This window comes from Brienomyrus brachyistius, unplaced genomic scaffold, assembly GCF_023856365.1.
Source record: "Brienomyrus brachyistius isolate T26 unplaced genomic scaffold, BBRACH_0.4 scaffold32, whole genome shotgun sequence".
In the NCBI taxonomy this organism is placed as follows: Eukaryota; Metazoa; Chordata; class Actinopteri; order Osteoglossiformes; family Mormyridae; genus Brienomyrus; species Brienomyrus brachyistius.
In genome coordinates, this window is record NW_026042307.1 from 1,613,644 (window position 1) to 1,675,322 (window position 61,679).

At 40.7% G+C, this 61,679-nt stretch overlaps 1 protein-coding gene across 3 annotated transcripts; it reads left to right on the top strand.

The window, feature by feature from the left end:
* The first annotated feature begins 255 nt into the window (after positions 1-255).
* On the top strand, positions 256-22,375 carry LOC125721146 (gamma-aminobutyric acid receptor subunit alpha-4-like). 3 transcript variants are annotated; one of them, XM_048997170.1, is made up of 9 exons: positions 256-567; positions 696-874; positions 2,136-2,203; positions 4,101-4,321; positions 6,351-6,433; positions 8,638-8,781; positions 9,320-9,472; positions 16,034-16,266; positions 21,461-22,375. In XM_048997170.1, the coding sequence occupies exons 1-9, from the start codon at positions 482-484 to the stop codon at positions 21,971-21,973; spliced, it is 1,680 nt and encodes a 559-aa protein (XP_048853127.1). In that variant the 5' UTR covers positions 256-481; the 3' UTR covers positions 21,974-22,375. The 3 variants fall into 3 exon arrangements, with proteins under 3 accessions (XP_048853127.1, XP_048853126.1, XP_048853128.1); XM_048997169.1 differs by having other exon boundaries at positions 257-567; positions 16,034-16,275; XM_048997171.1 differs by having other exon boundaries at positions 257-567; positions 4,131-4,321; positions 16,034-16,275.
* The last annotated feature ends 39,304 nt before the right edge of the window (positions 22,376-61,679 follow it).

Here is a 61,679-nt window from a genome sequence, read left to right on the forward strand (position 1 = left end):
TAAGCAATTTAATGTGTTTGAAATAATTTTAAAAGTATAATTTGAATAGAGATAACTGATTTTGGATACGAAACTAATATTAATCGTTCATGGCACTCTGAAACGACATTGAGATTTTTAGTTTGACACTGTTTTTTACGTTTTATGCACATTTCTTTTGCTTGTACTCTTCAGGAAAAAAAAAAAAAAAACAATACGACGCCCTGTCGCTGTAGCCTCCAGTCTGTCGATCTTAGAAGTAATACGGTCTTTTGAAAAGATGGTGCTTTTAGGGGGTGTAACTGGCTGGGGCATGTTTGTTTGGCCGCCACAAGCGGGCTAAATTAGCTAGATGAGCGGGGCGGACTTATCTTCCGCAAAAACGAACGACAGAAATGCAGACTTGTACGCGGCAACTGTCCTGTTCATTTCAATCAGTTCACCAGGACAAAACATTTGGCTAAAGGAAATGTGAAGAAGGTTTAAAGTATGGCATGCAAAGATGGTCTCTGTAAAAACGGAGATGGTCATTGCGATACCCCTCAGTTGTATTTACACACTCTTTTACTTGATCTGCATGACTGTCTGGTGAGTACTGAAGCACACTAATGTTGAGATTATATACTCTGCAGAAAATTCATTGCAGCTGCACGAATAACGCTTGCAGGAGTAGTGAAAATTTGAAACATATTTAAGCTATAATTCTCTGTTCACAGCAACAAGCGGTGGTTAGTCTTTTATAAGACACTGTGCTTTATCCCGCACCTTCTTTGGATCGTAAGCGGAGCCTCTGCACAGACAATAAACGAAGAGAAATTGTATCCTGAAAAATTCACACGTATTTTAGACCGACTTTTGGATGGCTATGACAACAGGCTGCGACCCGGATTTGGAGGTGAGCAGTTTTCTGAATGTTGGTAAATCTATGTCAGAACCGGGAATTAATAAAGGCACAACTGATGATCGCTTATATTATGAAACTACGGTAAAAACCCAATACTCGCTGATACATTAAATAAATGATTTCATAGGGTGTAAAACTATTATTGTGCGGAAACTTCGAATTTAATGATTGATACTGGTGTCTTCTAATGTCAAAAATATGCATTTTCCTGTGCAATAGGGTGCAAATAGCCTGATGTTCAGTTTGCTATGTGTGTGTTGTCAACCTCGGTGATGCATCTTTTTTTGTGTTGCCACTAAGTACATCCCGGATTGGATATCCTCTGTGTTACTGTTGAACAGACATCTACGAAAACCAGCATATTCATGACAAGATTGCCTAAAAGCTTGCATATTTTTGCTTTCATATTTGGGGCGATAATGAGTCTGTGTGTGCGTTATAGTGTGTCTGGGAATGTTTCTGGTATTATCTTGAAAAGACGCACCTAAACTCATAAGATAGATGCATAAACACCCTGTTGGATTGTTTATAAACTTTTGTAGCAATAAACACAACAGCGATGCTCGCGCTCAGCAGTGACGCAGTCAATTCTTCTAATGGCACGAGCCGTTCTTTTCATTTTTTCCAAGTCTTCCACTGTCTTCCATAAAGGCAGGACATATAACACAAATAACGTCAATTTATGAGCGACATAAAGTTGGTTGCCTAGGAGACTAGGAAATTTAACAAGGTATACGAAATAGTTTGGGTTACGACGGTAAAATATGGCATTAAAATATCTGATCAGTAGTTTATTTAACCACATTTGCAACTTATTTTTGTATGTGCATGGTCAGTTAATTCATTTATTGATTTTAGAATTGAGAATATATCTTCTTTACTATGTAGTTTAGATTTTCCGAAATAAATATAACTTTCCTGACCGTGTTCATTAATGATGCCTTCCCCTTATGCAAAGTAATTTAAGTGTAAGGACATAACGCCAGTGCCCTTCTTGAGTATTGAAATAGCAAGCAATCGAAAATAGCAACAGAGCATCGTAAGGCCAGTTCTATAATTTAGAAAGTGAATTAATAAAATCACGTCTTTGCCATCTGTCATATATGCCCATTCTATTAGCTATGCTAACTATAATTTGTATGAAATAAGTTTTAAAAAAAGCCTGCAAACATGAATGAGGATGAAAGATTCAATTCCAGTGCTATCTTAAGAGAGGGAAATTAGCAGTGATATTTTAATATTGTTTTCCTAGGTCCAGTGACAGAAGTTAAAACAGATATATATGTAACCAGCTTTGGTCCTGTTTCAGATGTTGAAATGGTAAGTGTTGGAGCAGGAAATTTCAGTAAACAAGGTAAAGTTAATATTTTTTATGCAATTTAACCCGTTTCTGTCCCGTTCAACTGCATGCAGGAAAAATAAAAAATTGTTATTCAAATAAGGTCGACACAGAAGTATTTATACTGTAAGTGTTTTTATCCTTATGTTAACGTTATTATTACATTTTTTTGTTCCATAATAACTGTATTATTTCTAGCTTTGCAAGGTTCAAATTAATTGCATTCAAATGTCTATCTCTATGTTAAATATATAAATCATACAACAACAAAAAAAGTTTGCATTTATGAAAAAAAAATATGAAAAAAAGTTTGCATGCATGAGTTAAATTTGGTTCTGGTACATACGCTATTTTCATTTACATTACATTTATTTTTAGCAGACACTTTTGTCCAAAGCAACGTACAACTGAGGCAAATAGTACATTACAATCATACATGCTGTCGAGGAGTGGACTAGGCATAAGTTATAATACAAAAAAAATCTTATCTCATATACCTGTAGTTCTTTCAATTCTCCTTTCTTGTGTACAGCACTATATACTTTTCAGCTATAACATTAAAACCCCTTGCATAACATAGTGTCGGCCCCCTTGTGCCACTCAAACAGCTCTGACCCCTCGAGACTCCACAGACCTCTGAAGGTGTCCTGTGGTATCTGGCATCAAGATCTTAACAGCAGATCCTTTACGTCCTGTAAGGTTCAAGGTGGAGCCTCCATGGATCGGACTTGTTTGTCCAGCATATTCCACAGATGCTAGATTGGGTTAAAACCTGGGGAATTTGGAGGCCAAGTTAAAACCTTAAACTCTTTTTCATGTTCCTCAAACCGTTCCTGAACAATTTTTGAAGTGTGGCAGGGTGCATTATCCTGCTGAAGGAGGCCACTGCCATCAGGGAATACTGTTCTATGAAGAGGTGTACTGCACCAATGTTTAGGTAGGTGGCACGTGTCACAGTAACATCCACATGAATACCAGGACCCAAGGTTTCCCAGCAGATCATCACCCAGAACATCACACTACCTCAGCATTCTTCCCATAGTACTTCCTGCTGCCGTATTCTCCACAGGTAAATGATGCACATGCTTTCGACCATCCACGTGATGCAACAGAAAATGTGACTCACCAGACGAGGCCATCTTCTCTTATTCTTCCGTGGTCAAGTTCCGATGTTCATGTACCCATTGTAGGAGCTTTCGATGGTGGACAGGGGTCAGCATGGGCACTTAGACCTATTTGTGGTTATGCAGCCCCCTACATAGCCGACTGAGATTCGCTGTGTGTTCTGACACTTTTCCATCGTAGTCGGCATTAATGTTTTCATCAATTTATGTAACAGTAGACCCCCCCCCCGCGGGATCAGACCAGATGGGCTAACTTTATCTCCCCACATACTTCAGTGAGCCTTGGGCACCCATGACCTTATCACCAGTTCACCGATTGACCTTCCTTGGATCATTTTTGGTAGGTACTGACCACTGCATACTGGGAATACCTCACAGGAGATGCTCTGGCCCAGTGATCTAGCCATCAGTATTTGGCTGCTGTAATAATCACTCAGATCCTGACATTTACCCATTTTGCCTTCCTCCAACACATCAACTTCAAGAACTGAATGTTCACTTGCCTAAAAGGTAATATATACAGTAATGTCACACCACTTAGCAGGTGTTAATTGTAATGAGATGATCAGTGTTATTAATGTCAACCTGTCAGTGGTTTTAATGATATGGCTGATCGGTGTATGTTGAAAAAAAATAAATAAATGAAAAATTGATTTTATTTATATATATATATATATATATATATATATATATATATATATATATATATACACATGCACACTGTTTTAGATATTAAAATACTTTTTCGTTTTAGGAATACACTATGGATGTGTTTTTCCGCCAGACGTGGGTGGATCGCAGGCTAAGCTTTGAGGGTCCCATGGAGATCCTCCGGCTTAACAACCTCATGGTCACCAAGGTGTGGACCCCAGACACCTTCTTCCGCAATGGCAAGAGATCTGTCGCCCACAACATGACCGCCCCCAACAAGCTTTTCCGCATCATGAAAAATGGCACAATCTTGTACACCATGAGGTAACACTGGTTAAAAGCAAATTCGCTGTACTTGCTCAGTAGTGGGAGTGTATAGTGTCAGTACTGTAATTATCCAGCCAGTTTACAGATATTTGGCAGTTCAGACTGGGCATCAGGACTGCACTGTGTTTTCCCAGGGGGCCACTCCTGCCCTGCGGGACATACAGTCATGGCCAAAAGTTTTGAGAATGACGCAAGGATTGCTTTTCACAACGTTTGCTGCTTCAGTGTTTGTAGATATTTTTGTCTAATGTTTCTACAATATACTAAAATATAATTACAAGCATTTCATAACAGTCAAAGGCTTCTATTGACAATTATATTATGTTTATACAAATAGTCAATATTTGCAATGTTGGCCCTTCTTTTTCAAGACCTCTGCAATTCACCCTGACATGCTGTCAATCAACTTCTGGGCCAAATCCTGACTGATGGCAGCCCATTCTTGCATAATCAATGCTTGGAGTTTGTCAGAATTTGTGGGTTGTTGTTTGTCCACCCCCCTCTTGAAGACTGACCACATGTTCTCAATGGGATTAAGGTCTGGGGAGTTTCCTGGCCATGGACACAAAATGTCGATGTTTTGTTCCCCATTCACTTAGTTATCACTTCTGCCTTATGGCACAGAGCTCCATCATGCTGTAAAAGGCTTTGTTTGTGACCAAACTGCTCTTGGATGCTTGGGAGAAGTTGCTCTCACATGATGTTTTGGTACCATTCTCTATTCATGGCTGTGTTCTTAGGCAAAATTGTGAGTGAGCCCACTCCCTTGGCTGAGAAGTGACCCCACTCCCTTGGCTGAGAAGTGACCCCACTCCCTTGGCTGAGAAGTGACCCCACTCCCTTGGCTGAGAAGTGACCCCACTCCCTTGACTGAGAAGTGACCCCACTCCCTTGGCTGAGAAGTGACCCCACACATTAATGGTCTCAGGATGCTTTACTGTTGGCACGACACAAGACTGATGGTAGCGCTCACTTTTCTCCTCTGGACAATCTTTCTTCCGGATGCCCCAAACAATCGGAAAGGGGATTCATCAGAGAAAATGACTTTACCCCAGTCCTCAGCAGCCCAATCCCTGTACCTTTTGTAGATATTGGGTATCAGTCTGTCCCTGATGTTTTTCTTGGAGAGAAGTGGCATCTTTGCTGCTCTTCTTGACACCAGGCCATCCTCCAAAATCTTTGCCTCACTGTGCATGCAGATGCACTCACACCTGCCTACTGCCATAACTGAGCAAGTTCCTGACCACTGGTGGTGCCCCGATTACACAGCTGAGGAGATGGTGGTGGCGCTTGCTGGACATTCCTGAGCGCCCTGAAGCCTTCTTCACAACAATTGAACCTCTCTCCTGGAAGTTCTTGATGATCTGATAAGTGATTGATTTAGGTGCAATCTTACTAGCAGCAATATCCTTGCCTGTGAAGCCCTTTTTGTACAAAGCAATGATGACTGCACATGTTTCCTTGCAGGTAACTACGGTTAACAGAGGAAGAACCATGATTTCAAGCACCACCCTCCTTTTAAAGCATCTAGTCTGCTATTCCAACTCAATCAACATGACAGAGGGATCTTCAGCCTTGTCCTCGTCGACACTCTCACCTGTGTTAACGAGAGAATCACTGAAACGGTGTCTATAGGTCCTTCTGTGGCAGAGCTGAAATGCAGTGGAAATTTTTGGGATTAAGTTGATTTTCATAGCAAAGAGGGACTTTGCAGATAATCACTCTTCTTTACATTCTGGACTGAGGCAGCAGACTTGTGAAAATCAATATCTGTGTTATTCTCACAGCCACGGCTGTACAGTATAAAAGAAACAGGACAGATGTTTTGCATACTAATGGTAGAAATTGACGACAAAAATAGTTCATGATCTGTAATTAGTTTTTAAGAGTATGCAGTTGTTGCAAAGCTGCATCTGCTTAGAAGACGCCCATTGACTGCAATTCGTACTGTTGTATATAGTTCTGTTCAGTCTATCAATAAAGCTGAACTAAACCACAATATAACTGAGCGTCTTTGTTGTTCCAGACTAACGATCAGAGCAGAGTGTCCAATGAGGCTGGTGGATTTCCCAATGGATGGACATGCCTGCCCTCTAAAGTTTGGAAGTTGTGAGTCAGTGTTGTGTTGTTGGTTTTTTTTTATTCATTGACTGCAACATGTGAATTTTAATTGACTTAATTTAAAACAGGGGTGACCAGTCTTATCCGTAAAGGGCTGGTGTGTGTGAGGGTTTTTGGGGGTGACCTGTATGTCAGCTGGTAAAACGCAGATGTGAGGACTCTTCAGCCAATCAGTCCTCTGGTTAGTGACCTAATTAGGAAGTTGCAGTGAAAACCCGCAAACACACCGGCCCTTTTCGGATATGATTGGCCACCCCTGATTTAAAAGCTTAGTGTTCTGGAAATTTTTTTTTCAATACCCAATACTTCAATACTTTTTTTTGTTTAATTAGTGAGTTAGTACCATGTTTAAGTGGCAAAATGAAGCCTTATTGTAAAGTAGTAGATATATTCCAGATTATTTAAAACTGTTTATTCATTTAAATTTTATATATCATCCTTCCTGTTACAGTTTCCTAAAGCGGTAATAAATAAAGATTTAGCAAAAACAATGTAATCCAGAGCTATGATTACAGTGATTATTAAGCAAAGACCCAGTGCATTCAAAATCCATATGCTCATACTGTGTGTGGATGATTACACAGCAAGGATTTTTGTAAAAGAGAGCGTATAGAGCCTTATCGCATAATGGACTGGTTTCAATTTATCTTCCCTGTCACCTTGCTTGTCACGGCAAGTGATTATTTAAACAGCTGCGAGCCGCTTTCACGTGTGTAGTTTTAAATTTGCTTTCTCATAAATCGAGTGGAAGAGGCTTTTATCCAAAGTGATGGAGAAAGGGCTTTTTCCTACCGAAAACCTGCGGTAGGCAGTAGTGGCTGTTACTTAGCATGGACAGTTACTGCTGGCCTCATTCAAGGCAAATCAAAGCAAGTGCGATGATCCGTCTTGGGCGAGCAAGCAGGGAGCGAGGAATCAGGGTCAGGTAGACGGTATTCCAGAACAAAGGGGTTTATTCAAAGGGGTTAAACGGGGGGGGGGGGGGGGGGGGGGGGGCATATGGGATGCACGTCAATGACCGATCTGGGAAACGGATGAAGATGTGGACTGATGTACACAGAACGAGCCGGAAATAACATCAAACAGCTGGGAACGATCAGGGTTTCATACGAGGTTAATGAGGGGGTCGTTACAGCAGGATGAAAGTCTTATAATAAATGATATATTTACAAAAACAAGTAAAATCCACACAGTTACAATAGTTCGCAAACATTTTTCATTTATAGGAAATTCAAACGGCCTATAATACATATAAGGTTCTCACCATAAAATGTCTGCCAAGCAAAGTTAATAAGTGTTATTATTTGAGCCAGGAACCTAAAGTTTTTCAATAATTTCTGATACTTATTCTGTTTATATATTTTTTTATTGTCATTATAAACCCTTAGCGGTTATAAACCCTCAGCAGAGATTTTCTCTTAAGCTACTATGGAACTTTATTACTTTAAAAGAGTCCCAGCAGATTTTACAGGAGGTTATATAAAATGAGGCAGTATTTTAGAAATAGCTCCTCTGGATTGAGTGCTCATAGGAGGCAGATTAAAAGCTGCTCATTTCTATTTGTCTTTATTCAACCATGCCTGACACGCCGGAGAAGCTCAAGAAGAACTCATACATTATGATTATTGAATCAGCACTGTGCTATTGAGGCATTTCCAGACAAAACTTTTGATTACATGCTTTGCGACTTGACCCTCTGGGTGGGAAAAAAAATACATTCTTGAAGTACATTGTGAAGAGCTTATGATGAGACCTCTAATCTCAGCTAATTCATTTTTATTAAAAAAACTGTTAAAACTACAATGACAGGATTTCTCATTTTGCAGGGACTGATCCTCTCTTTCATAACTTTAACAATTGGAAAAGCGGGTTCTAGGTGTGATAAAAAGCTTGTGCTTTCAGACTTAATAAAACCCCAGATGAAGCCTGATTTCGCCTGGTAATCTGGTAATAAAAGAATCCTGATTATATCTGATCAATGAAAAAAAGAAATAATTCAGATTATTTCAGAAACGACTGAGTAATGAGTAATTTTATATCAGTGCCTGTTATATGCAGATCTTTCTTTTTTTTCTTGTCTGAGGATGGATTATTCTGCTTGCGTCCCCTGTGACCATGATTTTAAGGATATAATAATGTTACATCGGCATTAAGCCTTTACCTAATGCAAAACATACACTTCTCACCCTCAGATGCATATCCCAGAACAGAGGTGATCTACACCTGGACTAAAGGACCAAGACATTCAGTTGAAGTACCGTCTGAGTCCTCCAGCCTGCTTCAGTATGATCTCGTTGGACAGACGGTCTCCAGTGAGACTGTAAAATCGATTACAGGTAGTCTGCTAGCCACAGCTACATCACAGTGACATCACAACATGCCTGGACACATAATTTTATTGTTATATTCATCCCGTGCTATGATAGCTAGTTTGTACTTAGCCTGCCACACGCACCCACCTGCTGTCAGTTAAAGTAGAAGCTGATTATAAGCAGAAGCTGATATCTGCCTTTTTTCAGATGCTAGCTTGATTGAGAATAATGTGTAAATTTGAAGGGGTGAAAGGTATAAAGTTTATTCAAATAAAAAAATTTTTTTTTTTATAAACATATGTTGAATAATGAACGCAAACCAACCAATAGGTGTTAATATTTAAATAAATTAAATTAGTTGGATTGTCATTAAATATTAGTCTGGCGGTCCAGTGACTGCAAGCTGAAATTTCAGGTGGTGTTCAGTTTTTTTTTTTTTAAAAAACATACTTTGTTATATTTTACAAATTTGCCTGAATGTAGTGCTAGATTTTTAAGACACTCGAATGATGTGCTGATGCATTTGAGGTGAAGACAACCTGTGTGTTTTTTTGTGTGTTAGGGGAATATGTTGTCATGTCAGTGTATTTTCACCTCAAGAGGAAAGTGGGATACTTCATGATTCAGACATACATCCCATGCATCATGACAGTGATCCTCTCCCAAGTGTCCTTCTGGATAAACAAGGAATCGGTTCCTGCAAGGACTATTTTCGGTATGTCTCCTTCCTTACTCACATGTGGGAAGCAAGAAAAAAACAAGACTTTGATGTTTTTTTTAATTGTTTTCTGCATGTGATATGGCCTCTTACTCAGAATTTAATTAAAGAAATGTCTTAATTACCTGCTCTATAATCAGCCCAGCATAGCAGAATGAAGTCTGTGAAGACTCACTGACCACCACCTCTAATTTCCTCAGATTTGTGTTTCCATTCGTTTTAAGAATGGCTACTCCTTGTTCGGTCTCTGGCTTTAATAGTCTCCACCAGCCATGGACAGTTAAGGATAGAGGACGACGCTGGCTGTCCCAAACACCTATACTCAGCACTTGAGTTGCTCAAAAACATTCACTCTCACTGTCTTTGAGTGACCTCTGTGTAGCATCACCTGCTGAAAGGTGCATTCTTAGCAGTTTTTCTTCAGTTCCCACAAACATTCTAGTTCCCGTACCTACTAAGCAAGGTAATGTTTGTGGTCTACCTTACCTGATACTTTGGACCAGAAAGTTCTGTCTGGTTTGTTCTGTTCGCTGGGAAAGCTTGTAGCCATTGGCCATACAGTATGAGTGTGTTAAGAGTAGCGTTATGTTCAGGCAGGAGACAGTGTATCATTTAGATTTCTGAAATGGTTTCTTGGTGTTTTTTCTGCTCATTCATCTGTTTTCCTGGCCCTAAGAAATCATTAAACTCGATCCATTCTCTCCTCGCTCTTCGTATCATATTTACATTATTACTGCTCTTAATCATTTGCATTCATCTTTCATTTTATATGAAAATTTTGCATGCATTTCAATTATAATTAGTGCTTACTGTAGCTATCACTTCTCTCAATCACAGTCAAGTTTTCTAGTGAGTTAGGTGATCAGCTGATTTTTGTGATCATTAATTTTTACTTTATTCTTAAGAATGGATGCATAACAACACAAGATTAGTGGACTCATGGTGTTTGTGTGTGTGGGTTTCCATTGTGTCTCGCTTTTTCCTCTGTCTGGATAACTTTTAGCCTGATTTTGCTACCACTAGCCTGTGTCATTAGGGATAACCTGTAGGTCACGACAATGAAAATTGTGTGTTATAGAGAAAAACAGCCAAAAGGCAATTATTCAGTATATTGGCTTAGAGAAGAAACTTCAGTTACTAGTGCACCCACTGTATTTGTTTATGGTCTCATTGTCTGATCACTTGCTATAGGCTTCAGGCTGCCAGTGAGTCCACCCCAAGAAGCACAGGAATGGACAGGATACCTGTCCATCACAAGACTCACTCAAAATCACGTGCTATGGATAGGGCTGATATGAATGACATATGAAATACTACTTTCTATATAAATTTCTATATTTGGAGAGATGTTTAAAAAGCTCTAAATGGAACACACATTTACAAATGCAGAGTCACTGGAAATAAATTGCGTAAAACACTAAAGAAAGGCCAAAAGCTTGTATATACCAAAATCTTTTTATTTGAGGAGCACATGACTATAGTTCCTTAAAACAAAACCAATCTGTCTCTTTCAAAGTAGAAAATATGACTTTTGACTGAGACGAATATCTGACAATAAAAAGTCTAAAACTCACATATCGTGTTTCAGAAGGACTTAAAGACATGTGGCAAAACATGAATTACAATCATTTTACTTGAGGAGCATTCTGGTATTGTTTAGGGCTGGGATTCGACCTTGACCTCACAATTCGATTCACAAGTGCCTGGTTGGATTCCATTTAGACTCTATGTCAATCTATGTTTAAGACACGTTAAATAATGTTCGATCAAACCAGATATGTTATAAAAACAACGTCAATGGGCAGAGTACTGTAGCGTTAATGCAAAGCAATGTAATTGTTTAAATTACATTACATGAGGAAAATGAAAGACAATGAATACTAATAAGCAGATTTGTTCTTGTTACGAGCCGGGATCAGGTGAGCTAGCGAGACGCGGGGAAGGATGAAGCAGGCAGGCGAGGATGAGGGAAACTAAAGTTTATTGGGGAACGACAGAGCTGACAGCAACGCACATCAATGACGGAACTGGGGAGACTTAGACATGGACTAAAAACACCAGACAAGCCGAAATAACAGGAAACAGCTGGGGACAATCTGGATGATGAGGGGGCGTGGCACACACGAGGACTGGACGCGCAGGTCATGACAGTTCTTGTACTTACCCATAAATGCACCAAAATATTTCATCCACACTTTCCCCTCTGCGGTTCTTGTGCTCGGCCAGAAATAAATTAATTATACCTGCAGACGTTTAGTCACCTCCATTTGCTTCATTGTTACCCACAACGTTTGAAAAAAAAATATTTTCATAACTGACAGCAAGTCACGTCAACCTTAAGCAGGGTACTGAAAGTGATTGGTGAAAGAAAAAAGCCGTACTTGACTGGACTAGCTTGCATTCAGGTGCTCGGAGTACTCCATTACCATGACTGACAATGTACCAAGGTGGCACTGGTGAGGCGATTGAGACTATTGCAACCCTCCTAGAGGTAACAGAGAAATTAGCACCACCTATACGATAAGAAGACTGATACAAGTGAAAATCAGCTAATTTATTTAGTTATTTAGAAAGGCATAAATAAACTAGATCGATCGTGGGATTTTGTGAATAGATATTGAATCATAAAAACCAGGATGGTGATTAATCATAAAATTGATACTTTTTCTCACCCCTAACAATGGATAATTTAATATTGCCAAATTGCTTGCCTGCATGCCTTGGAGCACACAATACCCACACAGCTTTTGGAGAACATGCATAACCGACACGCACAAAATCGGCTGGGATTCAAAGCTACAACCCAAGAGGTGTGAGGTGAACAGTGCTACCTACCAAGTGCCTGTGCCTCTCGTCGACGTGCAGAGTGTTTATTCAGGGGGTGCAGAAGTGTGTGGCAGAGCCCAGTTAAAAGGAAGTCAAGTCCTGTCAAATGGACACTTCCACTTTACATCATAGAGTGCTGACATATAGCTAGAACAAGGCGAAAGTGGCCAAATCTGCCTTCACATTTGTGAAACACTTCGCTCATGTTCGATGGAGAAAATAGCTGTTTCTGGATGGTGACTGTACACCGGTATAAGCTGCCCTGCTATTGTAGTATGGAATGTTTGGCTTGTGTGGGAGCTGCTGCGATGGCTATAGTCCAGCTCTCTGTGAGCTACAGCATTCAGCTGGGATTGGGCAACTTGACGTATTCATATAATGATGATGGTGACAACAACAAGGATAATAATGAGTGTCACGGTGGTGCCATGGTTAGCACTGTTGCTTCACACATCTGGGACCAGGGTTCGAGTCTGTCATGGCTTCACATGTGTGCTGTTTGCATGTTCTCATCATGGGGTTTCCTCTGGGTGCCCCAATTTTCTCCCACAGTCCAAAGACAAGCTGAGGTGAAGCATGGAGCTACCAAGTTGCCCTTAGCTGCTAAAAGTGTGTGAGTGCGCCCTGCGATGGGTTGGCTCCCCATCCTGATTTGTAGCCTCCTGTATAGTCTCCAGACCCCCTATATAATATAGTATAATATATCATATATTATGATGTATGTTTTCTGCATTTGTTGTATCAGGTAACATTTGATAGTAATGTTAATTATTGTTGTGACATGAGGAACAGGGAAGGGCTTGGGTACATATATATTCTACTGTATATCTGGGTTAATATAAAATAAACCACATTCATACAGTAAGATGAACCACATTCAAGAAGCAATTTTACAGTATCTTTACAGGTTAATCTAACATATTAAGGTTAATTTTATTTACAGCTCAATCTTTCAAATCAGGGTGACAGTGTCTTGCAAAATGTAATTGTTAAAGGTTCCAGCAAGAAACAAAAGTATATGCACAAGATTTAGAGGCAAACAGACATCCTGTGAGGGGAAAAGTACTTTTTGCAGGTGTTGTTTGTAATGTGCTACTGCTGTAGTGGAGGGAGAAATGAGGCTCTGCAGGTGTTGGTGAGTTGGGCAGAATCTCAGTCAAACCCCGGATGGAAACCAGTGGGGATTAAGATTAAACCAGTCAGGAAAGGGCAGAGCCTCCGACTGTGATGGTATGTAATGGTCACATTTCTCATTTTAGTTCCCATTACTTCCATCGCTGCTTTCAGGTACGTCAACAGCACCAAACACCCTTTGAGGTGCCAGCAACAACAGACAGGCAAAGCTTGTCCCTAGGTCTCCTACTCTTGTATATGTACAAAAAATGTCTTTCTCTCAGTCAGGCAGAGGTTCACTTGCAGTAATTTCACAATTTCCCTTGGCCCCGGGGGCTTGATACAGAACTTGTCACGGCTGACCTTGTGTATCACTGAGTCTTTCTTCGGGGCATTGAGTACCCTATGAGTTGCCTCTTTTGAACCCAAATTAAAATTCCAGCACCCGAGGTGTGTGAAAGCAGTGGATGAGATAGAGTCTGATGTTCTATGGCGTCCCTCCTGCTTCCTGTGCACTTTCATTTTCCGTTCACATCTCATCAATGCGGAAACGCCCGGAACGTCACGACCAAATAAGATGCTGATTAGGTGTGTTCATTTGTATCAGGGAATGTACGAGCCCAGTTCACCAGTGGTACCATCTTATGATTCTACTTCCAGTTAGGCATTAAGCTTAGAAGTAAGGCAATACCGTTATTATGTTCTGTTGGTCTTGATCCCCTTCAGACAGTGAATGTAGCTCACTTTCACTGAGACAACACATAGTTTAATAAAATAATATATATAATAATATCTTTATATAGAAGAACAGTTGAATATTTTCTCTTTATTTACTCGTTCCAGACTCAGTAAATACCGGATCTGGAGTCTAGAAAAACATTCTCCCACAAATGCCGTTAATTTGTTAAACATCATCCATTGGCAGTAGCTTCTAGAAATGTGTGTTTGGATTCTAAGACAAGGTGATTTTTACATTACCTTAGGATTGGGGCCAGTATAGAATGCGACTCGAATGCAAATTTAGTCTTCAGGAAAAAAAATATTTATTAATCCAGTCCAACATCCTGCATTTTGAACAAGAAGCGTGGTCGCCGGCTGATCAGGTAAGCACGTACCACTTTAAACGTGTACTAGGATCACATTTCCTGTGTTCAGCCTAAAGCTGACCTGAATTTAGATTAGAAGCAATTACTGACTGTGCCTTCTATGCAGCCTATGGTCCCGATGGCACATTTGTGTGTTTCATTTCTAGTGCCATACTGAATGAAATGATATCTCTTCAGTTTTCTGAGTGTGTAGACAGCACTGGTTATTTCTTATAGTCTTAATCTCCATGAAATATACACAATATTGTGTTGTCTCAAGGAAAACAGCAGAATAGATTATCTAGTTAATAGACAGCAGCATCCAGTAGGAATGGGAATTACAGGAGTCATTTAAGGTGACAGTGATAAAACAAGGATTTTTTTTTCTTTTTAAGTTCACTGCAAGTATTTTCACCAGGTTCCTATTTATCAAAATGTATCATTTTATTGAATATTGTGGAAGAATCTGAACAGTAAAGTACGTAAGGTGATATGATGCTGATACGCTAAGTATATGCTGGGCAGATGTATGTAACGCCAGTACTTGCATATTCCACGTTTCGAGCCATTTAGATCTCCCAGATAAGGCCTGGTTCTGAACCACTGATGTACATAATTAAAAACTAATTTGGTTTCTGCAATCATTATAAGTTGTAAAAGCAATGCTATTTTGAAATTTAGTCTTGTTCTGCTTTGAGTAACGTTTATTCTGCTTATTAGGCAGCAAATTGATATATTCAGCACAGCCCCACAATGTTTTAGGTGGTACATCTAAAATTCCATTCTTCCAAAGTAATATTTTTGTCCTGATGTTATTATTTTATCGAACTATATTGTATAATACCAATAAAATATAAGGTATATAATCCCATTCCTACTGCATGCTGATGTCTATTAACTAGATTATCTGTTCTGCTGTTTTCATTGAGACTACACATAGTTCGATAAAATAATATATTTTGATGCCAGGTTTGAGCACCTCAAACAAAAATTGTGTAATTTTCGACTTAAAAATAATTTTGGAAAGATCTGCCTTATTTTTTAGAAAATCATAGCATATGATGTAGCCATAGTTGTTTATCTGTAAATCTTTCAGCTGTGAACGATTCAGTAAGAATGCTGTAATGAATGCTGTAATGCTTAAAGGGTAACATTAGCTGTCATGTTTGTTTGTAAGCTTCTCACAGGATTGAGGATTGATTGCTCACACTACCCAGTAATAAATCGCCATTTGTGGGTCTTATCTTTTTGACCATCTGCTATTAATAAATGTTTGTAATGTTTGTCTGACTGGAAACTCATGTAAATGTCCTTTGAGATTTTTTTTAAGTATATACTGTAATCTAGATTATTCCTACTTTAACTGTGGTTGGCAGAGTGATTTCTGGTTGAGCCCTTAACTGCTTCAGGCCTGGCTGATCCTGCTTTCTAAATTGTCTGTCACTTTGGATATAAGCATCTACTAAATAAATGTTTACTTATTCGATAGTGGGAGGAGTGTCAGCTCACTCTTGTCACGTCCTTCTGCTTGCAGGGATCACCACGGTGCTGACCATGACCACGCTAAGCATCAGTGCCCGTCACTCGCTGCCCAAGGTCTCCTACGCCACGGCCATGGACTGGTTCATTGCCGTCTGTTTCGCCTTTGTCTTCTCCGCCCTTATTGAATTCGCTGCCGTCAACTATTTCACCAACGTACGGACAGAGGCTGCCCGGATGAGGTCGGCCAGGATCCCCTGCCCGGGCGATGCCAGAGATGCTGAAGAGGTGTTACATGTGAGCCAGCTGGTCGACATTCGCCTCTCACCCATAGGTCAAGGGCCCTCCCGCAGATACTGAAATCCATTATGGTACAACTGTAGAGAGCAGTACTCCACATTGCCCAGGGAGGTAAAACACTTGTCCTCTGCCCCGAGTTAAACTGAGGACCCCTGAGATTTTACTTTCACTGGCTTATTCTCCTCTAAAATTCTTTACCCAGAGAACATTCAATTTCCAGTGTAATTCTGCTTAGAGATGTAAGGTTACCTTTTCTTGCAATAAGACGTTTTGTCAGGTGTACTAAGGGCTTAGATTTAAAATCTGTTTCTAGCTTTTCTTGCGATTTCAGCCAACAGCTAGTGGTAAGTAAGCAGTTTATAGAAAGTATAAGGGTGTCCAGACACAACAGCTATTTCTTACTCAAGGATTAAGTTCATTTTGCTTCACAAGAATGTGGTATCACATGTAAGGAAGTTCAAATGCGTACAGAAAGTCTCGATAATGTTGTATGCATTCTTGATGTATTTTGTATGGTGGATCCAGTAGTACACCTCACTGTTTCAGGTTGAATCCTTGGTATGGCGAAAAAAGTAAGTAACCCAGAGCACTTAGTGAACCACCTTCTGATCAGTCTGTCAGAATGAGAAGAAAAATGACGAATTACAGTTAGCTTAGTCAAAATGCGGTAAGAACGCCAAAAAGGGTTGGACCGGCCCTGATCCAGGTGATGGACACGATGTAGATTGTTAGCAGATTGTTAGACTATCCTAAACAGACTGGACTGCTGTTTCATCACAATGACATGCATGTCCAAGCTAGGATTCAATGCCTCTTTGCCTCATCCGAGCCGCCTTACACATGCAGCCTCACAAAACAGGGTCTCCGTTTTGCAGCTTTATACAACATGGCAATGTGATTGTTTATTGCATAACAATTAAATAAGATTATGCAATCAGAGTGGACGTTGCGGTAAGAATGTGTATTATTGTTTGGTTGGACTGTGGAAGATGATTGGGTGACATCTTCCAATGTAGATGGATACGGTTTTCAGTACAAAGGGCCCTGGTTATTTACTTATTTATTCCAAATCCCTTAGGCTGAGGTTATAAAATAAAGTACTAGAAGCAGAATGACTAGTCTTTAATTAGATAAATTTGTCAATTGCTTCATTTTTCCATGCTTAGCTGGCTGTCCAGGCAAAGACCGCTGAATGCACCCCTAATGGAAAATAAGAGTTCTGAGGTATATTTGTGCAAGGTAAATGAATTTTATAGTGTCCAATTGACTATCAGATTATGCCTTCAGGAGTTTAAATTTAATTAATGCCGGCCTTCTGGAATCTAATCGCAGAAAGAATCAGTAACACTGCCAGCCTGAAGAAATGGAAATCCCATTCTGCTTAAAGAAACATATAAAACAACTCCATATTGTGTTCTGTTTGCTGCCTTCATTGGAGCGACTCTAATTCTTAAGAGTGGGTAGTATTGCCTGGAGGAGAAAAATCACTGAGATTTCAGAAGAACATTATTTTATTATAAGATTTAAGGGCAGCTTCAACCGGCCTTACAAATTACGAGGAAACCAAGCAAACAGGGATACGACAATGAGTTAATTTACAGTGTTTCGAGATTCCCTGAAAGCCTTTTATCTTTTTTAATTAAATATAATTGCAGACAGGTTGGGATAAGCTTTCATCCACAGCTTTTTTTGGGACATATCAAAGGGGAAGGTCCTCCTCACCCAGCACCAGGCATCCATGAGATGTTTTTTGGGCTAAATGGAGTCGGGCCTTTCATGGGCTTCATTTAGACCAAAACTAGTTGTTGCACATTGTGCTGTGTTTAGTCCATCAGATATGGTCCAAAGATGGATGTCTGTTTCGGACCACATACACTATAGCCCTGTTACAACGATAAAGGTCTCTAAAGACTCTAAAAGATTGTATCTGAATGATCAACACTAGTGAACATGACCTCATCATATCGTATGGAGCCAAACACGACCCACAGGAAAAAAAAACTGCAGACCTTTGTCTTTATGCAGAAATGTTTAACCGACTACAAACAAATGTTTTTAACCAGTAGAAAAAATGCACGTCACACCTCTACATCCTTTAAATGTTTTGATTATTTGTGTCGTTTGCCGCCTTTGTCATTATTGTGCACAGCTTGCATACAAGCTATCTTATGTCTTGTGGTTTACCACTTTCATTTGACACAAAGTCAGAGTACTTCCAGTTGCCGCTCAAGCTGTACTCTTTATCGGTTTTGTGCTGTGTTGAACGTTCTGACGCTTCTGAACTAGTCATATTAGATTATGTGTGTGACTGCCCTCTGGTCTGGGTATGTACACTGGTAGCCTATGAGCTGTAGGGGTCAGGTGCATGCTACAGTATATAATCGATTCCATGACAAATGAGTTTTATACACGACAGATCAAGACTTTTGCTACTTTTGACAACACTATGTCGTGTACATGGGTTACCATAAAAGGTGGAAAGTTCAGGTTCAGAAAGTACAAATCCAGACAAAGATTTTTTTCTCAACCATCCAATGGAGTATAAAGAGTGATAGTGACAGGGCCCCCTTTTCCACCGATGCAAAGCGCGATGTAAAGTGTGACGCAAAGTGGTTTATTGGATTTGTACCAGCGCTGTCCCCTTTCCCAGCCGCGAGCTTGTTTTCCCTGTCATCTGCCATCATTGTATAGCAATGATGTACTGCATAGATGTAATAGCAATCCGCTATAGATCATGCCCTGCTCTTTTTTAAAGGTGAGGTGACTCACCATTCTGATTGGTTCCTTCCCTGTTACACCCAAAACACGCCTCTGAACAATTAAAAAAAGTTAGGACAACTTTGCGCTTCGTCCTGGCGCAAAGTCTGGTTTTTCCTCTGTCAAAAGAGTGAAATGGATTTGGACACGTCCATAAATGTTAGTTGCACTAACCCACAGAAAGCACACAGAGTACTCAACTGGTTGAAACAAAATCTTGGTCTGGATTTGTACTGTTTGAACTTGAACTTTCCACCTCTGGTGATTATTTGTCCTGATTTCGGGCGGACAGTCTGCTTTTCCCTGCTGCTGCATGTCCTTTTTGCCCTTTTCTCATCTTTTGACATCATCTGTGCGCTGTGGGTTTCAGCACGTGTAAGTACTGATAGTGATAATATGATAATGATAGCAATATTGATATTATGAGTCCTGTTAGTGTCGACATTGACGTGTTTTAATCTACCTGAAAAAAAACAACAGTATGTTGAACTAGTTTTTACTGGGTGGGTTCCCTTGTCAGTGAGGGTAAGTGCTTTTGACTGATTCTAAATTCAGATTGTTTCTTCACATAAAATGAGGGATGTATGATGCATGTATTCCTATGTTAATGCTTATCATTATACTATATTGGCCCGAATATAAGACAATTCCATTTATAAGATGCCCCCCCCACACACACACACACTTTTTGACAACTATTTTGAGAAAAAATATTGTTGGAATGCCAAATTTTACCTTCATTAAAAAAATATATTTTATCTGACAAGAATATACAAGTGAACCAGCAATCACAGTTTAAAAAGCAACCACAGACAGTCAGATTACAATAAGTGTATTAAACAGCAAATATTCCTAAAGACAAATGTATTATTTGGGGGGGGGGTGCAGTAGACCCTCATATAGAAGGTAAAAAAGCACAAGTTTCAGTTATATTAACAAATGATACAACGACTCTTTTAAACTGAATGTTACTATCAATAGCCACAATTGGTTTAATACTAGCAGCGGCACAGCCTGGGAAGCTAACATTTTACACGAGACTCAGGGATCCACGCTAAACAGGCGCACTGCTATGGCACTTATTGAGTCTTACACTCATGCAAGAAATCTAACGATATATCGGTACGTAAAAACACTTGTTACAAAATATCATATTTGGTGCCATCCCCTTCCTTGTCTAGACCCCAAATAGAAGACGACACCACATTTTTTGATGTATTACAAGGGAAAAAAAAACTCATCTTATGTTTGGGTCAACAGGATGCATCCTTTAAGAAAAAGGACAGCAGGTGATCATTTTTTATACATTTCGCATGACCAGGAAAATGGTGGATCCTAAGTAGCCCAATAGGGTAGGGGGTTTGACGCATGCCTCCGCGGTGTTTGGAGACTGCATGTTGCCCGTGGTGAGTGTGGGTACCCTGACTTAAGCTGGGATCCTCCCTGGGGTATCCTCTGCCTTTTGGTGCCTGGGGAAGGACCCTGGACTAGCAATGCCCCCATACTGGTTAAGGAATTGGGGGAGGTCTCTTGATGGCTAACAAAGGCAATACTCACAATCATTCAATATTAGAAATGTTTCCGTTGCCCAAAATGCTTCTGGCTGCGGAAACATCCATCCATTTTTGTTGCCCTCTTGTCCTGTGCAGGGTTGCTGGGGTCTGGGCCCTTCCCCAGACGTAACGGGCAAAAGGCAGGGAATAACCCAGGGTAGGGTGCAGGGCATATAAATATCATTCACACAATTTGACAACTCAGAGGAAGCCTCATAAGCTGATGGGGAGAAAACATGCAAACTCCACACATGTGGAGGCCTGGCACAGACTCGAACCCGGGTCCCCGAGGTATGAGGTGAAAGTGGTAATCACTGCACCCCCATGCCGTCCCCGCAGTGATCATGTCAGTTGATATCAAAGGTCTCACAGCACTATGGCAGCATCTGCCTGTGCTTTCTTTACATGCCAGTAGCCATTATGTTTACTGTTAACCCATACTGTAAGTCTGGGATGGGCTATCACTACAGTGAAAGCTTTAAATATTTGTCACAGGATTAGAACACATTTGGCTTCTCTAGCATTTTGGAGTTAACAAGAAAAATCAATAGACAGTAATCCCTGAAACCTGAACCCTTAGTGTGTGTAGAATTTATCAAACTACCTCTAAGAAACCGATGGGGAAGTCAAGGCAGGGTAATAAAATCAAACGCGTTGATCATTTTTACTTTTTAACATAATGATTGACATTGGATAGTAAATATTTACTCAATATCTACTCTATACTTTTATGCAAAGCTTTTTAGACTTTTGATTGAGGAGCAAATATTCCTGGAAATGAATGGTTTTCTGTTAGGAAGCAAACCTACACTGAAGTATTATATATTCTTTTTATAATATTTTGCCACTAAATTGTCTTTTGTGTTTTGCAGGAGAACGATGTACACAGCAGCCTGAGAAAGAGGGTGAATTATATGAGCCAGGCGGCTTCAGGAAGCTTCCGAAGATCTGATTCAGGCAGCAGTCTCAAGGTTATGGGAGGCGGAGCCTCTGCAGCGGCCCGGGCTCCATCACCACCCACTGCACTGTACCCTTCCAGCCTATCAGAATCCAGTCCCAACCCATTCAGCCAATTAAATGCATCACAGATGCTGGCCCCCTGGAGCGCACCTGTAGCCCTAACTTCAAACGTATGTACGGGCTCCCCTCCCCTCCAGAAAGTCAAGTCAGAGCCTGTGCAGGTGATAGGGGTCAAGACAGACTCCAAACGGACTACACACATGTCCCTGCTGTCGGCAACCTCCTCATCTTCACCCAGTTCAGACGCAACCAGCAAAATCGACAAATATGCGCGCATCCTATTCCCGGTCTCATTCGGAGCATTTAACATGGTTTACTGGGTGGTTTACTTGTCTAAGGACACAATGGAAACTAGAGATGGGTAGCCGGATAGTATCTTTGCTTTTACACCACTGGCAAAACAAAATAGAACAAATAATAGTGCGATTATCAGACATTCGCTAACTACAGTTACAAATCAATTACCTCAGCTATCGCCCACGTTGTTTGTGGTCTCCTTTAGCATAAGTGTATCTGATATGTATTGCCTTGTATTAATTGACGCAAGTTTTCTATTTTCACCACCTTAGCTGGGTAACTGTGGTAAGTAGCTACATGTGCTTCAGCAGTAAGAAGTAGCTTTATAGGGAAATTGTCACCCGGTTGTTCGTAATCAGTGCATTTGTAATCCGTTATTATTGTTACCTCGATTTTTTAGGATATACAATAGCTGGTCATTTAATCAATGACTTTTGGAGGATAATATATAATAAATTTTATGTATTTTTTCTCCGTTTTGTGTTTGTTTAAACAGTGCTGTGTGGCTTGAAGATCACATTAGAGGTACACTGCATCCATCCTGTTTAAAAAAACATTTTGGTAACACTTTATATGAATGTCATGTCTATGAGAATCTTTGAACACATTAATAATACATGATGCATTCTTAAAGCATATTAAACATGGCTATAAATATTTATTTAAAAAAGGTAAGACATTATAGTCACATTTATTATATATTTCCAATGTTTTATGAAGATCTCATCCATAACAGACTATAGGTACCTTCTTAATTGAGAACAGTGCATTCCATCCGTCCATCTTCTATACCCTGAACCTCCAGTTCAGGGTCACAGGGGGTCTGGAGCCTATCCCACAGGCTACGGGCACAAGGCAGGGAACAGCCCATCACAGGCCACACCATTCACACCTACAGGCAATGTGGTAACCTCAGTATGTTTTTGGACAGCAGGCAGGAAAGCACAGTATTTGGAGGAAACCCCAGGAAAAAACGGGGAAAATATCAAACTCCACATTTAGAATTCAGTGATTAATTGTCATTGATGACACACCACAGCACAACAACAAAATATATCCTCTGCATTTAACCCATCTGTGATAATGTGACATAGCAGGGGGCAGCTAATTTAGTGCCCGGTGAGCAGTGCTTGGGGACGGTACCTTGCTTAGGGCACCTCAGTGGTGCCTTGTTGGTCAGGGATTCAAACCAGCAATCTTTTGATAAGAAGTGTGCTTTCCTAACCATTAAGCCACCACTGCCCACTTGGAGTTAAATCAAAGACTTGAACCCTGGTCCCAGAGTTGTGAGGCAACAGTGTTAACCACTGTGCCATCAAAGGCAATACAAACAGTCCATAATTCTTATACTGATCATTATACAACAATTGGTTGACGAGAGATGTTCTATGGCCACTTTTACCAGAGTATAATCGCACCTGAACATTTCACATCATATCCATCCTCCCGTTTTACAGGCGTGCCTAAAAAACGTTGTTTAAACGTAACCCTCTGGAGTAGGTGACCCCCCGCAGGAACATATCTCACCAAACCTCCTAAAACACTCTACGAGTTTATGTCACAGAGACATTAAAAACACCCCAGAAACCTTGAACGATCCACTTTTAAAATATATATAGAAAGAACTTTCTCTCCCTCTCACATACATACATACACACACACACATATACATACATATATATATATACATACATATATATATATATATATATATATATATATATATATATATATATATATATATTGTCACGATCGGGTACGAGCAGGCAGGCGATCGTGCGGGTAAGCAGGCAAGCAGGAAGGCAGAATACGGGGCAAAACGGGAGTTTAATTAGGAAGACGGGGACCAGGAAATAGCTCACGCGTACAAACATCAATGACGGACAAAGGAAACCGGGAAGACCAGGACTTAAATACACAGGACTAAATCAAAGTAACTAGACAAAGCTGGAGACGATCAGGAAATACACGTGGGTAATCAGGGGGCGTGGCACACACGAGGAGCGGACAAGCCGGGCATGACATATATATATATATATATATAAAAAATAAAAATTCCCCACTCGCCCTCCTGTGGGCGGTCTTTGTCCTTCAAGCTCGGGTCCTCTACCAGAGGCCTGGGAGCTTGAGGGTCCTGCGCAGTATCTTAGCTGTTCCTAGGATTGCGCTCTTCTGGACAGAGATCTCAGATGTCATTCCTGGAATCTGTTGGAGCCACTCTCCCAGTTTGGGCGTTACTGCCCCAAGTGTTCCAATTACCACTGGGACCACTGTTACCTTCACCTTCCACATCTTTTCTAGCTCTTCTCTCAGTCCTTGGTATTTCTCGAGCTTCTCATGTTCCTTCTTCCTGATGTTACCATCGCTTGGGATTGCTACGTCTATCACTACGGCCTTCTTCCTCTGCTTGTCCACCACTACTATGTCCGGTTGGTTAGCCATTACCAGTTTGTCAGTCTGTATCTGGAAGTCCCACAGGATCTTAACCTTATCATTCTCAGCCACCTTTGGAGGTGTCTCCCATCTTGACCCTGGGACTTCCAGCCCATACTCCCCGCAGATGTTCCTGTACACTATGCCAGCCACTTGGTTATGGCGTTCCATGTACGCCTTGCCTGCTAGCATCTTGCACCCTGCTGTTATGTGCTGGATCGTCTCGGGGGCATCTTTGCACAGCCTGCACCTGGGGTCCTGCCTGGTGTGGTAGACCCCAGCCTCTATTGATCTTGTACTTAGAGCTTGTTCCTGTGCTGCCATGATTAATGCCTCTGTGCTGTCTTTCAGTCCAGCTTTGTCCAGCCACTGGTAGGATTTTTCAATGTCAGCCACTTCCTCTATCTGCCGGTGGTACATGCCGTGCAGGGGTTTATCTTTCCATGATGGTTCCTGTTCTTGCTCCTCTTCCTTCTTGGGTTTCTGTTGCCTGAGGTATTCACTGAGCACGTCATCAGTCGGGGCCATCTTCCTGATGTAATCATGGATCTTCGATGTTTCATCCTGGATAGTGGCTTTGACGCTCACTAGTCCTCTGCCTCCTTCTTTCCGCTTAGTGTATAGTCTCAGTGTGCTGGATTTGGGGTGAAACCCGCCATGCATTGTGAGGAGCTTCCTTGTCTTGATGTCAGTGGCTTCCATCTCCTCCTTTGGCCAGCTTATAACGCCAGCGGGGTATCTGATGACTGGTAGGGCGTAGGTATTGATTGCCCGGATCTTGTTCCTCCCATTCAGCTGACTTCTCAGGACTTGCCTTACTCGTTGCAGGTATTTGGTTGTTGCTGCTTTCCTTGTGGCCTCTTCATGGTTCCCGTTTGCCTGCGGGATTCCAAGGTACTTGTAGCTATCCTCAATGTCTGCTATGTTGCCCTCTGGCAGTACGATCCCCTCGGTTCTGACTACTTTCCCCCTCTTTGTTACCATTCGACTACACTTATCCAGCCCGAATGACATTCCGATGTCATTGCTGTAGATCCTGGTGGTGTGGATCAGTGAATCGATGTCTCGTTCACTCTTGGCATACAGCTTGATGTCATCCATGTAGAGGAGGTGGCTGAAGTTCGCCCCATTCCGTAGTCGGTATCCGTAGCCAGTCTTGTTGATGATCTGGCTGAGAGGGTTAAGGCCTATGCAGAACAGCAGCGGGGACAGGGCATCTCCTTGGTAAATCCCGCACTTAATGGTAACCTGTGCTATTGGCTTGAAGTTGGCCTCTAGAGTTGTTTTCCACAGCCCCATTGAATTCCTGATGAAGGCTCTTAGAGTCCTGTTGATCTTGTACAGTTCCAAGCATTCTAGGATCCATGTGTGAGGCATTGAGTCATAGGCTTTCTTGTAATCAATCCAGGCGATGCTCAGGTTGGTATGTCTGGTCTTACAGTCTTGAGTGACTGCTCTATCTACCAGTAGCTGGTGTTTTGCTCCTCTGGTATCTCTACCAATTCCTTTCTGGGTCCCGCTCATGTATTGATCCATGTGCTTATTCATCTTAGCCGCTATGATGCCTGATAGGAGCTTCCATGTTGTGCAGAGGCCGGTAGTTGGCCGGTAGTTGGATGGGACCGGTCCCTTCTGGGGGTCCTTCGGTATCAGGACTGTCCTACCTTTGGTCAGCCATTCCGGGTGGGTCCCATCCATTAGCAGCTGGTTCATCTGTGCTGCCAGGCGCTCATGGAGTGCAGTTAACTTCTTTAGCCAGTAGGCGTGGATCATGTCAGGACCTGGTGCTGTCCAGTTCTTCATGTTTGAGACTCTTTCTTGGATGTCTGCCAATGTGATGGTTACTGGGGCTTGTTCAGGGAGGTTACTGTGGTCTGCTCTTAGTTCCACAAGCCACTGTGCATTGTTGTTATGTGATGCCTCTTTCTCCCATATGCTCTTCCAGTATTGCTCAGTCTCCAGCCTTGGTGGGTCTATCTTCATGCTATTACCCTGCCACTGAGAGTACACCTTGGATGGTTCAGTGGAGAAGGTCCGGTTTATTCTCCTGGCTTCTATATCTCTGGTGTACCTCTTCAGACGGGTAGCCAAGGCTGTGAGTCTTTGCTTGGCAGTTTCTAAGGCCTCAGCTATGGGCAGCTTGTTATACTTCTTAGGTACCTTTCTGTAATTCCGATAGCTGGCTAACTTCCCTCCGTGCTGCCTTGATTGATTTTCTTCCATGCTCCTTGCGGCTGTTGTTCATCTTATAGCCAAGCACCTTAAGGATTACTTTTGGATTTGGATACCTAAGGATTACACCTTAAGGATCACTGTTGCTGTGGTGTAGATCAGCTGGTTGGTGTCAGTGATGGTTGTAGTAGGGATTGTCCGTAGTGCTGCATTCACATCTTCTAGTAGACCTTCTGAGGGTACTTCACGCATTCTTGGTAATCGGTGTCGGAGGGTCCAGGTTTCCAGCTTAGCCATGATCTTATTTCTCAGGTCAGCTGCTCTTGTATTCAGCCTACTAGGGCTTGTAGTTCTTGGGGCTTGGTACCCAATCTCGGAATGTGGGGATGATGATGATATCTCCCCCCTGACCTGTCGTCCTGGCTCCCCCTTGTCGTAGCATTCGAGTTGTACCTCATCAATCTCTAGTTGTGATAGTAGTTGTTTCTTGCGGATGTTGGAACATTGAGCTACTAGTTGTTTTGGTGTTAGTCTTGATGTGGGGTGTCGAAGAATCCATAGGTCCCACATCCGCTTCATGTAACCTCTTTCACTGGGGTTACTTGTATAGTAGCATTCCAACAGTCCCTTGTTCTCATCTCTTGTCCATGCATGTCTTGTTCTTGTTCCAGTAGCCCACTTATCGTCAGATTGTCCTGGTTCCTCAACATCTGGCGCAGACCTTGTTAATCCGGGCGACGTCTGAGCCGGCATGACTCTATTCTGTTTGTCTCTCATATTTGAGGTAGGCACAGTATAGCGTGAGGAGGTCTTGCCTAAGGACCCCTACTGGAGGTAGGCCACAACCGGGATTCGAACCCTGGTCTCCCGTGTGAAAGGCGGCGATCTTACCACTACACTATCCAGCCACATATATATATATATATATATATATATATATATATACATATATATATATATATATACATACACACACACACACACACACACACACACACACACACACACACACAATAGTCACTAACTCAAGTGTCTCGAAGTTGTCATCACCCACCCATTTGCGAATAGCGCTATTATTTGCAGATTGTGCATATGATAACGATAAGGTAACTGGACAATTGTTATTGGGTCAAGAAAACACGTGAAAACTCCTATTAACAAGAGCACATGTGTGGGTTTTGTTTATACAAATTGAGGAGCTACAACCTTTTATTTTCTGACGTGAGGGAGTTTTCACTGTGTAAATACAATAAAAATACATAATTTCATGTATAAGTGTGAATTTAGGTAAGCAGCGATGTGGTAAATTACAAAAAATACTTGATAAATTTATATTTATAAATATTTATAAATATAACAACTAGGTTGTTCCTTTAGTATTTTTCACTACTTTTATGAGACTTTTCTTGCAAGTATAAGACTACAAAGCAATCGTTTTACTTAACTTGTGTTTCTCAAAATACATGTCATAAAATAGCTTAAAATAATATGGACAGTTTGCTGAAAATAAGATATTGTACATAAAATATTAACTTTTGCACTAAAATTTACTGATGCAGCTTAGTTGTCCTCTGTTCATTGAAGGTTGAAAGACACAAAGTTGCGATGCAAACCTAAAAAATAAAAGCAGGGCCGCGGTGTGTTTGCCAAAAGCATAGCTGCTTATTACGTCAGCGGCTTACCGTGCAGCTGAATGGTTTCAGCTATCAAAGTTGCTAGCGGGAGCTTTTGGTAAATGGGCCCCAGTTCAGCAGTAAAATTTAAATATATTTTGAGAATTATTATATGGCGCAAAGTATTTGGAAGCGAGCGTAGCTTAATTCTAAGTATAGCTTAATTCTAATGCATTGTGAAGGTATCTATAGTGCATCAACATGACAATGCCTTATGACTGTCAATAGAAAATGCTGCAATACTTTTTTAATTCATATACATATCTATAATGCATTAAGTAAAGTGTTACTCTATTTTCTTTCTGCAACTTTCTTCTCACTTGGACAAAAGCAATTTGTGTATCTCTATTATCCCTTAATAGCCTCTCCAAAGACTTCACATCTTTTGGGTTAGTTTTCCCTGTTTGTAAGGTGCTTAACTGCGAGTAATTACATCAATCAGCAGTCACTTGTCCAAACAGAGCTGCTGCGATCTGGAAGCAGTCCCAGAAAACTCAGGCCTGAAGCAGGCTTCAGTCCGAATGAGAAACAAGTCTTGAACTACACGTTTTTGGCATCAAGTAGGAATCAGCAGCATTCAGTGGGACCCATATGAACGTCATGTGAAAATGAAACGTGGCAGAGAAAAAGTCACACACAAAAGAATCACACGAAAAGAAAGAGACAGACTGCTGGCTTCAATAAAGGCAGTGCAGTTAGAGGGCAGCGTGAGGCTCCGTGAGCTAAGCTAGGGTGTCTGTAATCCGAAGGTTGCCGGTTCAAACCCAGCCTCAGTTCATCTGCAGGTCTTTGAGCAAGGCCCTTCGCAGACAACTTATTCCACAAAAGTGATATATAAATGGAATAGAAAAAGAGCAAGTTGAGGGAGGCATAAAGAGAATTTTCCCACAATAAAGTATCAATTATTATATTAATAAACTGGACCATTTTTTTTAATTGGGGCGGCATGGTGGTGCTGTGGTTAGCACTGTTGCCTCACACCTCTGGGACCTGTGTTCGAGTCTCCGACTGGGTCACATGTGTGCGGAGTTTGCATGTTCTCCCCATGTCATCGTGGGGTTTCCTCCGGGTACTCCAGTTTCCCCCCACAGTCCAAAAACATGCTGAGTCTATTTGGAGTTGTTAAATTGCTCATAGGTGTGCTGGCGTGAGATAATGGTGTGTGCGTGTGCCCTGCGATGGGCTGGCCCCCCATCCAGGGTTGTTCCCTGCCCATTGCTTCCGGGATAGGCTCCGGACCCCCCACAACCCAGTAGGATAAGTGGTTTGGAAAATGGATGGATGTATGGATTTTTTTAAATTTTACTTTCTCATCTTAAAAATATTATCCTAATTGCAGTTGTTCCTTTAATACCTGCACTGGATTGGTTCCAGAACCCCCGCCCCCCCATAGCAAAATCCACGGTTGCTCAAGTCCCTTATATAAAATTGTATAGTTTCTTCATATAACCTACTCCCCTAATATACTTTAAATCAACTTTAGGTTACTTATAATACCTAATACAATGTAAATGATATATAAGCGGCTGTTATACTGTATTTTGTAGGGAATAATGATAAGAAAAGTCTTAGTAGAAGGTATGTAAACTTGGTTTGGTCGAAAAAATCCTTAATCATTAATGTTGATGAGCTCTACTCTGATTGGCTGGTTTGCAATGGCTCACACAGAATTTGCATCTCTTCCATTATGTGGTGCAAAATGATGTTTTAGTCAATGACGAACCTCATTGATAATGGTGGCTCCATAAGATTTTAAGGGAACTGAAAGATTTCAGAATGTACTCTTTCAGCTTTGCCACTCGTGACTGTAATACTCCCACTTCACCATAGGCACAACATCAGAATAGTCGTAACTGTTTTTAACATTGTAACAAGAACATCTCAGTTAACAAATTTTACAGCGCTAGCTTTGACATGCAATTTTTACCAAGGACTCTAAATAGAAACCTGACCAGCTCGTAAATGTATTGTTTGTTATGAATTTGGACTTCTGCTTTGAATGTTTTTTGGCTATTTTTAGATATTTGTTTAGCTATCCAAAAATAGGCTACAGACAGTACAGAAGCCTCTTAAATATCAAAATGTTTTTCATTACTCCCCTGTTAACCTGGGGTACATTTTCCAAAAGCACAGTTTCTAACAACATCAGTCATTTTCAAATGAAGAGAGACTAGCTACAGCATGGTTCCAGCTCGCATAGGTTTTTGATTCAACGCAAAAGTATAAATCAGCCTTTTCAGCGAAATTGTATGATATTGCACGCATATTTTCGTCAGTTTCCTGAATCTGCAAGTTTACGGTAAATAAACTACAGTATGCTGATTGTTGTAAAGTAATGTTTAATACCATTTGTTAATTTCATGATTTGTGTAAACCTGGATCATCATTTGATCTTGGCATGCTATACACTTTTTGGAAAGCTTTGTCTAAGCTACAACATATTACATATTCAGTCATCTAGGTATGTTTTTAAGGATTTCAGAGCCAAAAACTAAACAGAACCTAAATCTATATAATTAAAGTTAGGTGTTACCAGATATCTGCTAAATTTTTGGCGGTGTGTCTGTTTGTCGAATTAACCTTTGTAGTTAGCAGATTAGTAGTTACTGAAGCTTATTTTTCAGTTAGCTGTGCCCATAACTGTAGGTTGCACAAATCGATTGGGTTTGAATTTGGGCTGCTGTATGTTACGTTTTGGGGCATAGTTTATGTAAAAGTCTATGATTTTTGAATCAGCCCATTTTACCACCTTATTTTAAATATGAAAGATTTTTATTTGAAAAAGTGAATAATAGTGTTTGCAATTTACAGTATGCCAGTTCCATGTATGGAACTCTCTTTATTTAACTATCCATCCATCCATCCATCCATCCATTTTCCAAACCGCTTATCCTCGGGAGGTCTGGAGCCTATCCCGGAAGCAATGGGCACGAGGCAGGGAACAACCCAGGATGGGGGGCCAGCCCATCGCACATTATTTAACTATGCCAAGGTAAAGTCAGATTTTCATTCTGTGGTACTTTTAATAGACCACAGAGGTGTGAAGATATAGAATATCAGACATATGTGTCCCAGTTTACCTTTTGTCACACCTAAGCAATATTCATCCTACTATTAAAGGAGTTATGAGAGTTATGAGTATCATTCTTGTGTATTGCAAAATTATAATGTTAATTCAATCCATCTCTTTCCTTTTATATTTGTAGTATACAGTAAATGTGGGTGGCTTTTAACTCACTCCCATACTGAACCTGCTCAACCATGATAACTATTTTATTTCCATTGTCTGAGATTCTTCCCTTGGCAACAGTATCCAAGTTACCAATTTTGTTTTCCCTTCAGTAAAATAGTTTTCTATTCCTCTAATTCCAAAAACTGTTATATGAGTGTTAGGGAAATCATTCATTACCTCAAATATATCATGAAGAATGTAAAGAAAAGGCTAGGGGAAGACCCCAGACAAGACTATCATACCCACCTGCCCAAACGTTTCCAAGTGTGCTGGACAGGACAACACAGGAACAGGTAACTGACAGGGCTTGAGTCTGGCTGGCGAGATGGACAGTTTCGAAACAAAATGTATAAGGGCAAGGAGTGAAGTGTGGAAAGCAGGAGTCTGAGACTGGTCAGGAGACAGGTAATCAAGCAGAGGACAAGTCAGGAAACAGGAACCACCAGGGGACAGATCAGCAAACAAGAACCACTGGGAGACAGATCAGGAAACAGGAACCACCAGGGGATAGATCAAGAGACAAAAACTACTAGCAGACAGGTGAGTAAACAGGAACCACCAGGGGACATATCAGGATACAGGAACCAGTGGGAGAAAGACTAGGAAACAGGAACCACCAGAGGATATATCAAGAAACAGAAACCACTAGGAGACAGGTGAGGAAACAAGAACCACTAAGAGACAGGTCAGGAAACATCAGCAACTGGGAAACAGGTTGACAAGATGGCTGATGTCTTAGTAAGAGAGTTAAATTTGCTATTTTGACTAGATAATTTCATGATGACAATATTCAGAATTGAACTGTTATGAGTGAAAAGCTGTATATATAAAACAGTGCTAAAAATGATTAAACAGATTTAAAACATCAGCTCGTAGTTATAGGACTTTTCTGGGACTTTAATGAATTTAATAAAAACATATAAGTTTCAGTATGGGATTATTCTGCTATGCATCCTTACTTTGCAGTTTCTGCATAAATTTTTAATTTCTGTTCATTGATGTGTTACATTTTGATTCCCTGCTTGAGCAAGTGTTATTTATTACAGCTGAAAGTTAATTAAATAACTGTATCAACAGAATTACTGGGAGTTTTTCAAGGGAGAGAATTTAGATACTATTGGATCTGTTTACAATTAGTTGCTGTTTTTTATATAATAAATGATTCACAAATTATTGAATATTTTGCCATTATCTTGCCAAGAATAGTAGGATTTGAACCTACTACCTGCAGTGTTAGTACATTACAGTATGGCTGTGAATCTGCATATTTTCCCATCTTGGGGCAGTGCTGCTTTATATTTGTGTCATGTAATATTAGTCTAGTCTTTATTAATGAAAAAAAATCAATATTAGTTCAGGCAAACATCGTATTATAGGCAATATGCCAGTGTAGATGGCTCTTATTCCCTCACTAATGACCTTACACATGGACAAAGATGCCATATACATTAATTAATGCAAAATCATTACACAGAAATAGACAAACTATGAGTGTGAGTTTTATTATTACAAATCAGATCCGCACAACATAGTCATGCCAAACAACAACGGTGGCAATCAAATAAATGACAGTGCATAGCCTGGTTCCTTTAAAGAAAAAGAACACACATGAATTGCCAGTCCAGACGATTTAGCTAACATCTGACAGCAAAATATCAAAAATAAAACATATGTTACAAAAGTGCACAATTCCTGGATCTCAGTGAAACAGCTCTAAGGTTTCTCAGCGGGTCTATACAGAAATATAGCAACACACTAATGGTTTGAGCCCGCCGACAACAAATGTTTGCTTTGTTTCTCCCCTCAGAGGGTGGAAACCACATCCAAAGTCACCCTGTTTGAAAGATAAATTGTGCTTAATAAGGCTAGATGTCCCACCACTATTACAGGCATTTTATAGTAGCTCACATAGGTGTATGAAAGGGGAAGTGCAAGCGCAGAGCATGCAGCGGCAAGGAACGCCAACTTCAGCGACCTAATTTTAACTTCCTGGTCATGTGACTGCCTCAACACACCTGCCTCTCATCACCCATCACCCTTCCTTACCCAGATCCCCACACTAATATACATTATATATTATTCATGATAATTTATGATTATTGTGCTTGTTTAATGTTTAATGCCTTCTTTAATGTATTTCATCATTATGTTCCTATTAGCATAGTATAGAGTTATTCCACATTTCACTACACATTGTACTTGTACAGAGTATAACAAGTTCTGGCATTCCTTGTGCTTGCTTTCTGGGTAAATGGATACTCTATCATCTGTAAACTCTGTAATATTTCTGGGAATTAATTCTAGGACCAATTATTTCAACATTGCTGTTCCTGGAATCTTTATCATTGTGACAATATGCACCGTAATAAGCCCCCTAAAAATACACACTTCAGTGTATTGATTTAGACTTTTTCCCCCAGCTTCTGTCTCAGCTGGACTACTATGAACAAATAGTCCCCTTTCTGCGCTCAGCCCTTCATTCTTCCCTAACTAATGCAGGACTGTGTTGCCATGGCACCTAACAAATATTTTCATACAATAAGAGAGTACCCTTTCATTTTTCTGCACCTAAACCACATGAAAATGCAAAGGGGATTTTCTCCACTCAGCCCCTGTGCCACCCATACTTATATGCTATATTAATAGGAAACCATCGAATTATCCTCAACATTTGGGTGAGATTCATTACATAAACCATCCATAACCACTTACCCAGTACAGGTGGCAGACTCTATGTCAGGAAGCAGAGCGTAAAAAGGAGAGGGCACCAGTCCATCACAGGGCACATACTTGCACAATACAGGCAGTCCCCAAGTAACAACAAGATAGTTTTCGTAAATCAGTCTTCAAGTTGAATTTGTTGTATGAAGAAAAACAATAATAATACAGTAATAAAAAAGCTACACTGTACTGTACTATATCTCGAGCCAACAAACCAGGACTGATCCCTGTCTGGTCTCCTTTGCTATGTCAGTTCGCTGTCTGGCCAGCAGGTGTCGCTGACCAACCCATTGTTATTATCTCCTAGCCCAGGGCTATTCAAATCTGGACCTCAATTCCAAATCCAGGCCTTGTTTTCAGTTCTCCTGGGTAATCAGTTTAATAATTACTTATTTTGATTGGCCACAGAGGATTTGGGTAAAGGAAGGCTGGAAAATCAACAGTACTCAGAGCTTGAGGACCGTGATTTAAATAGCTTTGTCCTAACCTGTACCACCGGCCGCCATGTGGCTTTAATGGACTAAGCAGGTGGCTGTTTTGTCTTGGTTCACTTTTGTCATGGGTTTGAGGCCAGCTTCACTATGTTTGTGAGTTCTACATCTTTAGGTTCTTGATTTATTCTTGTTATGTATTGGTGTATTTCTGTTTGGTTCCTTGTTTTGTACCTTTGTTTATTTTGGTTTGTGCCCCAGTTCTGTAAGTCTTGTTATCCTGGTATCTCCTAGTGTTTGAACCCTTAAGTATTTGTTATCCTATTAATGAGGATGTAGTCCTCATTATCTGTGTTTCTTGCCTGCCCTCATTTTGTTCCTCAGTTGGTCATTGTGTAACTCAGCTGGAACAACTTGTTATTAGATGCATAGCTGACTTATTTATGTAACTCCTTCGTCTAAACACTTGCAAGATATAAGTTTACTCTTGTACAATGCAATTTCCATTCACAGTAAATAAGTGGACATGTTTCATTATAACATACTTTTACATTTATTTAGCAGAAGCATCTTATCATATTTAGCATGGTCAGTCCCTGGAGTGATTGAGGTTCAGGACTTTGCTCAAAGGCCCAATGGTGAAATTACCCTGGTAACTATGGGATCTGAACTGATAACCTTCGGATCACAAACAAAGAGCCCTAGTCTACAAGCCGCACACCACACTGACATTGACAGATTATAACAAATAGTGGCAAACTAGCAGTATTGATTAAATTAATTTTGATAGATTATACAAGAAGTAACATTATATTCATTAACATCATCCATTTTCCAAACTGCTTATCCTACTGGGTCGCGGGGGATCCGGAGCCTATCCTGGAAGTAATGGGCACAAGGCAGGGAACAACCAAGAATGGGGGGCCAGCCCATCACAGGGCACACTCACACACCATTCACTCACACATGCACACCTATGGGCAATTTAGCAACTCCAATTAGCCTGAGTATGTCTTTGGACTGTGGGGGGAAACCGGAGTACCCAGAGGAAACCCCATGACGACATGGGGAGAACATGCAAACTCCACACACATGTGACCCAGGCAGAGACTCGAACCCATGTCCCAGAGGTGTGAGGTAACAGTGCTAACCACTGCACCACCATGCCGCCCCCTCATTAACATTATATTCATTATAAAGCATTTACTGATTAGGTTCATAATAACTCTAATAACAATAATAACTCTTCCTATAAATAAAAAAAAGAAAATGAATACCCTGACATTTCATCAGGCAGTACCGTTCAATTCCAAGGTATCAATATCAATTAAGGATACGTTTTTTAAAAGCAAACCTTAATTACTTTCCTCACATCACAACAGTTTATGTGCTTTAAAACTTGATGAACGTGGAATGCCTTTTTTGTTGTGTGCACTATCAAATTAAGATTTTAAATTGCAGTTAAATTAAGTTTGACAAACATGACAGTTTACGCTGAGCCAAAACGGCAGTGCTTGGATTGTCTCCACCTAGGTCTGACAAATATAGAGGCAGCCTATGGAAGCCGGAGCTGTATTCCTCCTGTAGCGATGCAGACCTGTGCAGTTTCTTTTTCTCATTAACTGCAGCTGAATCCCTTTTAAATGAATTCAAAACTTTGTGAAAATCTGGAACAACCATATACATATTGAAGGACTGACCTGGGTGCGATGAGTCAAAATAGGCCAAATCTCCCAGAAGATAACTGTACTTGCAGCTGTCACTGTATGTCATATGCACTATAGACACCTTCATAATGCATTATAATGGCCAGTATAAGAATTAAGAAAGTATTACAACATCTTTTGCTGACAGTCATAAGGCATTATGGTGTTGATTATAATACTTCATAAGCTCCAATGACGCTCCAATCTATAATGCACTACAGGTACTTTCATAAAGCATTATAATGGTCATTATAAGGATTAAGGCTGGTTTATACTGCATTGTGTAGGTATCTAAAGTAATTTAAGATTTTTATAAATGAGAGTTTCTTACAAAGATGGCTACCGAGATTTTGAAGATCTGTGAATTCCTCAAAACAGGCTTTCTCCGAAATTGTAGCGGTTCTGCATTGTTTGCATAACCAGAACCAGAATCACATCGTCACATGCATAATGCAAGTGAAGTATCTATGAGCAGGAGACAAGCAGCCGAAAGAAATCTTGGGGTGGAATACCATCAATAAAGGCTGTGTATGGTATGCATGATTTCCCTCTTGCAGTCCAGGATCTTCGGCTGCTCTGTGATTCCTACTGCAGGACACGCACTAAGCTCATTTAAATCCTACACCAGAAAAGAGGCATGTTCAATAAATGGATGATGCAATTTTTTTGTTAAATCTGTTTACAAATACCATAGGATATTTTGCTTTTGCCTTATATCTGCCCTCTTCGTGCGCAAGCTTTTGGGTTAAAAGCTTGCTTGTAAGGCTGTGAACATATATTTTTAAGATCAATCACAAGAAAAAAAGGAAATGAGAACACATTATTTTCAGATCTTCATTTTGTCATCCAATTTAAAGCACAAAAAAGCATTTAAGAGGTCTTGTTTCCTTGGCAACTACCGTAAATATCAAGCCAATTTGAAATCTCTAGGCAGACTGACTTACAATATGATGGTCTTGTAGTGGTTCCTACATTTTTTGCATCAATACAGTTCAGCCAACAAATTACTGAACTACAGATTCAGGTTAAAAGTAGAAGCACATCCCCGTACATAAAATCTGCATAGCAAAGACACTGATATCATCAGTTTTCATTCATTTTTTGAACATCGACTGCCTGAATAATACATCTTACATTTTCTTTGAGGTTGATGAACAGAAAAGTGAACGCTGAATGAAGAAAATGAAGTATAGCTCAAATTTAAATCAGTTTAGATGCAAACATATAATCATTGCAGCAGGGAGTGTAGTGATTAAGATTGTGGGTCCTGGCACCTAGGAAGGGTCTGCTGAAGAACCAAAAGCAGTAACCTAACACAATGGAATCCAGAGGAATCCATCCACCCATCCATCCATTTTCCAAACCGCTTATCCTACTGGGTCGCGGGGAGTCCGGAGCCTATCCCGGAAGCAATGGGCACAAGGCAGGGAACAACCCAGGATGGGGGGCCTGCCCATCGCAGGAATCCAGAGGAATTCACACATTAATTTACTTTACAAAGGTATTGATGACAGTCAAACAAAATATGAAAGCTAGGATTAAATAGCATTATTTTAATATAGAAAAGTCAGTAGAGTGTTCTGTAATAGGTAATACTACAACATTATCACATGGTGTGCAAAGCAAGTTGAACCATCATCATTTTTAAATATAAAAGCTCGATCATTTATATCATTTCAACTGAACATGTGAAAATCATATTAATATGTATCATATTTGATTTTAAAACCTTGTGACTATTCATGATTTACCACAAAATACTGCCTTTCATCATTATAGTTTTTTTTTTCATTTTAATGATATAAGGGAGATCTTAACCAAATGGTTTATTCTTTCAGTTTGGTTGCAATATATTATTTACCAATATTTTTCTTTCTTTTTTTAAGTTAGTTATCTGATGGGACCTTCTCAAATATGGCTTGTTTACTGATCCTTTTACAATTCCAGCCCCTTATGATTTTTGCCCACTTAAATGACATTGAATGACATTATCAGTCATGGCCTTAATAGGATATTATACTGCCAAGCTGTATTACGAGAATGTTATTATATTTTTTAAATTGGTTCTCCTGTGGGCCCACCACCTGCGAGGGGGAGGTCTGGTGCATTGTAGATCTAGTGGCGGTCCAAAGCAGGGGTCCTGGCTACCAAAACTGGCTTTTGGGACACGAAATGTAACCTCTCTACTCATATTCCCCCAGTTCGGTGCCAATACACTTGAGTTCACCACGGTGAATGCGAGGGTTGCCACTGTTTTTTGAAATTTGTGAAGGCCTAGAAATGAACACACTTGCATACATCACTGTTGTAGGCCTTCAGGCCTTGAGCGCAGTGCAGTAAATTGTCTTTCCCAGTAGTGTCTTCTCCTGCTGTCTTGAAGCTGTGGCTCTGAGAAATAGTGGGCCACTTTCCTTCCCTGTTTTGACTAGCCTACCTCCCTTTCCCGTATGTCTGGAGGATCGCCTTGTTATCAGGCCAGGTGCTACGCCAGGCCCATGAAAAAAGTTGTAAATGAGAAAGTTCTCTCGATAGCATCTTAGAGATGATGTAATCCACTCTGCTCAGATGGCCTTATATCTGCCCTGAGAAATTGTTTAACTTTGCTCACTGTCTTGACACTGGTTCATGTGCATATGTGCCTTGTTTGAATGGTTTGGGGAACTTATGCTTATATTTATACTCTAATTATTTATACTAAATATTCTCTTCATGTACGATCCAAGACTCTGGCTGGAAATATCTGCAACACCAGCCTTTGACTTCAAGTTGGGGGACTGGCTCTAATTGTTGTTTAGTGGACAGGTATAGGCACAGACATTAGTTCAGAATATCTGGCATTCTTAGAGGTCTGGGGTGAAGTGTTGGAAGCCAAGTCCTCTGGAGACTGCGTCGTTCTATGCAGGACTTAATAATGCGTTTGTTTTTGTCTCGGAACTCGGAAATTCCGAGTTGAGTGACATCACGTCCGACAATCTCCCGTTCGAGCTACCGTACCACATCTCGGAACAAACATGGCTGCCTCCATGAACACGCTGCTGTGTGTTGTTGCTTTATATTTTCTCGCAGTTTTGGAGTAAGATTATTTTTTCGAGAGACAAACAAACAAGAAACACGAACTAGTCAAACCACATTAAAAGCTTTACAAAATATTTTAGTACATTCATAGCAATATTATTTTTCGAGAGGCAAACAAACTATAAACAAAAGATACTAACAAGTCTGGTAAAAATCTGATATTGCATGCTTGGATACTGTTTACGGTCATGATATGATATTCTCTAAATCAAACACGTGCAATTACATTCATAACTATTAATAACTTTAACAAAATGAACATTTTTAAAGATTTATAAAATAGAATTACTGTTGACTGGCCCCCCATCCTGGGTTGTTCCCTGCCTCATGTCCATTGCTTCCGGGATAGGCTCCGGACCCCCTGCGACCCACTAGGATAAGTGGTTTGGAAAATGTATGGATGGATGGAATTACTGTTGAGTGTGTAAGCCGCCATTTTGAAATTATGTTACAGGGGAAACTCGGACAAGAAAATTCTGTCCGACATCAACGATATAAAAGAGGCATGTTTTCGAAGGAAAGTGATGTTTTTCGTGACGTTTCATAACGTTTTCATCCAAGTTCCGACTCGAAGAGAAATTATCAAATGCACCATTAACGCTTGCATAACAATGACGATACCTAGAAGGGTGTGTTTGGGAGGAATAGATCTGAACCTGAGCATTGCTCTGTTATTGAACATCTGTGCTAACCAAATTTTTTCCACAACAAACACCCTGTTCAGGAACAAGGGTGTCCATGAGGGCACTTGGCACCAAAACAGCTACAGCCACAGATCGATGATTGATTATGTAGTCATATCAAAAGATCTGAGGCCACAAGATTTGGACACTCAGGTGAAGAGTGGTGTTGAGCTGTCAGCTGATCACCACCTGGAAGTTGGAAGTGAGCTGGATCCCATGGCTGGGGAAAATACCAAACAGACCTTGTACACCAAAGGGTGTGATTGAAGCATATGGCAGAGACACCTGCCTGTGAGATCTTCAACTCGCACCTCCATCAGAACTTCTCTGGTATTTCCAGGGAGTTTAGAGACATTCAGGCCAAATGGGCAATGTTCAGTACCTCCATTGCTGAAGTGACTGTACAGAACTGTGGCCATACAGTTCTTGGTGCCTGCCTTGGTGTCTTGGTTAACACGCCTCTTCAACATAGCTTGGAGGTCAGGAGCAATGCCTCTGAATTGGAGGGGAGGGGGAGTAGTTACAATCATTAAGAAAGGGGACCAGAGTCCACCCATTGATTGAACCTCAGATCCAGGAGGAGCAACACGCATTCCGTTCTGCTCATGGAAGACTGGACCAAGTGAAGCTCTCAATTTAACAAGGTCATCTACATTCCTACCCTCACTTAAGGTCACAAGCTTTAGGTAGAGACCAAAAGAATGAGATTGTGGATATAAGCAGCAGAAATGAGCTTCCTGGGCTCAGCCTTAGAGATAAGGGTGAGAAGCTCAGACATTCAGGAGGGGCTCAAAGTAGGACTGCTGCTCCTCTGCATCAAAAGGAGCCAATTGAGGTGGTTCGAGCATTTATATAGGCTGTGGGGCAGACCCAGGACACACTGGAGATTAATTCTCTGTTAGTCTGGGAACGTGTGGGTATTCTTCGGAGGAGGTGGCTGGGCATACCTGTTCAGACTACTGTCCCTATTACCTAGACCCAGATGAGTGGAAGAAAATTGATGGATGGATGGATGAATGGATGATTTATCTATAGGGTGAGCAGATAATCCATGTCAGGTTGGACACTTTGAGCTACTTCAGGTTTTACAAACTACTTTAAAACTGAATGTGAAAAGGTATTAGGAGAGTTGAGACACCCTTTGCTGTGCACCATCTATTTTCTACACATGGCAAAGATCCACAGGAACAACAAAATAGAAGATGCAAGTGTGTGTCAATTTGTTTTTGGTTTTCATGTATTGTAGGAGGAGAGTGGCATTTGGCTGTCAATCACCTCTATTATTTTATTAGTAATAGCTCTTTCTTCTTTTAACAGCTCCTAATAAAAACATGTTATGTTAATAAAAGGGACACCACAAAACATCCATCCATCCATCCATTTTCCAAACCGCTTATCCTATTGGGTCGCGGGGGGTCCGGAGCCTATCCCGGAAGCAATGGGCACGAGGCAGGGAACAACCCAGGATGGGGGGCCAGCCCATCGCAGGGCACACTCACACACCATTCACTCACACATGCAGACCTACGGGCAATTCAGCAACTCCAATTAGCCTCAGCATGTTTTTGGACTGTGGGGGGAAACCGGAGTACCCGGAGGAAACCCCACGACGACACGGGGAGAACATGCAAACTCCACACACATGTGACCCAGGCGGAGACTCGAACCCGGGTCCCAGAGGTGTGAGGCGACAGTGCTAACCACTGCACCACCATGCCGCCCACCACCACAAAGCAATCCTTATTCAATTAAAGGTTATTCAAAGCATTTCCTACATCAGGCTCGCTTATGCTTTTTTGCATTGTGCCCTTGTAAAATACTTAATGTTTTTATTGTTAATATTGTTATTCATGATTCAACTATACACCGAACTTGGGAAATCAGATTTGCTTTAATTTATCCGACCTCATTACATAAGCATTATTACTGATTAATTTAATTTACCGTTTTTATATGTGAGTTAAATAAAAATTAAATATATGAAATCTGCAATATTGTGCTACACATGTAAATATATAATGAAATAAGTCAGTGCATTGAAAAACAGAAAGGAATATCCATCCTGTATAACCACTTATACACTGTCACAGTGACAGAAGGCAACAATGTATTGAAATTTCATACACTGAAGTGTGTGAAAATCAAATAGGGGTCAGTTACTCATAGTGTGAGTCACAGCCTTTCAGTTTCTTTATAAGGTTAATTTGTATTATAACTCAAGTAATTATGTTTCACTGCGTTCATGAATTAGAATAAATGTGTCTGATTGCTCCCTTTGCCTGTACATCATGGTAACAGCTCTTTCTTCTCTTAATAATATACATTACAGGTTAGAGTTTGGCAACTAAATTAATGATGGACTAAATTATGATTAAGGGGAGGGTAGTTCAGAATAAAAACATGCTATATAAATGCATGCGGAGTGTTCAAATTCTTGGTACGCTGCACATATTTCATACCAAAAAGCTTATCTTAATCTGACGGCAGAATATTTTATTTGAAGTAAAATTAATCACCAAAATTTGAACCCTGTTAACGAAGCTCAAGTGCTCAAGCTTCCACTTCAGGGGTTCATCTTTATTTAGAATGGTTGTTTTGGATGTTACATTATTATTATCCATCCATCCATCCATTTTCAAAAGCGCTTATCCTACTGGGTCTCGGGGGGTCCGGAGCCCATCCTGGAAGCAATGGGCACGAGGCAGGGAACAACCCTGGATGTGGGGCCAGCCCATCACAGGGCACACTCACACACCATTCACTCATGCATGCACTCCTATGGGCAATTTAGCAAGTTCAATTAGCCTCAGCATGTCTTTGGACTGTAATAAAAATAATAATAATTATTATTATTATTATTGGGGGCGGCATGGTGGTGCAGTGGTTAGCATATGTGTGGAGTTTGCATGTTCTCCCCATGTCGTCGTGGGGTTTCCTCCGCGTACTCCGGTTTCCCCCCACAGTCCAAAAACATGCAGAGGCTAATTGGAGTTGCCAAATTGCCCATAGGTGTGAATGGTGTGTGAGTGTGCCCTGCGATGGGATGGCCCCCCATCCTGGGTTGTCCCCTGCCTCGTGCCCATTGCTTCCGGGATAGGCTCCGGACCCCCCGCGACCCAGTAGGATAAGCGGTTTGGAAAATGGATGGATGGATGGATTATTATTATTATTATTATTATTATTATTATTATTAAACAAACCTTTTCTTTATGGACACCTTTCATGGCACTCAAGGACGCCTTACAAACACGGTCAGCTTAAACGACACACAATAGCAAATGATGAGCAATATGTCAAGAAAGAATAAAAAGAGAAGATACAAAGTAGCAATCAGTTATTAGACATGTAAGTAGTGGGTTCACCCACAGTAAAGGCGGATATAAGTAAGCCTTGGGCAAATAATTAGGGATAGAGGCACATTCCTTTTTCATTTATTCAAAATCCCATATGGATTTGCAAACCGTGCCAAATAATAACTTCTTGCTTCCTGTTTGGCCCCTTTTATCCAAATTTCTCCAAATTTAAATAGGTAAATTACTGCTTAAATCTCAAATAGCAGATTCTGAACAATACTAAGATTTAAATAAACGGATGACAAAAGTCAGTTTATTGAATAAAACTGATCAAAATAATATTACACACATCTGCTTTATTCATCTGGCTATGATATTCCCAGTGTTCTAACAAATTACTATTAAGGACTTCTTACAGTACAATATAGATAATAGCCATTATTGCCAACTTGTTACATATAGATTTGCAAATTCTGAGAGGGTGGCATACAGCCAGGAACATCCAAGCGGGCCGTACATCCTGGCATGTCACCCTTCATTTAGGATGTTGGTGCTTCTTGGAAATACCCACGTGGCACCATAGATCAGGGAAATGGGAGAGTGCAGAGACGTGGACCGTCCGGGGGTGCCTGAGGATCACCATCACCAACCCCCCCAGCAGATAAAAGTTGTCGATCAGGGAGTAGGTGTCGATAGTAGATTAATTAAGATTAAAGGTGGGGTGGGTGGTGTTGATGATTTGTTGCTTTGGAGCCCCTTAAAATCCTAAGATCCTTGCAGGATCTGCTTTTGACTGTTCTGTTAAAATTTTCGTTTTCTTTTCCCTCCTGCCTTCTGATTCTTTTGCTATTATTTCTCCTTTACCTTTCATATTCCTTCCTTCACATCTTACCCAAGCTTTCCTTCATCCTGTTCCTCCAAGTTCCTCTCCCCATGAGTCTTTCTCTCATTCTCTCCTCATCCGCCTCTTCACATGCCTACCTCTGAATTCACTGACTGATGTTCAAAAAATTCAAACTGAAAAACATTGAGTCAGACAAAATAGCCATGATTAATTGTGGAAGGCAAAGGACGAGTCATGATCACGATGTTCACGATGAGAACAAGCTATAGTGACGGATAGTCAAGGAGCAAGGAACTATAAAGATCACTATGATGACATAACTAAACTGGGGGCATGTAATTGTGGTGATTACTTTGTTAGGGATTTTTCTATATGGTATACTATCGCTATCATGTAGAGAAAACATTTTTGCATTTGCAAAATCTGCCTATTGATCTTTGAGGCCAGACATTTGAATACCAACTATATTTGTATTGCAAATAGGTTTATACTAATTAGAATGAGCCCTGTCTTACTGTGAAACAACATCAAGAAGATAACAGAATAGCAGGACTTTTTCCTTCTCTGTGGAGAAAAACTGAAATTTCATGGTTTAAATATAAAGAGAGCCCAGCACATCCTTATGTCCAAATTGCACCTTGCTGGAGCGCAGCTCCATCTCCTTATGTCCAAATTGCACCTTGCTGGAGCCCAGCTCTACCTCCTTATGTCCACATTGCACCTTGCTGGAGCCCAGCTCCACCTCCTTATGTCCAAATTGCACCTTGCTGGAGCCCAGCTCTACCTCCTTATGTCCAAATCGCGCCTTGCTGGAGCCCAGCTCTACCTCCTTATGTCCAAATTACACCTTGCTGGAGCCCAGCTCCACCTTCTTATGTCCAAATTGCACCTTGCTAGAGCCCAGCTCCACCTTGTTGTGTCCAAATTGCACCTTGCTGGAGCCCAGCTCCACCTCCTTATGTCCAAATTGCACCTTGCTGGAGCCCAGCTCTACCTCCTTATGTCCACATTGCACCTTGCTAGAGCCCAGCTTCACCTCGTTATGTCAAAATTGCACCTTGCTAGAGCCCAGCTCCACCTCCTTATGTCCAAATTGCACCTTGCTGGAGCCCAGCTCTACTTCCTTATGTCCAAATTGCACCTTGCTGGAGCCCAGCTCCACCTCCTTATGTCCAAATTGCACCTTGCTGGAGCCCAGCTCTACCTCCTTATGTCCAAATTGCACCTTGCTGGAGCCCAGCTCCACCTCCTTATGTCCAAATTGCACCTTGCTGGAGCCCAGCTCTACCTCCTTATGTCCACATTGCACCTTTCTGGAGCCCAGCTCCACCTCCTTATGTCCAAATTGCACCTTGCTAGAGCCCAGCTCCACCTCGTTATGTCAAAATTGCACCTTGCTGGAGCCCAGATACACCTCCTTAGGTCCAAATTGCACCTTGCTAGAGCCCAGCTCCACCTCCTTAGGTCCAAATTGCACCTTTCTGGAGCTCAGCTCCACCTCCGTATGTACAAATTGCACCTTGCTGGAGCGCAGCTCCACCTCCTTATGTCCACATTGCACCTTGCTGGAGCCCAGCTCCATCTCCTTATGTCCAAATTGCACCTTGCTAGAGCCCAGCTCCACCTCGTTATGTTAAAATTGCACCTTGCTGGAGCCCAGCTCCACCTCCTTAGGTACAAATTGCACCTTGCTAGAGCCCAACTCCACCTCCTTATGTCCAAGTTGCACCTTGTTGGAGCCCAGCTCCACCTCCTTGGCACAGGGACATAACATGAATAAGCAAGAATATTACTTCTAGTGATAATCCACTTTCATGCTTTTTTAAGTTTCATTTCTGTGTTACGTTTAAAAAAAAATCAAATACTCTTTACACATGTGATATGTACTATACCCACATTTAATAAAAATAACTTTTTATTTTTATATAAAGTGCTATTGCATCATGCTGACAAATTAACATACGGTATCTTTAAGATTGTGATTATAAATACTTATGATAACTAATACACTAAAATTATACAGAGTGGCTTATTCAGGACCACGCACTTTGCACCTGAAAGGGCCCCCCTCTTCTCTGATTCTCATTTAGTCCCTGGGTAGTTTGGACAAATCCCATCTTTCTCTGAGAGAGACGCAGAAAAATATGTTTACACAGGTGAGAGTGCAGGGTTAGCCAGCATCGATTACAGGTGGAGCAGTGTTTGGTCTTAAAGGCCTTGTCCAGGGACCCAACAGTGATATAGTTATTCCGTTTGAAGCAGGATTTAAAGCGGTAACCATCCAAACATGGAAGATAGTCTTTTACCCAGCAAGCTACACACATCCCCTCATATAAAACAGTTTATATGGATAGGATGGATAAATCCTTTTCCTTTGTGGCAAGGAGAAAAATCCTACTGAAACCTGTCAGAATCACCATGAGCAGCATGATGGAAATATATTTCATGTTTAAATCCAACTGCATGCCTTTTCCTTTGAGGTTCATACAGTAATTGTGTATTGTGTGCCACTTGCTGTCTGACAGTCATGTCCTCCAAATTTGTTTGCATGGTTTTCTTTTCATGCTGGCAAAATAAGGCAACTTTCTGGTCCAGTTTAAAGGCAAGGCCAGACTATAAAAGGGAGGCCCAGTTCATTTCCCTCCTCACAGACGAAGCATCTGCATGTTCAGCCATGCAGATTTGGGGATCTCACGTCGGCACCAATTGCTCCAAGCCCGAGAGAGTATCAGGTGGACACAAACCCAGGAAACCCCCTCTGAGGCTTCCACCTGGCTTCATCTCGCCTTTCAGCGTATTCTAGCACTTCTTCGTCTATTCCTCAGATTGTGGGTCTGTCTGCAGTTTTATATTCTGTGCCTTCAGTTTCCTAAATTCATATGGCACAGCTGATTTTTTTCAAATGCTATATAAACATACAGCTCTTAAAAAATTAAGAGACCACAGCAAAATTTTCAATTTCACTCATTACTCAGTTTATGGGCATGCACCTGTATATAGTATACATTTTTTGCAAAGTGCAGCCTGGCTTTACCCTGCCTCTCATTAATGAAGGGCTTCTTCCTTGATTTATAGGTCTTCAGTCCTGTTTCTGGGAGCTAGTTATGAACAGTCCTAGCAGTGCACTTCACACCACTTAATGTCTCCCATTCTTTTTGAAGGTCACTTGAGGTCATCCTATGATTTATGAGGCGCTGCCGGATAAGTTGACAGCGATCTCTGGCATTAGTGACTCACTTCCGCCTTTTACTTGGCTGGTTTTTGGTCATTTCCACTGTCTCCTGCTTCACCATGTTCTTGTGTACTGCTGTCTTCGAAATTTTGGGCCTGGCAGCAGGCTGCCTCACAGCATAGCTTTCTGCCAGGATTAAACCAGGATTTAAAAATGCAGATTTGAAAATGCACAACCTCATACTGTACTACCCCCACCCTAACGAAAAAGGCACATTATTCAACTAGCCATAATTTTTAAGACATTCAAAAGAGCAGATACAGCAAAAAACAAATTAACAAGACTAGGAAAAATAGTATACAGGTACAAATTAGAAATTCAAATATAAATGGATTGCACGCAAATTTTTTATCACACAAATCCACAAATGGAACAAAACACTTACTGTATAAAGAAAATAACATTTATTACTCTACGAAAACACAAACAAATAAAATGACACAAATGCCATGTAAAACGTTTCTTGACATTTCTTGCTTTCCTTGATGTGACGTCATCCATTGCATCATCATATGAAATCTGCTCAGAAGTTATATAGGCGCACCTGGAACATGCTGGACCTCAAGCAGGTTTTGATGAGCTCAAGTTTTGAAAAGCTCCTATCTTCTTCAGCTGCAGTCACTGGGAGAGTAGGGCAAATTCTGAGAGCAGTGCACAAATTTGTACGAATTTTGGTCAACTCACTTACATGAATAAATGTCAGTTGGTCAACAAGGTTCATGGTTTCGACGGCAAGTCAGGCAAGTTGATCAGCTCCTTTGCAGGTTCACTGCCATCCAAGTCGAAATGTTAGTTAAAATGCAGCGTCATACAAAAAAAAGAAGGTATCTGTCATGCCCAGCTCGTACGATCCTCGTGTGTGCCACGCCCCCTGATTATCCACACGTGCTTCCCCGATCGTACCCAGCCTTACCTTGTTATTTTGCTCTGTCTTGTCTATTTGAGTCCATGTCTTGCCTTAGTTCTTTGTCTGTCATTGATGTTTGTCGAGGTCTGTGCCTGTTCGATCCTGCTCCCTATTAAAATCCCGTTTTCCCCGTATTCCGCCTGCCTTGCCTGCTTCCTGCCCGTCTGCCTGCCTGTGCGCATCACCCGCGTTTTACCAGTGAACGTGACAGTATCAATATAATATAGATATATTGTAACTGAAAATTTCCCTTAGCCTACTAAGATCCTAGGGTACATATCCTAAAACCGTAACGCTACGTTGTTCATAAGTTTTACCCTAAGTTGTCTCTTAATGCTTTGACATGTTACCTGAGAGTTCTTAATTAAGTATATCTTTCGTAAGATATTATTTCATAAGGTTGGTCTGAGCATCTCTCAGCTGTCTCTTATCGCTGTTGTCGGCTCATACTGCTCATTTAAAATAAGGCTAATAATAACATCAGTAACATCGATACGGGTGCAGTTTCATAACCAAACATAAAAAAATAACTGATCCATATGATAAACGCCCAGTGAATTGACCTCAGTAATGGGTGGATTCATAATGACAGATAAGGAATGCGCTGTTGATTATGGATTTATTTATTAATTGGGAAGGAAGAGGGGGAGGTTCTGTCGATATTTGGGTGGACGTGCCCCCCCCCCCATTTCCTGGAATGCGCACATCAGTTGCTGCATGGGGGGAATAATCAATTTATGACCACCAATCAGGTGTTCTGGTGCATATTAAGGTTGCTCTTAAGAAGCTCTCCCTTAAGCAATCTCTAAAGAGACATTTTGGGAAACAGATGTAGGGAAAGAAGTACCTTTCATAAGATATATCTGTTGAGTCTTCGTAATGCGCCCCTAGTCAGGTCGATCACAGAAAATCGATATGATGTGGCTTCAGTGAAAGTTCTCCAAACCAATAGTGTGTTAGGTTGTAATAATTTTGCTATAGGCTACACACATTACCTTTATGAAACTACGTATGCAAAATTATATCTAATGCTAGTTGCTAGTTGGACAGATAACATAATATTGTCATCCTACAGTACGTGTAAGAGCATAGCAAACAACATAGACTAACAACAAACATAATAGGAGTTATAATAGCCTATTTCCATTTCAATGCATTATATAAATTGCATAAAGAGATAGCACAGATGTGTATCTTTGTCCTTTGCAAATTTCCCTTTTTCCTAAACTGGCTTAGATTATTTCTTAACAATTGCCCATCCCCCCAACACTGACAGTCATGGGTCAAGATTAAACCACTTCACCTTGGTATTGTACAGACAGGTTTTATGTTATTAACAAATTCACACATCCCACACCCAATTATGTCCATAGATCTATATATTCATATTATTATAAATGAATAGCGACTTATTTCATATAATTTCTTAGTGTAACTGATTTTGCTCATTGCAATAGTATGGTACAGAGTTAGAGGTGCGCTATATGACAGATTTCCCTCCCCGTTTCCATGCTCCGGTGGGGAGTTCCAAGGTCAGCCTACCCCCTCCCCCCATTTCTCCCACCTCTCAATGTGCTCAGACAGAAACTCACAAACAAAAATTGAAGCACTCACTGCAACCCACGTGGTGACATGTTATCATTGAGCTGATGTGAAATGAGCAATATCAAAACCGCAAAGGTAAAACATTAAAAAAGCAAATGTACCATACTGTTTTATTATTATTTTTTGCGAGTATCCAATGCTGCCCCTGGCAGGATGATGCTGTCCCTGTAACCTCCAGCATGTGGGGCGGTCGACCGTATTTGTTTCAAGCTGTAATAAGGATTCATACCTCCAAGCCCCATTATTTGTGATATAGTTGACGTCTACCAATAAGCTGCTGACCTCTGTACCGAATTCTGTATTTACTGCTTATGGAATGTGCATATAAGGCATAATGGTCAAAAGACTTTGATCAAGCCATGATGCATTAGCTTCTTGGATTTGAGTTATGATCTTATTTGAATACACATTGCCAGTGTTATGCTTGCACTTTTGGTTACTGTAAATCACCACTGCAGCAGAATCTACAGTCAACCAGGGTCTCCTGGTCTCTGGGGTCATTTGTCTTGGAAAGGCAGGCGACAGGTACTGAGTGTCCATATTTTCTTGAAGGCCTCGGGAATCCATCATCTGACGTCTTAATGTGTCCTACTCAGTTCAGTTTTACATAGCACCCTACCTTTAGAGCAGGGGTAGGGAACCTGATCCATGGAGAGCCGGTGCGGGTTTTTGGGATGACCTCTCAGTCAGCCAATAATGAAGCAGCGATTCTCAACTCCAGTCCTTGGAATCCACTGTTATTGGCTGATTGAGAGGCCATCCCAAAAACCCACACCGGTTCTCCATGGATCAGGTTCCCTACCCCTGCTTTTGAGTTGCCCCACAGGGCTTAACTAAGTTTTAGTCCCTGCAATACAAAATGACTTAATATAAATTTAAAACAGACCCACAGAAGGCACAACATCTGCTAATGTAATTTATGATTGAAGACGGAAGATAAAGCCGGAAAAAACAAACAAAAGCAGAAAATAGGATCCTTGGGTTTCAACTGCTGTGGCTGCACAGTCCAAGCCGGCTTCCGATGGTTTGGCATCTATGATTTAGATTGACATTTCTTTTATATAATTACTGAATACATTTAACTAGTATGTATCATAATTATAAAACATTTAATAAGCCAGTTTATCGTATTTCACCAGGTAAACAATGCATTATGCCTAATTGCCATCAAAGAGGTCTGGCACATTTAACTAATAGATCAAATCTCTAAATGGTCCAGATCCTTAAACCAGGTGATCTGATCAGAAACGTACTGCATGTCTTTCAAGGCATGTGATGTATCTGTTGTTTAAGACCATCAAAAAAAGTTCTACCCAACAGTATAGTTGTATCAATAAATAAATCACACAATATGCACAGTTATACTCAGTACAATGTGTACTGAAAGGCTTATTTTCCTTGACTCCATTTTCCTTTCATAACATGAAAAAGAACATTAAAACACTATAGAAGAATATAAAATACATTAAAAAGAACATAAAATACATTAAAAAGAACACAGAACATTAAACATAGACAATAATCATAAATAATGTGCAAAGGGCAGTAATGTGACAGGTGGTATTGAATGAAAACCAAAGAAAATCACACAGTCTTATTCAGTATGAGCAGACAGGATGGCAACTGGGTCCGGTGGTGCCACCTCGGATTGTATGAGCAGGTAACACCTCACGAGGTGGTAACAAAGCATATTTAAGATACGGCTCCCTGGTCTTCAGAAGGAACTGCGCAGGATTGTCTCTGAAGGCCCACAGCTGAGTCTAATGGGACTAACAAGTCCACAGTGTTATTTCACAGAGTTTCAACAGCAGCCCACTACAGAAGAACAGTAGTGAATTCGCAGCATCATGGCAGATCCTGACCTTAATGCTAAATGGTGCAATTGTTTGAAAACAGTTCTTTGTGATACACTGTACTTAAGCGTTATCACTTAACAGGGCATGTATTTGAGGGGCTGCTCTTTAGACAATAGGCTCATTAGAGGACCTCTACTCTCCAGTCTTGTCCTTGTTTTCACTCCTCTCTTGTCTGGCAGTGAGCTTTTGTGCTGAATGTGAACTATTCACTTGGACTGCGTGGGGCTCATTGAAATTCATAATGCTCGCTTTTCGAGAGCATATTGAGATGGATAAGCAGAGTAGTGGGGACTCTCCTACAGTGCTACCGTTATTAAAATGAGTCATAAACAAATACGTTTAAATCATGGCACTTTGAGCACAGAAAGACCAAGCTAATTAACTTGGCATTAGCTTGACATCCTGACTGAGATCATAACAAGGATGTTTTCCCTTTACCAGGAGATCAAAGCTCTTAATGGGTTATTATGACAGCTCATTGCCAATATTGAGAGCTTTCATGGGTTACTGTTAATCTGCCTTCACTTTGCAATTTTCACTTACTGTTAATAGTCATACCACTTTGGACTGAAAGAAGTTCAGTTTGGACTAGCCCTCGAATGTTTCGAGTCAAAGTCTTGCTGAGTTGGTCTCATAAGGGCCAGCAAGATAAATAAACTAAGGTGGACGCGCCCCGGTTAGTGGAAAAATATCAAACTGGGGCTGCTTGACAGCAAATCCCAAGGCTGTTTTTTTTTTTGTTGCGAGTCCGGCCCTGGAAAACACCATAGTGGATTCAACCTGCTGAACTGCTTTCCGGGAAGTGGCTCTGTTCAAATTGCATCTTATTATTGATTTCATAAGTAGTTTTTAACAAAAGTGTGATGAAGGTAACAGGAACAAGAAATACTATTTCCCTTTTCAGCTTAAAAGCTGAAAATGATGCTATAAAAGCAGTCCTAGGTATTGGCTTAATTATGAGTGCTGAGCAGTCTGCACCTTTTTCTGAGCATTGATTTATGGGCTGTAGAAATGTGTCACTACCTGGTCCCCAACTTCTTAGCTTCTGGCAGACGTCCATGGCGATTTGCAGATGTTCATGACCCACCACTCAACACCCTCCCTCCAGTGTTTTGCGTAGAACAGGGGTCTCCAACTCCGGTCCTGCAGGGCTACTGTCCAGTAGGTTTTCTGTCCCACTTGGCTTCTGATGAGCCACACCTGTTCCTGGTATTCACCCGAGAGCAGGTGTGGCTCATCAGAAGCCAGGTAGGATAGAAAACCTACTGGACAGTAGCTCTCCAGGACTGGAGTTAGAGACCCTTGGTGTAGAGCAATCAGGCAGATTCAACGGCTGGACTCCATGAGAAATATAAAAAAGGAACTTAAAAAGTCAACAGACCAAAAAAGCAGAGATCAGGTGGTTTGATTACCTTGATGATAAGTGACTATGAGGCCACTGTGAAATATCATGTTTTTCCAAAAACCAATATGCAGTTATTCTTAATGTAACTGACGTATGCTTTTGCTTTACCCCCATGGTTGTGCCTGTGGAGTTCATATTATACATATTGTTCCCATGTCCTGTATGTGCCCTGTAATGCACTGGGACCTTGTCTACAGTGTACTGTCCTGTGCTGCCTGGGATCCGCTCCAGGCCTCCTGAGAACCCTGATCAGGATAAGCAGTTAGAATATGGATGGATGGATGGATGGATGCTGAATGCTTTAGTCAGAAAATATTTATAATACATACAAATTAAAAGATATGGTTCACTTTTACAAATAATTTATAATTTTATTATATTTATTAAAAAAATAATGCACTAAGAAAATATATCCTCTTCTGGAGAAAATTGAATAAAGACAGTTTAGACAGAAGCTTTAGTAATAAAACCATGGATGGGACCTTTAAAGTGCATCCATTCTTATTATTAATTACTGTGGTGAGTTTAACAGAAATGACTTGTTACCTCAAAGGGTGTGAATATGGCTTAAGTGGGGAGATACATAGGCAGGTAATTACACTTTATACTTAATTATACCTGTTTTACACTTGGTGAGAACAATCACATTGACCTGAAAGACAGATAAGTCATATTACTCAGCATATATTGTACAGTTAAACATTACTACATGATAAAAAAAGCAAACACTTGAGAGAAGAGGATGATTCACAGCCATGATTATTCAGTGCACTGTCACTAGCGAAAGGTGGCAGTTAGAGGCTGGCAAACAGCACCATAGGCAGAGGGAGAGAAAACAGATGGTCCCTAAAAATGTGTCACCTATCATTACAGCGTGTTTCCCATGTCTGAGAGCCCAGCAGGGCTTTGACAGACAGAGCAGTGTGAAGCTGCATGGTTTATCTACTGACCATGGAGAGGCTCATCGATCACCAGTCTCAGGAAACTCAAACGCTCATTCAGGCACATCGTACTAGCATGTTTTATATGTACCTCCCATTGACTCCTATGATCCCGGATTCTGTCCATGTTCTTAAAAGCATCAGGACACATATACATGCTGACTGGTTCTCAAACAATATTTAAATGTTTTAACTGATATTAACTGATGTGTTGTTGTATTTTGTCATTTGCCAATGTTGTTACTGGGTGAATTTTTGGTTGCCATCAAAGAAAATATTACCTTTTGTATAATTCCTTAAACAGCAAAAAATGTTTGATTTGAACAACCATTTTATAAGGTTACTCAGATTCATTGTTCATTATTAACTGCTGATTCTTAATAATCTGTAATTTTATAGCAAATTCAGATGAAACGAATTGACAACTTCACAGGCAATCTAGCTAAATGCATGTAACTTTATGCATCACAGTTTTTCTTATTAAGATTTAATAAGATACTGAAATTTCTAAGTTTTGTGACCTGTCCAGATGGATCTGCCAGTTTTTTTTTTTTTTTTGAGAATAATCAGAATAATCATTGAAAGTAGTATATACTAATACCAGTAATGGAAAACACAGAACAACCATCCATCTGGGTCACAGGAGCCTATCGCCGAAGCTAAGGGCACAAGTCAGGGAACAACCCAGGATGGGGGGCCAGCCCATCGCAGGGCACACTCACACACCATTCACGCACAAATGCACATCTACGGGCAATTTAGCAACTCCAATTAGCTTCAGCATGTTTTTGGACTGTGGGAGAAAACCGGAGAACCCAGAGGAAACCTCACGATGACATGGGGAGAACATGCAAACTCCACACACATGTGACCCTGGCGGAGACTCAAACCCGGGTCCCAGAGGTGTGAGGAAACAGTGCTAACCACTGCAGCACCATGCTGCCCCTACACAGAAGGACCATAAAATAAAATCAAATCATTTTGCAAATTTTGTATCATATGATAATATGATTATTATTATGTCATATTTTATATATGTGATTTAACCCAATCATTTATTTAACCCAGTGTTGGTATATTATTACCTGTTCCAGTATAGTGTACAAAGAACTTGGCATCATTTCTGTTGTCACACCAGAATATAAGGGAATGACTTTCATGAAGAAGTCCATCAGTACAGGGAGTCCCATTGTGTTCTGTTTGTCTGACGTGAAAATATCTTTCCCAGCTCATTATCCTGACCCATGGCGGACCTACACTAGATATACCAACAAATCCTTTCGTTTGTTCGAATGGCATGCTGAATACCCAGCTGTATCGGCCCAAGATGGCCTGTACACCTTGTTTCCATGGCAACCTCAGCCACATAATTTGCAAAGTTTAGGTCAACATAAAGCTGTTCAACCAAGATCAAAGATTCAAGGGAAGGTCAGAGAATGTTTTAAATCTCTCAATGACTTTACGTTGCTATTTAATAATAACAGTATGTAGCATCAAGGCTTTTTCCACAGGTTGTTCGTTATTATATAGACAGAGATTTCCCTCAGTCTGATTTGTTAAAACCTCGGCATCACATTAGGTATTGCAATGACTTAGAAGCTTTGAAAAAAGTGTTATTCATCAAACCGCGTAATAGTTTGTTCACAAGAATGGAGGATATGATTTCCTGTCAAACGTAGCTTAAACGATAATATATTGCTATAATGTTACTCATTCATCTTCTATACCTCTTTGTCTATTCAGTGTCACAGTGGGGTCCGGAGCCGATCCTGGAAACAACAGGACACACACCATTCACACCAACGAACAATGGGGCAACACGATTCACCTGCAAATTTCAAGTGTAATAATGTTCCAATACATAGAACACAGCCATGAAGAGGACATAAAACCCCACTAAAATGTTATATCCACAGCCAACACTTTGAAAAGTTTTCTGTATGGAATTTCCAATTATACTGCTATGGCTCTTTGTAATCTATATTAAAATATGATCTTGCCTGCCTATCATTCTGGCATTGAATCCAATGTGATGGAAAATGATGGAAAGTCTCTTGCAAATGAAGAATTAATCCAAACTCAGAAACCTAGATCTACTTTATTTCACCTTTTAAGAGCCAGTTCTGAGCAGGAAATCAGACTCGCGACAGCTGTCCAGCCTTCAGTAAGCAGGAGGAGGATGGCATGAGGCATAAGTGCATAAAGCGGCCACTTCACTAGCAGCTCCTTTGATGGTGCTCGTCTCATAAACCCGCTGCTTCTGAAGGACTTGTTTTTCATGGTGTGTGGCCTTGAATCCCTCTTCCAGAAGTTCCAGTGATTGGAAAGTTTGTTCTCTCTAAAAAAAATCATGCTTCAGTCAATTGTCAAGAGAAAGGAGATGGTGATTCAGTTCATCTTGCCTCATTACATGTGGGCTATCACTATGCACAGCCTTGGCTGTGGGGCTGTGCATTGACTTTTCTCCATGTTAAGTCAATGTAAACTGCTGCACGTGGCATCACAGATGAATGTTCTTGTTTTTACTGGCAATATGAGCTGGTATGGAGGTAAATATAACACTTGTGATCAATGGCTCCCACATTACACCAGCAGAGGGTACTCTGCCCTCACTTCCTCTGCCAACTCCATACTAAAACACACAGAATGTGCACATTCTATTATTTTAGAAAAACATAAGCAGTTGGATGGGTATTTTTTTGTATTATTGCAGCCTTATTATATTTTTTAATTGTCATTTCAATAATGAAAGCATTTCTCATCTATATTTGTTGGCTTACACGTTTCAAGAAAGGCAGTTCATTTTTGAGCAAGTAAAGTAAATATAATTAGGGACAAAATGTAGTTAAATATAAGGTGTAAAGTACTGTCCTTCAGAGTAGAATTATTTATTTTGACTTTTTAGTTTAACTCAATAGTTAACTTCAAATTGTATTTTGTTGACAACAAGCAGTGTCCAGCAGATTAACAACGTTCGTTGTGTGTCATTAAATCAGAAAGCATCAACATGAGTTTAGCTTGGGCAGAAATATCCTCTCTAAAAAGCATACTAACAATGATAAAAAAGCTGAGGTATTCAGTCCTTGGCATTTTTTAAAAGATTACAGGGACCGGGACCGATGACAGTAAAACTTGCTATTTTTTCTTGTCTATGCTGTTCTTTGTTGGTCCAGGCACATGACACCCCCCCCCGACCCCCACCATCCTGCATACAGGTCAGGAAGCCTGTCTGGGACTGGGAAGTAACACTGGGTAGTACTGTCTGTATTGCTCAACAATTGCTTCATATAAGTGTTTGGGTCAATTCATGTTCCTGTTATTGTTTGCTACAATAAAATGTCTAGCAGTTGGGGATATTAACAGTCACAAATGTGGGTCTCTCCTGTTTGAGGGAAAACCTCTCAGATTATTTTAAAATGTTGATTAAAATGATAATTTTTTTTAATCATAGAAATATCGGCAATTACATATAACGAATTTGCAAATTTTAGATTTTTAGCACATTTTCCACTTTCACATTTCCAAAGTGACACAGGTGTCAGGCATGCAGCTAACATACTGACAGGAATGACAAATAACAGCACTGACTCTGAGCTGCTCCTGACTGCTCCAGCTGTAGCTCTGTTACTGGTTTTCTGCCTTTGCTACATCCATCCATAGAGATGAACAGAATATGTGTCTGCATGCTGCGACAGCTATTAAAAACCACATTTACCTGACAGACGTAGTTTCGAGGAGGTAAGCAGTTCCATTTGACTGCGATCAGGTACAGGAGTAGGTTGGTTCAAGATTTTATTGTTTAATTTCTAATGAGAAAGAACTAGTAAGTACTTCCAGCACCAGCAAACACACTGACATTTAGAGAGGATATGAAAGGCCAACAGTCCCTTACTATTACTTTTTGGCCTACAGGAGAAAAAAAAAACACACGACATAGAAAATTATATCTTTTATCACCTTGAGTAACATTACTGAAAGGAAAAATTAAAAAGTAAAAACAATGATAAGTGGTTTGTATTAAACCATACCGCCTCAGGGTAAATGCACAGTAGAAGCACATTTCGCTTGAATTACAACATTGAGATACATGTAGAGGGAAACATATTTGCCCATTCTTCTTTACATAATTGTTCTGCTGCAGTCAAACCATTGAAGGACGGTCCTCGTAAAGTTAATCCAAAGATTTATGATTCGACCGGTCAATATTCTGACCAGGCCACTCAATGTCATTGACGTTTTTCGTCCTTCAGCTACCATACAATTGCTTCAGCAGTATGCTTTGGGTCATTGTCATATTAAACGTAAAGTCATTCTTATCTTTAACTAACATCGGGACTGAGGGCGGCAGATGCGTTGTTGGTATTTTGTGCCATCAGTCTCTCCTTCTGTACTGACAAATGCCTCAGTCCCGGCTGAAGAAATGCACCCTGCAGTAAAACGCTGCCGCCACTGGGCTTTAATCTAGGAATGGTGTCTTGGGGTTTTGCCAGACTATTTTGCTTTGTGGCCAAAAGGCTGATTTTAGACCCACAGGACCTTGTGCCTCTTGGCGACGCAATCTGTGAAGTGGGTTTTAGCAAAAGCTAAATGAGGCCTGATCTGCCATTTTTTTGAGAAGTAGCGTTTTTTCTTGCCACCTTCTTACAGTATATAGGCCAGATCTGTGGAGCACTTTTGATGATGCAGAGACATGCATACAATGACCTCTGCTTGCCACCAAGGTATGGAGCTCCATCAAAGTTGCCATTGGTCTCTTGGTGGCCTTTCTGATCAGCCTTCTCGTTGCTTGATCATAAAGTGTGTAGAGACAGCCTGATCTAGGCATGGTTGTATGGTGACATATGTCTTCTGCTACTTTATGGTGCTACAAAGGGTTATTAAAGCCTTTTAGATCTTCTAACAGCCTTCTCCAAACTGAAGGCTTTGCACTGCTACATCACGAAAGCTCTTTTCAGTGCAGCTCTCTAACCATAATGTTTTGTTTTCTTTGAAGCCAGCAGTGTGGGCTTTAGGTGCGTTGGGATTCTGTGCTGGTGATCTGATGGTCGCTGGTTGAAATCACCCCCATAAGCAGAGTGCTGTCACTGTTGAATCTTGAGCAAGGCCTTTACCCCAACTGCTCCAGCCTTCTTAATCGTGTACTGCTTTTGCTAGAAGTGCCAGTTAAATATACGTACTGCGATGTGCCAGTCACAGGTAGGTATTGATTATCTGATCCGTTGGTTACACCAGATTAAGTTTCCAAGTGTGTTTAAGATGGTTAAGGTGGTGATTTTCCAAAGCCACTGCATTTGGCATTCTCCATCCATCTAGTAAAATAATAATCAAATACAGTCAGTGGCCAGTTTATTAGGTACATGTGCTTGTTAATATGAGCAGCCTGTTCTGTCAAACAGCAAATTGTTAGGCTCAAACTGAATATGTACAACATGCAGCCAGTTCAAGAGGATCATTTACTGCCTCAGTAAGCATCATAAAGATGCCTAATGCAGGTGATGATGGATGTTTCATGACAGTTGGTGTCAAATATTACAAAATCTAAGAAACAGACAACTTTTGCATACTACATAGTTTACGGAGACTGGTGACATGAAAAAAGAGCATCTGTTAAATTGCAATTCTGTGTTCATAAAAAGCTTGTTAAGCCGAGAGGTCAGAGGAGAGTGGCCAGTCTTGTTAAAGCCAACAGGAAGGCCACAAGGGCAAGAATAATAGCTCCGGGAAACAGTGGTGAACATAATAGCATCCGCGAACACACAACTCATTATGCAATTCTGGGTGCAGAAGAGGGTCCTACTGGTGTACCTAATAAAGAGGCCACTGAGCATACAGTATAAATACTCAGTAGAGTCATCCCTCATATACAGACATGTCCCTAACACTAGAAGTGCTGATACGTTACTTATTTAGAAAAAAAGAAAGAAAGAACGTTCAATTGTATTGCTTGTATAAATGAAATTCTGAAAGAATGAGATGGGAAGAAAACTCGCTGTCACTATGTGTGAACATAACTGTGAAATCCCTCCCCACAGGCAGGGCAGATAGGCAAGACGAGAAAGTGTGAGACACAAAATTAGTGTTCAAGAAGTGTTAATCGGAGATAAGGGACAAAGCCAATCAAAAGCAACAGCTCAACTTTCCTGGATTTGCTTTCCCCCAGTAACAAAAATAAAGAGCCAATATACTATGTTGGCTGAGATCCTGAATAGCTACGCCCCCTTGTGGAACTAATTCACTCTACAGCACTATCCACTATGTCGATTTTGCACTTTGAATGCATGAATGTGCTGGACTGATTAAATAACATGTTGTCTTTTAAGAGTAATGGACATTACGACAGTGTGTGTTTAAAATCCCTTTTCATTGGGATTGGAATGCTTTCCATTTTTCCAGGCATTTGGTGCACAAATGTATTATTACCATGAGATTACAATGACACCTTCTTCTTGCTTTACAAACAAAAGTGCCTTTTTAAATGTTTGTCTTGCAAGCTACTATGATTATCATTTCAAGATAATATCTATGCTTCATATAAGAAAAAATCGAACTTATATTTTGTGCTTTGGAAATAAAATGAGAAATCGGTGCTGGATTGTGGTCATCCTGTTTTCGAAAGAACAACAAATCAGGAAAGACGGACGTGATTACTTTGCTCTCGAAGGGAGGTGGGCTTGTATGTAACTGGCCATTCAGCTGTCTTTCAATCACCATTTCAGAATCATAGGGAGGCTTATCCATGCAACACAGAGCAGTGAACATTCCGGACAGGATGGGAATCCATTACAGGGTACACACACACACACACACACACACACACACACACACATTCAGAGACATCAGTTTATTGTTCTACATAGATTATGTGCAGGAAGGAACCAAAACTCGATTTGAACCCTGGAGGTGAGAGGTAGCAGTAATGGATAAACAGCAACCGCCATCCAAATAATCAAAAACTGATAGCTGGTATGAGTGACTAGATGATTGCAGTAAAGTAGAGGGCAGGAGACTTAAACGGTCTCATGGGAATGGGAGGGGCCCTTTAAAAAGTAGGGGAGGTTATGGGTATGTCAATTAATGTTGTGTTAATTAAAGATTCCTTTTATAATTCAGCATGTGTAGTAAATAAATGAAGGTCACTGTTTATTTATTCAGTGCTTATGCTATTAAATATATTGATTTTTGATAGAATTTGATTTAGGTCCTAAAGGCAATGAAATGCATGAAATTAAATCTTTATATACAGACACGGTCAACATTTTTGGCACCTTTGAATTTCATGCACGTATCTTCCAAGTCTGTGTACATGTGCAGTGAGACTTAGAAAGTTAGTGAAGCTCAGGTTCAAAACAGTCATATTTAAAGTGCTCGCGTGACTTAAATGAGCCTTTGACTGATGAATTTAATGCTTAAAAGTGCCATTTTTAGTTTCCATTTCAAAATGGCGAAGACGAGAGCTATTTGAAATGCTATGTTCACCAAGCATAAATATTCTAAAGGGCACAAGGGCATCTCCAAAGACCTTGCCATCACTGTTTCGACAGTTTGCAAGGTTATTAAGAAGGTTG

Excerpts from the sequence above, each read along its gene's own strand:
- LOC125721146 (XM_048997169.1), top strand. The coding sequence starts at position 482 with ATGGTCTCTGTAAAAACGGAGATGGTCATTGCGATACCCCTCAGTTGT. Across the intron at positions 2,204-4,100 it reads CTGTTTCAGATGTTGAAATG|GAATACACTATGGATGTGTT; the intron begins GTAAGTGTTGGA and ends TTTTCGTTTTAG. Across the intron at positions 9,473-16,033 it reads TCCTGCAAGGACTATTTTCG|GGATCACCACGGTGCTGACC; the intron begins GTATGTCTCCTT and ends TTCTGCTTGCAG.